The 65,444-nt window shown below is 39.4% G+C and overlaps 1 protein-coding gene across 1 annotated transcript; it reads right to left on the reverse strand.

The window, feature by feature from the left end:
• Nucleotides 1–9,508: 9,508 nt before the first annotated feature.
• On the reverse strand, nucleotides 9,509–44,537 carry ALCAM (activated leukocyte cell adhesion molecule). Its single transcript, XM_010186399.1, has 15 exons — nucleotides 44,439–44,537; nucleotides 41,512–41,731; nucleotides 37,379–37,443; nucleotides 36,873–36,960; nucleotides 35,836–36,018; nucleotides 31,053–31,177; nucleotides 29,186–29,315; nucleotides 23,704–23,816; nucleotides 22,682–22,817; nucleotides 22,473–22,606; nucleotides 20,873–21,005; nucleotides 20,131–20,169; nucleotides 19,714–19,831; nucleotides 12,831–12,944; nucleotides 9,509–11,093 (listed from the first exon to the last, which is right to left on the reverse strand). Exons 1-14 carry the CDS (start codon nucleotides 44,490–44,492, stop codon nucleotides 12,857–12,859), a joined length of 1,626 nt encoding a protein of 541 aa, XP_010184701.1. The 5' UTR covers nucleotides 44,493–44,537; the 3' UTR covers nucleotides 9,509–11,093; nucleotides 12,831–12,856.
• Nucleotides 44,538–65,444: the final 20,907 nt, after the last annotated feature.

The following is a 65,444-nucleotide window of genomic DNA, read 5'->3' on the forward strand; positions in this document are numbered from 1 at the left end:
TGTGCTGTTTTCTCTTTCACTGGCCGCCTTTTTTTCCCTAGTCTGTGAATGTGCATGCTTAGTCTGCTCTTTCAGGTCTCTGCTCTCTCCTCTCCCACTCAGCTTTTTCTGTCAGTTTTAGACATCTCTCTTATTTTCTGGATCGCATTTCCCTCTCCTTTGCTTTCTGTCTCCTGCACCCCTTTTCTCCCCGCTGTGCCTGATGTTGCTGCTCCATAGCATTTCCTCCTGCTTCCCTTCAGACCCTCTCCTTGCAAAGTTTCTTCCTTGTCCCTGACCCCGGCCACCCCATCACAGCCAGATGGATACCAAAGGGGAGGATGCTCTCCTGCTGTCATGCGGAGCAATGGACTGCTTGGCCTCGGATGCACCACAGCCTTTCCACAGGCACAACATTTGCTCGGCTTTTTGCTCAGTCATAGCTGGCTTTAGCCACTATTTAAGAGGTGACAAAACCTCACACCAGCAAAACAAGGTGGCAGGTCTCTACCAGCACTTGCCAGTGTCTGGATTTAGGCGGTGAGCCCAGGAAGGTCCTGACTTGAATAACTGAAGAAAAAAAATGTTTCCTTCCTGGGAAGGTTAATAATCAGATCATATTAACAAGTAAAATTTGATTAGGCTTCTGATTAGGAAAGAGTAAGCCAGTAGTTTTTAAGCTTGTTGTGTCAACAGAATAGATTAGCTTCAGTCTGACAGTCTGCTTTCAATAAGAAAGTGGTAATAAAATTACAGTGTCTGACTTCCTCGTGAGGTTCTGAACATGATAGAGGGCTTTGAGCAATCACTAAATATCATAGGATATGCACTCGGACTTAGTCAACAACCAGGCAACAGACTAGCAAATAACCTAATTGCAATAAAAATAATGATCAGGAAGAAGGAAAATCTTTACGTTTAATGAATGAGGTCAAACTTGTATGTTTGGAAAACTGGTATATTGCTGTCATTTGCCTGAGGTGACCACTCAGGAGGGCAGATGTACCAGCTGAAGGGCCCTGAGCTCACTGTTGTACAAGGCTTTATTTTGCAGAATATAGGAACACAAAAAATGGCTGAACCATCACAGATTGCAGCCCAGTTCAATGCTGAAAAAATTCTGAACAATTCTGAAGTGAACCTTTTAACTGGAAAGCATTAAAGCTAGCAATGTCACCAGCACCTTGTGAATAGGCTGATTATGTGTAAGAAGCAATTGCCAATTGAATGGTAGTGGAGTTCAGGTTTTTACTGAGAAGAAAAGGAGGAAATAGTTCTTAACTTTTTTTGTGGAGCCTGGGTACTTTCGGCCAGGGATTAGAAATGGCTTGCAAATCTCCACATAATTAACAGTTGTCATGTTGCCATTCAAACCATCATCACAGAAATTCAGTGTATCAACTGTTAAAACCATATTGTAAATGCTTAATGTATTTAAACATACAAATAATGCTTAGATTACTTTTCTCATCAGAACAAGATCTGATGACAGTGTGATTAATCATAGGCTGTTTGGCATCAGTAGGGGAAAAAGAAACCTATTAGTGCTGCCTTGCTCTCCAGACTGAGACTGTACTATAAGGAAATGATCTCTTACATCAGGGAAGATCAACTGCTAATTCAAAAAAGCAAAATTCGACCTGCTGTCAAGAGAGATTAGGGATCAGAAGGGTACGTTTGTGATGGTTACTTGATCTTTGTGGCTAATAAAGTTAACTGTTCACAGTAAAAACCCCACTAATCTTAACTGTGCAACTTTACATTGTACCTAAACTTTTGCCCTGCCCCAGATATGTTCAAATGGGATGATTTCTGCCTCAGAGGCTTCTTCCTCACACTGACTCAGGCACCAGGAGTGAGAGAGGGTGAACATCGCTCTCTGCTCAAAGCAGTCGGCCCTGCTTCTGGTGGTGACTTTGGGCATGGGCGCATCTGCTTTTGGTTGCTCTCTCTCTACGCAGTACTTTGCTTTGCTGCAAAAAAATACCCAGCATCATTAACAATGGGCTGTCAGTTTTATGTGGGGGGCATGGGAATGGGAGAAAACCAACATTTCTGTTCCCTCTTTGAATTTCAGCATGGTGGATTTAAATCAAGTAATTTTCTGTGCTATGTTACAGCTAGGCTACTCTGCCTATTGCACAAGGATTTGGATTTTGTCCTCTCTCAGATCACTTTGAGGTAACCTCCGGGAGGGAGCGAGGTACCCTGCTGGAAAACCAGCTTCTGTATGCTGAAGTCTCTGCAGGAGGCCTGCAGCTCGTCTGAACTGCACGTCAAGGGCAACACTTTGTAATCCATCAGCTAAGAGGGAGCAGGATGGTGTATGTGAATGAAAACAGTCTGGAAAAAACAAGTTGCTGACTTGTGCCAACGCTTCGTGCAGAAGATGGGAAAGTGCTTGTACTTAACTGGAACCAGGTAGAGGAGTCAAGGCTCAAGGAGAGAGATTTGTCTTGGAGGGAGTGTAAGCTAAAGGTAACCAGTGTGAACCAGGCCACTGTAGCAGAGTGACTTGCAAGGCCACCCTCAGTTAGGTCACTGTGTCAGTAATACCAGATAAAGCCGAGATTGCATCAGTGCTGATATCAAACCCACTGATTCTGGGTACCCATGTACCAGAATTGGAACCAATGGAGAAGTAATTAAAACAGGTTGCTCATCTGGGAGGAGACTGGCTGGAGAAAAGGAGGTACAAGGAGACCAGAAAGATAGGCTCAGAAATGGAGAAATTGAAAGACAAAGCTCAGGTAAAGAACAAAGAGGGCAGATTTCCCAGCAATAGGAGTATGAATTTCTATAGATGGTAGCGTAGCTGTCCTACCAACTCAAGGCCACCAGGGTGCCGGAGGGAAGCCTTGGGACAACTGGCACCAGGTCTGCTTTGGAAAGGCCTGGGGTGGGAGAGTAGAGCGAAGAGGGATTATCTGCACCTCAATGTTAAATGACATGGGGAGAGAAGGGTGACAGATTTATACTTCAGCAGTAGCTCTGTGTGGTTACTAGGATCTAATAGTGATAAACAGTACCTTTCTAGTTGTCTGTAATAGCAAGCCAACTAACGTAAATTGATAACAGTAGTCTGTTTAGTAGTTAATGTATTTGATTTATTAACTATTAGTAATACGTTGATCAATCAATAAGCATTACAGCTCCTATCATTTATGTCTCAAACCCGCAATGTCAAGGAAAGTCAGACCCTGAGGCACCAACCTAGCAGGTAATTCTACTGAAACCAGACCTTGCACAAACTGTGCCTCTGTAGAACTGAAGACAGTGAGGAAGTGCTGTAAACATACCTTAAATATCAGTCTGATTCCTCCTCTGCTTAGGCTGTCTTCCACAGTAGTCTGCAATCTTTTGCATTCCTCCTTAAACATGATATATTTAATTTAAAAGCTCTTTATTCCCAGTAGTAGCTCATTAGTTCCTACATGGACAAAATTGTCTTAGTTTCTTATGTGTCCCAGTAAATATTTTGGTTCTAGTTAATTTCAGGTTATGGCACCTGTTTTGAGTGTGGGGAGGTTGTTTGCAAATCTATCTATTCGGAACTCTATAATCAGATTTCTAAATTTGTTTACAGCAGCCATTGAAGAGAGGGGTGTTTTCTAGTAGTTTTTTTAATTATTATTTTACTAAATAGTCTGGGTTTTTTTTTCCTATGAAATCTACAGATGTTCTCTTAGTTTCTTTTTGAGAAAGTTTTTGTTCCTGATTTAATTTCCTTTGAATATATTCTAATGATTCTTGGTCAGCTTTAATGTCTTATGAGTAGTTTGATTATTTGTTCCGTCTTGGTTCCTCAGTTCCTGACACTTTCTCTCTTACCACCTCTGTCCTGCCATGTTAGTTTTTGAATTAGCCAAAATTCAATGTTTTCCCCATGTGGATGAGCATCAGTGGTACAAAATGAGTGTGCCTTTGCTGTTTAATATAGCCATGTTCATTGTTTCTTTGGCTGTGTCTCTTCCATATCCCCAGCCAGCAACAAATGGCCATGCCTTGCATTTCAAGTGGATTTATTAGGGATGGTGAGTAATGTATTTTTATGCTGGATTACTTATTATACTCATGTCTTGTGTCAAGATCTAGTTGGATGACAGAACTGAGTGCATTAAAATATCATTTGAGAAGAGTTTATTAGTTAATAATACCTTGACATACACTTGAATACTTTTCCTCATGTAAATTTATGGAATTTTTTTTGCATTGAAAGCTGAATTATTATAATAAAGGCTACATTATGTATAGTGAGGAAGCTGAGCTGTTTGGGTTTGATCATCATATTTCTTAGAGCTGAAGACGCTCATCCTGTCCAGCCTGATTATTTTCACAGATCACAAAAAAGTTGTTGGGTTGCTTTTTTCCTCTCAGTTTGTCTCTGAGTTGAAATCTACTGACTGGGGAGAAGCAAATGTTTAAAAAGTTCTCCTGGTACCTACTGCTATGTTGAGGCTGGATTAGTGCTTCAACAGGTTCTGCTCCAGGTGCTTCTGCTGCTTCGGCCTTTAGACTTTCCTTACAACTTTGGAAGCAAATGTATCCTGCTTAATGCCCAACTCTCCACGTGCTTTTTGTATCAGTTTAAGTTTTCAGCATTTACATCGCTGTGCTGCTGCAACTGGAACTAGATGGATTTGTTAATTTGTTAAATTTATGCCTGCCCAATACTGCAGATTGGTCCCTCTCTGGAGCTGTGTAGAGAGATGTGCTGTCTTCCCCTGCTGGAGGTAAAGATGGCCACGAAGGGCAGCAGCTCTATAAAGGACAGCAGCTCTATAAAGGACAGCTCTGACTGCCTGGGGATCCAGATCCATTCTTGGTGATAGCTATTAGCACTTTTTAGCTAGTGTAAATGTCGAAAAGCACACACATAATGAGAGAGCAAGTGTTTGAATAAGCGCTCCAGAGAAAGCAGCAGAGAGAGCATCTGGATGGAGCACTGCACCCGTCTAAGGACTGCATCCTCAGAGGGCAGTGACTACAGCAATGTTCCTGTCTCAGCTTTTTTTTTGCCTTTTTTATGATTATTTTGTAAGATTTGCACTTGAAAAAGATTTAGCTGCTGCTGAAGATAACTTTCAGTGAGTTATGCTCCTATTTACTGGCAAGTTTACTCTTCCCTTCTCTCCCTCACCCCAAACCATTGATTTCTCATGCAGAGGCAGCAGGAAAAATCTCAAGAGCTTCTGACCACTGCTGGGTTTTGTCACCAGACTTGGACTTCTTACCCCTGCCTATAATATATGTAAAAAATGTCACTGAAAAGACTCTGCTTTTCCACTGCTGATATATTTTTGATTAGGAAAATCTGGGACCCAGCACTGTGCAGAAGACACACAGCAAACCCAGACTGCGCTGCAAAATGGATCAATTACTTCAAGGTATAGCGAGTTAGGCAGACATTGCACACAGGATTGAAACAACCTTATTCCACACACTGGCCATCTTGCTAATTCTAATTTTATCTGAAAGTCCGTCTGATCTGATTTCCATATCCTGTTTCCTTCTGTTTAGTAAGCACAGCCACTTTGGCCAGTTGGGTTTGTTGTGCATGTTTACGTTCTTAAATTCATGGAAATGAGTGTGATTTTTCTTTGTTTGGAGTAATAAAAACAGAGAGAGCTTTTATATCAACACCACTGAAATTGAATTTGTGGAAATATTCTGTCTACATGAAGTTTTATTTGATTCTTTAATTCATTTCATTTCCTGAATTTAGATTCAATTATGTTCTTCCTTTTAAATGCATTCTGTTGTCCATGTTACACTAGCTCTTCTTGTGACGGATGCAAACATTACTGAAATCTCAGCTCTGGTGTGTAGACATCACTGAACATTTGCAACACAACCTGAATTTGTATTTGCTTTCTAGCTCTGGCAAGAACAAATTGTCATCAGTGATGTACCGATGCGGGTGATTACTCTACTCTGCTGAGAATCTCAGGGGTAAAAAAGGATGAGGATGACACAAGTTTGAGCTAAGGGAGGCATTGCTCCTGTTCTGGATTTGTAGTTGGCCTCTTTTAATACAACTTGTATTATACAGTGTTTTTCTGAGCAAGGTTTGAATGCAGGTTTGTATCGAAAGAGGGACTGTTTTTTTTTTTTCCTAGAAAAATTAAATGGGTGGAAATGACCATATTTCAATAGAATTTAAACTATTGCTTCTTAGAGCAAGAGGATGTTCCTTTCTCCCCTCTGCTGTCTCAACTCCACGGCTGGATGGTATGCAATAAATCCTTGCATGACATCTACATGGACTGAAATATATGAAGAAGAAGATCACATTCTTAAACGTAATATCTGTGCTGAAGTTCCCATACAAAGATTTCTAATGTTATTTTTTTTTTTTAGTGGTATGAGTGACAGGAAGAGTTAGCAAAAAAAGAAAAAGCAAAAGGCTTGGGCATGTTAGTATGTCATGGTACTATGGCTGAGCCTTTGTAGTGTGGATAAGATCTTGTGTAATTTTTCCAGATTGGGGAAACACCAGGGGACTCCAGAACAGTGGATATGAACATATGTTGAAGCCTAAGCATGGGAAGTTGGGTATGTTTCTATCTTTTTTCCTGTTTCACAGCTCATTTTATGTTGATAGCTGTGTAAAACTGCTGGTATTTTTCTGTCTCAAGGTGCTTTGGCGTTTCTGAACTAAATGTCCTTCTTACAAATAAAGAAATGCCAGTGAGAGCAGCAGAGAATCGATCTATACAGAGCAGGGGATGCGAAAACGAGCACTAGGACAGGGAACAGAGGACGATTCAAGCCTAAGCTGTATCATCAGGTGGAACAGGAAAAACATTTGGAGGTGGGTGAAGAGAGAGAGGTACATTACTGTTTTCTCACTAAGGAACAATATTTCATAATAATTTGTCAGGCTCTACCTTTTCAAGCTGAAATTCATTACCACATCAAAGTGCATGCCTTCCTGTTAACAGAATGAATGTCTCTATTTAGAATGTAAATGAGAAAAATATTTGAATTACAGGAGATTTAAAGAATTGTGAGTGGCTGGGTGTATGAAGCCTTATTTTTAAGAACTGACTTCAACATAATTTGATAGTAAGTAATAAGCTTAGTTTATGATTCTCCAGTAATTTGAAATGTAACAAATAATTATTAAAAGTGTGTGCTGCTTTATGCATGAAGCATACACAGTGAAGGGGTGGTGGTTGGTTTGCAACCTGTCTGCCTCCCTACCCTTCTACTGTAGCCAGGCGGTGCTCTCAGTCTCTGGCAGCCAACTCTGTGCTGAAATATGACAGCCCGAGCAGGCAATCGTCTTTCAGAAGAGCCTGGGAGCCCTTCAGGAGCTAGGAGACAGATGTTACCTGTGGTGTGTCCCTCCCCTATCTTCTGCCTGGAGGAGAAAGCTGTTTGAAAAACCTGTGTTGGGCAATTCTTGGAAACAGACACCTGGATGGAGATGCATTCTAGCCAAAAAACCCCACAACCCCCAGAAAACAGTTGCACAGATGTGGTTGACACAGGAGGTCATGACCTCATTTCAAGTCACTGTTTAATCTTAGCTGAGCTAATTACATACATATGGCTGTCTAAACATGAAGTCAACAGGAAGGTATCCAGCTACATATGGTAGTACAAGTAAATCAGATTTAAACTGCAGCAGCCAGCAGCTGAGGCTATTAGGTGACCATCACATGTTCCCTGTAGAAATTTATCTTAAAAAAAAATACAATAAATTTACATTTATTCTGTCTCTATGGGCTGATACCAATATGGATAAAACTCATGTTTGTTAGTATCTTATAATACGGAAGTACTAATAGATATAGAATTTGAAAGTACTTATGTATGTATGTATTTCAAAACATGACAGAATGAATAGTCTCTGTTCAGAAAAAAGTGTAAGCTATTGCCCAGACCTTCTTCAGTGCTGGGTTGATGCTGACAAGTCACAGGTTACATGCAGATATCAGGTGTGGATCATTTGTTTTACTGGCAAGCAGCCTAGTAAGACTTTAACACCAGCTGTAGCTCTGTCCAGCTGCCAGTCCCAGCAGGGTAGGAGCTGTTGGTGTGGTAAAGACCTCAGAACCAGCCCAAAATGTCCCTGCTCCATTGCCTTTTGCTGTGCTGACCCTAACTACTTACTTTTTATTTCAGCAGGCTTCACTTTCTCTCCCCAACACTGTCAAGTTTCTGTGCGAGTGTTTAGCAGCTCATATCCATGGCAGTGCAGCGACAGTTTTGGTATTGCTGCTCCTGGGGAACTTACACTGTTGCCTGGGAATCCCGTGGGGTATTTGTGCACGATTCTGCCTTTGCAGCATGCAGACAAACTTGTTCCGTTTGTTTGAACCTCAGTGGCAGTTCCCTATACAGACATAAACAGACACCACAAACTGTCTTCATGTCCTTAAAACAAGAGGATCAGGATCCCACCTCCCCCAACCCTCCAGTCGTGCTTTTAAACTATTTGTGAGGAGGGGTTTTGTTTTTTTTTTACTTCCCAAGTGTAGCAAACTGAAGTTGAACTCTGGAGCGGTGAACACAGTCAGGTTTTTAAGATTCATTGCGAGGGGATTTTTCTGAACTAGGTCTCAAGAGGAGACCTTTGTGATCAATTTTCGGAAGGTTTTTCTCTGAGTGCTTATGCTCTCTAGGTCCTGATCCCCTGGCCCGCAAGAAGGCCCACCTGCCCACATTGAGCCCCCCATGGCTTTGTGGGATTCCTCATCCCAGACTCCACAGGGGTGCATTGGCAGGGTTAGTGTCAGCAGCAGTGTGAGCTCCAGGTAAGTGCCCTCCCTCATGTCTGTAAGTTTTCTTGTAAACTGAGATTTCAGACAAGAGAGTGAAGACATACTTCGGTTTTTATTGTTGTTTAGGCATGGATAGAAACATTAATCCTTTAGCACTCTTGGTTTTTGAGCCGTGCCGATACTGAACTCGGAGCAGTGAGGAACCCAGCTCCTAGGACTGACGACTTAAAGTGCATAGGAGATCTCGCAGATTCCCAAAAGGCGAGGAGTTGTTGTTATCCCTTTTTCATACCTGTGGAAGTCGAAGGACTTTTTGTCTTCTCCTCCCTGCTCCCCAGACAACGGTATGAAAATTTTCAGCCTTTCCCTATGCTTTCCCTTGCGAGCTTTGGAGGCGTCTTCTCAGTTTTTAAGAACTATCTGTAGTGTTACAAACAAAGACAGGTGACTTTTGCACACTCCTTCACAGGACTCAGTTACAACTTTTCCTGTTTAGAGTCACACCCACTGTGTTTTTTTTTAAAAAAAGCTGTCACTTGGCAGTGTTCTCGCACCAAAAGAAAAAGATATATTTGTATATAAAGTAACTTCTTTTTTTTTGCGTGTTCACATTTTATTTTGGAAAAACAGGTGTTTAAAAATTTTAGAATTTTTTTAACAAAATTCTAAAGAGAAAAAAATCACAATATTTACAGAGATAACATAATGGCTTAGCCATGCAAAACAAATTACTTTGGTTTTTTCCCCCATTTTACTTTGGTTTAAATATTGACCAAGATTATAATTTTTTCTTTTTCTGCCAAATAAAACAGTAACAAATCAAAGTTTAGAGGCATATAACAGGATTTCCCTCTAAGATTTTATACAGCATAGAGTTTATAGGACATCTTATGTATTTAATCCATGCCAATGCACTACAGGAAGCTTTTATTAAGACATCAGTCACTACTGCCCAGACATGTAACATTTTACAAATTTACAAGTAACAGTGTTTTCGTCCCCCTAAATAATGCAAAAGTGGCAAAATACATATCCTAACGTCCATCTTTTTCTTTTTATTTATTTTATTTATTTATTTATGCCTACCAGTCTATAAAAACTTACTTTTTCCCTGCATATTTGTCAATGGAAACCTGATGTTCTGCTTACTCTACTGTTCCTCTTCATCAAAGCTGCCTGTTACTTTCTCCTGGAAACTAACCTTCTGCACTAGATGAAACTTCTCTCCCTTAAATACAACTTCCTATTGGCCATTTACCCTAAAGCACTTTCTTATCAGTACCATTCTAAAAATTCCCTCAAGCATAAAACATGTTTATAAAGTTACAAACTTGAATGTAACTAAAGATACATAGACATTTCATTGTTACTATTATATGTACTGTTTGATAAATTAGGTACCAGTTAAAAACACTAAAATTATCTCAAGGTGCATTCAATATCTGTAGCATAGTTAACAAAAACACACAAAAAATATATATATATATATTCTATTTTTGTGGAAAAAAAATGCAGCTTTGATATGACCACTTTTTAAAAAAAGTTTCCAATTCTGACTGGTATCTTTTTGAAATGAAGAAAAGGTACAGTACTTTAAGGCAGCGGATAACATAAAGGAATCAAAAGTAATCCAGAATTCCAGTTCCTTATCCTAATTCTAACATGAAAGGCGACTGATAACGCATCAATAACATGTGTGTCTTGCTCTAGAAGAAAAGGATCATTAGCCACTGTCTGTACGTAGGCTAGGAATTTTTCATAGTGTTCCTTGCTCAATACCCAGACATCTCCGTGGAAACTCTTTATCCTCTTTCTGGCTGTTTAGCTTTGCATGGTTTTTTAAACGTTTACTTTCATTAACAATTTAGTTTATTCTTGTCACAGCTGTCACCTTTCCTCTTTACTGCGATTTCAAAGAATGAAAAAGGAGCTTGACATTTTCCTTTAAGACTGTCTTACACTCTAGGTACTTTCTACAAAGCAAAGGCTTCACTGATAACAATCAGAATTAGACATGTACCTGCTCAAAGGGTGTCATAAAAACAATTGAAATAAATCCATTACACTATACATCAGATTAACAGCAACTCCCAGAACAAAGCCTTACAGTGTATAAAAATAGCTACGTAAAAAATTTACATAAAGGCAAATGAAAAGAAATCTTCAGTGCAGACATTTACAAAAAAATATTTGAAACAGAACACAAGATGGTGACCTATTATCATGGCTGTTGCCAAAATTAGTTTGTGGGTTTTTTTAGCTTGAGATAATTGTCTAAAATCCTTTGAAAACTTGGTAGTATGAACCATGAATAGCTGTCACTTCTTTGTATATGCTTAAATACAATCCACGTTCATGCTTCAATTGGTCTATATGTATTCTCTGAAAATATGAAAGATAAAACCAGTTAAGCATTTTTAAAATATGTTAACCAACATAACTGCACAGTATGTAATCTTCAAGTAAACAGCTACATGAACAGTACTTCCTTTTGCCATTCAGTGATGAGAATACTTTCTTTCATGATGAGAATAGCTGTTGCAGTATCGTTCCCGGTAAACCCAGTAATTTTTTCTGGTAAGTAATGGATTTATGGATAAGCTTTCCTTTGTGTAGATATACTGATCTGACAACATAAAATAATTAGAGTAAAAGATTGTGCTGAAGGCACATGATGTTATCTGAACTCCTATGTTCAATAAATACCCTCAGCTACCTTCAGATCCATTTAATCACTTCAATATTGCAATGCTGCAGAAGGTAACAGGTCCAGAAAAAAAAATACAAACCAAACCCAAGATTACAGAATTTTCCCATAGAATTGCAGTAGAAATGCTGGGTATTCATACTGCAACTTTTTCAAAATCCAATTTTACTTATTTTCCACTTCTAAATCATTCACAGAGCATAATTTTGTTATTCTCAGTTCTCTCTTCCAAACTAGTAAAACAGTGATATTGCTAGCAAAGTGCATACGGCAATGCTGCAGCTCTTCATATACTATATCCTCACTCTACTTAATGAACTTTGAACGCTTAGTGCAAAAATAGTGCCTTGTACTTTAAAATGTCACACAATACTAACATATTGAAATTATAAGTAGGAGAGCTGTCTTTATTTAAACTAGAATTTTTTAAATGTAAATACAAAATGCCATAATTCCACTTTATGCTTTAAAACCCCGCTACCTAAAGTAGATACCCAATGCTGGGTACTTAACATCACTGACAATCAGGGCAGTCTCCACCTTTCTTGTTGAAAAACTCACAGGCAGTATCACTGAACGCTTTGCTACTCTCATTTTTAAGAGTAGCTGGTGATTAACTCAAGAAACCTCATTATGATTAGGAGAAACCATGCTCTTGTGCTACCACAGTGTTACTAAGGAGAAAGACACAGCAGTGGCACATAGATATGCAGCAGTGGTGTATATATATTTGAACACCGGGTGGTGCTGTTGGTGCTTTGCAGTGCTCCTGTAATTCCTCACAGAACTTCTACACCTACCTAATTGTTTGTATAGGGTTTATTTTATACGGATCCCAGTTGGGGAATCTTTCCTACCAGTTGCATAGTTCCTAACAATATACAGTGTTTCTCTCCAGGATGACATGGATAAGAGTATGTGAGAGCTTGAGTGAAGGAATGACTTGTTCTAGGGAAAGTTTCATGACTCTTGCAGAGATGACAAATAAGCTGACCAAAGACTTAAAAACTATTGCTTTCAGTAAGGCAAGAAGGCTTCTGTGAACATTTAAAGTCGTAACTCAAAACCTTCTAAACTATACATAAACATACTCTTCATATACACACATACACCCCTCCCACTGGTAATTCATCATACAAATTTATACTTTCATTTCCCCAAATACATGGACGAAAATAAAGCCAAGTACTAAGTTACGTCTAAATGTCAGGCTTCTTTAATATGTGTGTATGGAGGTATGAATTCTTAACAGGCCAGGGGCTTGAGTCTGTCTGTCCTAATACTACAACACTCAAAATCACTCCACGGTGTAACCTTTGACAGGTGAGCAACAGACTCTCTAGCTACACTGTGTTTGCTAGAGAGAAATGGTGGACAAAGAGATGTTAAATACTGCAATATGAAACACTTACCTGGAATGATGACTGACACATTTCTCTTAAGTTTCAGATTTATGATTGTTTTCTTCTAGTTTTTTGTTTTCTTCTATATTTCCAAGATCTTTGTCTACATGTTTTGATGCTGTCCTATAATGAAAAAATAAGGTCATTTTCACATGTCTGCAGCATTTTGTTCCATCCTCACAATCATGACACTGCCTCCTCTCCTCTTAGTAAAGAAGAAAACTCTCTCAGTTCTGAGCAGAGCACTAGGCTTGCATGTGTCTGTAAACAGGCCACCAGCACCACTTCCCTCACTGGTGTTAGTACCACAGGAAGTATTGCAGTAGGGCTGTATATGTTTGATTTACTTCTTGAGGAATTCAGAACTATTCTGAGCTAGCAGACATTTAGTAAGGTTAAACCAGTTGTGCAGATCCATGTTTCTTGACAAATCAATTGTTTAGCTTGTTTCAATAAACAAGAGTTTGCTTTAAGGCGTACTAAAACATTACAAGAGTGGCTAAGATATCTTGATCAACAGAGCAATCTTTTGTGTACTTGTAGTAATTGGCTTTCAGAGTCTGTGCCAAACAGAAGCTCTTTAACTGTGAAGAAATTAAGGAAAAATCTGGCAACGCTGAGAAAAACCCACGCTGGCTTCTAGATCTGTGCTAGCTATGACTGAAAAAGCTTTGGGTAAAGAAGAGATTGTGTAAATGTTTGAGGTGGGGAGAGAAAAAGAGGTATGCCTCATTTAAAATAGCAGGTGTTCCTTAATACAAGTAGTAGAGATGAACTAATGAGTTAAGTGCTTAGTGAAGCTTAGCACAATAAAACCACTAAGCCATTCATTTAATGTGTGAGAAGCCTCAATGTCTGCCAAGGTGAAAGATTCCTGCAGTGCTGCGATAACATTCTGAAGGCCACAATTTTTAAAATGTAAATGGGCAAATGTGTTTGAGTGGGACGAAATAAATCCCTTGTGTCAAAGCAGATTATCATATATGCATTTTCTCTGTGGATAATTTGTTTCCCCTCTAGAAAAGTAACGTCTGTTGTGACAGATTCATGCACATGCTCACCCTTGCTTCAGGTAAAGACCCATAGTGACACTGACTTGCAAAATACAATGAAGACACAGGTTAGCAAGACAGTGTGACATGTCACGCTGACACCATGCAGGTATGTACCTCCCAAAACCGCTGCTCTGACTTTTTGCTACTGGAGTGTTTCTGTGCCCATCCTCCATCTGAGCAAAGGCCGCTAGCCCTGGCTAAGCACTACTTGTGCCCTGACTTGAAGTAGCCTTGAACGGTACCACTAGGAGAGCACAGTTCAGTCCTTGTCTCAAAAGAGCTTCTGAAGGGGCCCAAAATCCCACTGATGACACTGAATGGGACCATTCCAAAATCTTTTTGGTTTCAGAGTAGGTTATTTCATGAGTGGCTCTAAGTTTTAATGCTTCAAGGCTGCATTTATGCTTTATTATTGGTTTCAGAGTGTCTGTTACGTTTGTGTGGATCACAGGAAGGTGTCTGTGCTGCAAAGATCTGAACTCCTGCTTATCGCAGACAAATGCAATTTTTAAAATCCTGAGATTACATCACAAAGTAACTTGTTGTACAGTGGTGAATTTCTATTGTGAGTAACTTTCTACTTTATTCTGGTATTCAAAACCTGAAACATGTGATGTGCACAGAAGAATGCAGTGAAGGATGTAAGATCCAATGAATAAGAAAATTCATTGCTTTGGTAGAAGTTCACCTTCTGTGATCTTAATAATTTTTCACAAATATCTTTAATCCTAGTAAAAAGGAAGCAACCTCCAAAACAAATAAATCCCTTAAAAATTAAAAAAACTTTTTTTTTTTTTTTAATTAAAAAAAAGTTTGGTTTGGGTAGAGCACAGGATTTGGCTTCTCATGTGGCTAACGAGTCTTTTCCACACGTAAGTCTTACAAAATTGGAGACAGTAGAGAAATAGATGAAAAGCTGAAAGAATCTGGACTCAGGCAGTTACCTGAGCTGAAATGAGCTGAAGGCGAGAAAGCAGTATCATACACGTCTGCCCTCATGTAACCGCTTATGCCTGCTCTTGGAGACAAGAGAGTGGACTGGAGAGACTATTGGCATGGCTCCGTGTCATCCTTGGTTTTTTTTTTTTGTCTCTTATCAAGAGCCTTACAGTGCCCAAAGCAGACTGGATTTCACATGACCTGACACTTAACAGTGGAGGGAACTGTACCTAGCATTACTGGTCTTTGATTAGGTTAAAATTATTCAGAGACTAAACCTGGGAGATTCTGCAATGTGATCAGGTTTTGATTTTTAAAGTGCTCTATTTTAGTGCTGCATTCAATGAAACTTTTCCCCTTGCTAAATGTCACCTCTATTTTCCTAAAGCCAAAATGGGTGAAAATGGGAGATTTAAAAGGCAGCACTCCGACTCTGAAAGAGACAAGCAATCCAGAACTCTTTTGGAGGATGGTATATACCACTTGCTTGAAATGAGAGAAGCAGCAGTTTTTCATGTCTGACAATCAGATGGATTTAGATTCTCAGTGCCCAAGACTGAAATACAGCAGTTTAATTCTGGCGGTTCGGTGATCTTGCTTCCCCCCTCCTCCACCCCCCCCAAATGCTGATACCCAGGCAGATTCATGACCTCAGCCAGCAAAAGCAACAATGCTGCCTTTTTCAGTGCTATCTACATAGTGTTATTAAGAGACAGAAGAGCAATTTTGCACTAAGTTGCAGCAGTGTGATCCATTGGCAGCGCTCTGCCAACAGCAGAGGACTAGGAGACCCTGGCAAGGCACCAAACCTCAGGGCTTGACAGACGTGACCTGGGTTCGTAAGAGAGCAAGGGCTCAAAACATGGTTTCCATCGCTTCCTGAGGTGACTTGAGGCACAGGAAAAATGGTCCTTTGCCAGCTTAACATTCAACAACAGTTGTTCCTTACTTTGTGTGCATTAATTCCTGTCAGCTTGCTCCATTTGCAGCTCAAGAGCAACTTCTTGATGATGACATCTGAGCAGCTGGGCAACACGGTTCAAATGGATGAAAATATTCCCGGGATTTGGCAAAAAGGGCAAGACAGCCCACTTTGCCCAGGCTACTCCACACACTTCAACATTATCTACAGCTCCACAAACAAAGCCCACACCTTAACATGCTCTGGCCATATTGTTCTGAAGAGCGAAAAGTGGGTTGTGTGAACAGGAGTTTACATATATCTCTCAACTGTTGTGTTTTTTTAATTCATTCAGAGCTCTTGCTAAAATTGTGGCTCATATTTTACATTTATTTATGCTTGCTCTTCAAGAAAGTAATTATCCTCAGGGAATTCTAATCAAAATCTCTCTGTAAGTTTTCCAAAGTGAGGTTTTCAGTTTTCTTTGGAGTATGTGTGTGTGTGTGCTGAGGGACTATTATTTTCAGGGATTTTGTTTAGATACTACTCGTAGCATTATTTTTAATATAAAGGCTATTTTCCATCTCAATTGTTTTGCCTGTTGTAGAGTAAATACGGACTGCATATAAATGACCCAGAAATTGTTGTTGAGTTTTAATTCTTGATTTCTTTTAAGCTCACAAGTCTAGGCTTCACCCTTAACACTGTTTAAGGAAGAAAATCTGCAGTGCTCTTTGTCCTTTCGATAATGAGGGGTAAGGGAATACATACTGGTGCAGTTCTGGGTGCTGAAGCAAGAGCCACAATCTTCATGAAAGCTTGTGTTCTTTTTGAAAGGCACGTTAGATGTTCAACTGTACTGCTGTAAAAGATTTTCTAGGAGCTAATAGTCCTGTAAATCCCAATCTGTATTATTTGCAGCCTCTTTCTATTAACCCCAGCTTTGCCTTCCACTTCCTCCAATTACTTTCAAATGTTCATCAGTAGGTAAAAAGACAAAGATGATACTAGAAAAAAATATTCCAGTCATCAAGAAATGAGTGACCATTCTTTAATTTGTGCACTTTTATAGAAGTTTTGTGACATGAACTGACACTTTGAGAGATGTTTGTAACTTCGCCTTTTCTCTGGAAGGGAACTGCATGGAAAGCACTACAAATGCTGAGTCTTGTTCAAAACATTTAGCAAGTTTCCTACACATTTGGCCTGCCATGTTTAGATTCACATGCTAATTTCCTATAATATATCAAAAAAGCATCATTGTTATGCTTCAAGTGTTCAGATTCAGACACCAGTAACATTCTTGATTACTCTGACCTAAGAAGAATTTCAAGAGTTTGGTGTGCTCTGAGTATGAGCAATCTTGAGACTGCTGCTCTGCTTCAATTTGCCCAGCTGGATTTTCCCTCACTGCACTTCAAACCACTTTAACCTTGATCCAGCCTCGTGTGACTTGAGATTTGTGCACCTCCAAACCCAAGGAGCACAAATGGGGCAAAGGTTCAAGCCACACGCAAAACTGCCATGCTCAGAGAACAGGGATACAGGGTGCAAGGTGTGTTATTCTTTCTAAATCTTTAATATGTGCTGTACTCCTGCCTGTTTCTGTCAAGGTGCAAAATTTCATATATGAAGGATGAGTGTCTAAGAACCACTTGACTATGGTCTGACACAAAAATTTTAGAAAGATTCTGAAGTGCTAAATTATATTAGTTTAAAATATCCTCTTTGGAAAAAGGATAAATCTGTAGTAAACAAGTCTTTGGCCTTCTGCTCAGATGAAGGAGAAACATAGCATGCTGGGGTAGGTAGCCTCAACTCTTTATTCGAATAAAGAGGGGGCTGGTTGGAGGATGTGGAATACAGATGAGTCCCTGATTTATGAGATAATACTTATAGTGAATAGAATATGTGGCAATAAAATAATCAGCTTTTGTATCAAGTGGAGCTGAGGCAGTGAATAACTACAGAAGTGATTTATTGTGAATATATTCCAAGGCTACAAGTATAATTCCTACTTAGTGTGGATGACAAGACAATAGAAGATTATACAAACCACAACACCAATAATGAAAAAAGTAATGTTTTTCTTGCCTCGGCAGACTTGGAAAGTTCTGTGCTGCTGCCTTCTCAGACTTCCCTTTGGCGTCACTTTGGGGATAGAGATTAGGTGAGTTACTGTTCAAGGGCGGGTTCAAAATATAACTACTAACTATAGGCCTGCATAGAGATGGAGGGGTTGTGATCAGACATAGGTTGTGTCTAAAGGTGTAAGGTGCTTTTTTGCAAGGTCTAATTTGATTTCTAGTCTGTAATTTGTGATGAAAACATTGTCAGAATAGCTACTGACACTCTGCTAGATCTTGCAAGTATGGCTTGCAGAAAGCAGGGAGGATAACAACAGTTCAACTTAAATATATGCTGAGAACAGGAGATTGTCAGTGATGATGCATCAATTAAGGGTTTCAAAGGCCAGCAACCGTGCATCAAATAGAAGGACTATTATTTAGCTATAAACTGATTTTTATTTTGTTCCCAGTGAACCTGTCTAACCAATTTAGCTCTAATTTTTACCCTAAGCTTGTCGAAGAGAAGTTGAGCTTGAAGAAAAGAAGTGTTGTCCATTTAGAATATGCTGCATCCTATCTTTGAAGCAGAAAAAGCGATCAGCAAAGGGCATGCTATATTCTAAGATTCCATACCAGTGAATCAGTTTCATGATTCCACATTCTCATATCCAAAAGAGAAGACAAAAGAAAATGCTTCTGGACATTATAACACATGTAGAAAAGTATGGGGGGAGGAGCTCAACATCAATAGTATGTTTTAACTTCTACAAAAAAGAAGCATAAGTTTCGCAAAAAAATTATATTTTTTTGCCTATATAATATCTGAATATGGTTCTGTACTTGGGTAATATACAGCAATTCTTTATTTGAAAAACTTCCTAAACCCGCTCAGTTACAGCTGGAGTAAAATCCTTATGCATTATCCAAAAAATGGTATTTTCAAGCAGATGAGAATTCCTTGTTGCACTTCTACATCAATGAAAACACATTTGTTCATAGTAAAATCTTACTGGTATGTTTTAGATTTCATTTGATCTCATTTTAATGAAAGGTCACAGAAAGAGCAACTGAACTTTAAGACTGCTTCTATACCTGTACTGATTTGTGCATGTTATGCATAACTACCTTAACCTTCCCTTTTAAGAAGCAGCTGTAAGAAACCTTCTGGAGGCCAAGCCTGCCCTCAGTTCCTCCTGGAGACAAATGCACAGGGATAAGGCCAAATGGCATAGTCATGGCCATCTTTAAAATGATAGAGAAACATGGTTACTTTTTGAGATCATCCAGTTTGTTTTCTACAGGAAGCCTGTGTGATAATAGACACTTGGAAGCAAGGAGGCCTCACTGCCAAATCCTGTTCTATGCCTAGGATGGCTAAAACATACTGATGTAGATCATAGCTCCTAGTTTTTCAGCAACACAAGATCTATACTAATTTTACTTCAGAGATCTCAAAGTACACATAAACAAATTAATCAAGGATGTCGCTTCTCCCTGAGATGGTTTTGACTTATTCTGTAATATATTCCATTTTTTAAAGCAAATGAGCTACCTAATTTCTAAATGAAGACAAATTTCTGGTACCAGTACAGCCAGACAAGAGTTACCACCCCACAATTAAGTAGCAAGTACTACATTTAAATGCAAGTACCAGCACAGACTTAGCTGTCAGGAAAGAGAACCTCATTACAGGTGATGATCTACGAAAAGTCTTGGAGTCCCACCTCCAGGAGATGTGCCCTGTTAAGTGTTAGGACAAGCCAAACAGATGGTGCCAACTTTCCCTTCTCTATTAAATGCACCTACTGTAACAGCTTTTCCCCACTCAGACTACCAGAATGCTGCAGGAAGGAAAACAGGTAAGCATACATTTCTGCTTAGCATTATTCTTTTTGCAATGTAGTATCAAGTTTTCCATAAATTCTTACTTTGATTTCTTCACATAGAGCCAGTAGACAACACCTGCAACCAGAGCAACCAGCAGAAGACCGACTACAATCCCCACTATTAGCTTTGCCTGGTCATTAACCTTTTCGCTATTGTCATCTGAAGCAAAGAAGAAAGGTTAATGAGATTACTTATGATAAAACAAACCATTAAACAATTTCTAAAAAAAATCCATTAGAAACAAGAAAAGGGGTCAGAAAGTAAAAATTTTAAAAAGTAAGCATTGTTCTTAAAAGCACATTTAAAGCTTCAAGAAAGTCACATTCTTAGTCAATCATGACACTATTTAAAATCAAGTAAAACTTTGAGGGACTGTGGAAATTGTTCAGTGACACTAGATAGGTCTTGAATTGACACAATCAACACAAAGGGTTATGGAGATAAAAAAGCATACATACCATTTCTATCCTCTGGCTCATCATATTCTGGAATACTTACTGAAAAGAAAAATGTTAAAATTAAATTGAAGACAAAATGCATTATACCTGAACATCACCTATTTACAGTAATGACAGACATATTGAAACTTAATGCAATGTTTGTCTAAAAAAGTAATTAATCTTTAAGCAGAAGTCCTTCCTTTGTCCAATATATCCAGTTGAAGAATCTTATTCAAAACCTGTAATATTAACCTCAGAAACAGTTCTGACTGAATATTTCTGTGCTACCTTTTCACAGACTGTAGCTTCTCACCACCTTTCATCATTGAAAAGTGACATTTGGTTAAAGCCTAATACAGCTGATTTTTCTTCTGAATCAAGTCATATCAGTAATAATAAAGTGGAATTTGGGAACCAAAAGATTATTTTGGTTTAGTAATAAAGACTTTTGTCTTCATAAATAAAGTATTATTTTGCAATATTTTGTACTATTATGTTGTAATATTATTTACTTTTCTAAATGCATGAGATAGCTGGCCAAGAAAGTCATGAAGACTAAGTGACTTCATCCAGAAAGCTATCAATAAATTTTATGTACTACTGATACAGACTGGATTTACAATTGCTTGACTTAAGACAAAAAGGTTAAATATCTCAGTACTAACATTACTATGCAGACCTACTCTTTATACGAGTGTGAAGTGTGGGTACTTTATGTGAAAATACAACTTTAAGGAAATGCACTTCAGAAGACACTCACTAGCAGAAACATTCAGGGAGGTCACAGTCCTTTCTAGCTGATTTTCTGCAATGCAAGTTAAGGTCACATTTTCCTCAGGAGAAATTACAATTTTACTGGAAAATTTCCCATTAACGTATTTTGTCTCCTCTGTCTGAAAAAGTAAAAACGAGGATTAGTATCCTTGAAAAATGCAAAGAACAATACAGGCATTACCTGTATTACACATTGAAAATGTTCAGAGGGAAAAAAACTTTCAACTAATATTTCAGTTTTCCAAACAATAGCAATAGAAATAATGCATTATTTTATTAAACGGTACTGTGTATATTTGCAAGAAAACACTTTGATCAAGGTATCTGCTTATAGCTACATTTTGTACAGTGTGCCCTGTAAGACCACTGATAGAATCATTTTTGAGAAAGGTAACCAGATTTTGTATTCACTTTTGTTTCTTTTGATTATTTAAAAAATATTCAAAGTGACAAAATTCATAAAGAAAAACCCCCCAAAAAACTCCTAAGGTCTCATTTCTTTCCATCTTGCTGTTTTTCACTGATGCCTTTATAAGGAAAATAATTACTGTAAGCTTTCCACTTTCTAGCATTCCACGTTGTTTCTACACTAAGCATTACCTTCCCAAGCTACATGTATTTAGTAGTACCTGCAGTACCTGTACTCTAATAGTTGTTCCCTAAAACTGCTGTACATAATTCTCAGATTAATACATTGTCCAGAGAAAATTATTTTCAATCATTTATATAGCTTCAAGACAATTCCTGCCCCAATTCAAGTAAATGGACACATTTTGACAGCTGTACATGTATTCTGTAGGAGTAAAGCAAAACCTAATGGAGTAATGAAATCCACAAGAGCACTGTGGATTATACTTCCAGTCTCTGACTGCTTGTATAGATGTCTCATTTATTTTTCCTGCTAAGGCACAACGCAGCAATGCTTTGCATGTGATTTGGTAATCAATATGAAAAGACTCCACTTTGCTTATTTTCCAGGTATTTTTCCTGCTGTATATAGGTACTCCTTGTCTTTCCCCCAGGATGACTGCATTACGGTTCTGTTTCCAGTGAGAAACCACAAGTATAAAGCTACAAAAACAACTATAAAAATCAGGATAAAAACTGCAAAGCCCATAAGGAACCATATTGACTGTATTTTCTGACTTGTAGATGCCACATTTCATTACATTTCTCTCAGTTAATGCCTATATTAAGTACCCGTTTGCTTTCTAATGTATGTTCTATAGTTCCGTCATTATTTGTAAATTCTTTATGCAATGGCAAAATCACCACATTACCCAGATAAAACAACTAAGCACCTTCACTTAAAAATGCATTTTCATTTGTAACCTTTTCTTTTTCCTTCTTGCTTTGGCTTGCAGCCAGCAGATCTGTGCCTTCACCTGCTCTATGCAAAAGACCTTTATCATCAGAAATCATCCATGTAAGTACCATGTAGCTACAGCTACCACTTAACTTTCTTTTAGATAAATGAAATAGACTTTGCTTCTTCAGTCTCACTACCTGGAAAATGTTCCTTGATTTTAAACTGCACCTCCTATGCACTACCTTTTGGTGAATAAAGTAATAAGAAAGGTACTTGCTTTATTTATGATGCTGCCGCTGCCAGTAACTGTCCATTGCACTGCTGGTTTGGGGAAGCCTTCCACATGGCAGACAATTGTTTTTGACATTTTATTTGTGTTAGTTTTCTTTGTCATTTTGATTTGAGGTTTTCCTACAAGAATAATATTATAGTTAACCATTCTGTTTGAAAAGGACAATTAATAATTACAGATATCTGCTCCCTTACCTTCCACAATAAGTTTAAGTGTCTTTCTTTTCTTTAACCCTTCTACCTCCTGTAGAGCAGTTTCGCAGATGTAGTTTCCAGCATCTTGATACTGAAGACTTGAAAATGATGGACTTGTTTGCATTCTGGTATTGTCCTGATAAAGCAAGGAGTTAATTTCTGTGCATTCTAACTCAGAATACATTAACTTCTAAGTTACAAATGTGACTACTATCAACAGAACTGTTTCCACATGCTTTGGTAGATTACAGTCTTACTCTTAAAGTGTTTCCCCCATTAATAACTACATTTGAATAGCCGACAGCAATCTAATAGCATGAAAAGTGGAAACTACTGGAGGTAAAAGCCATCTCTCTTCTTCTTGAATAACTTCACTTTCAAATCAATGGCATAGATGGCATCAATTATTAGTTCTGAGATTTTATAGTAGGCTGGCAAAAACCACTAGTGGTACAAACTGTTTAAAAGACAGATAACTTTCCTCTAGGCCAGGCTTCTGAGATCAACATATGCTACTAAAAGATTAGCAGGTATCATTATATTTAGTTTCCAGCAGGTTTAATTTAAACCCACCTTCTACGATAGTTTACTTTTCACCTGCCACTGAACACCAGTTGTTAACATTCAGTTTTTCAATCTGCCTTGCCCTTTTGTTATGTTTACTGGAACCAAGACCAAGCTTGCCTCCAAGAAAATAATTAATCCAAATTCCTCCAAATGGGCTTTTCTTCTTAGAGGGACCTGATTCCCAAAGGGCCTTCTATAGTTTATTTCAAAAGAGTTATATTTCTCTCTTCATGAGAAAATTGAACTGTTAATTACAGTAACTGATTTTCAGTCATCAACTTGATTCAATAGCTCTCATTTTAATCAAATGTGTATAAGACCGATTTTAACAATATCCTTTAAAAACCCAAAGAACAACATCCATCCTTTTCTTCCTTCCTTCCTAAATGCTGAAACAGCAGCAGTAATTTGAAGAGGTGAACACTCAGATGAAGTGTGAAGTGTGAATTACTGACCTTTATCCAAAACACAGTTGCATTTCTGCTAGAAGAAATTGTGCATGACACAGGCAGGGCCTCTCCAATCTGTTTTGTGACTTCCCCGCTAGGAGTAAGCTGCAAATCCAAATCTGGGATAGAAAGAACATTTGTCAGAAGTTAATCTCGGAAAGCCTGGCCCATTTCAAAGGCTTACCAAGGAAAGAAAATGTGACTAATTGCCCTCATTAAATTCAAGATTTCATTTCTTCAATAAAATCCAAGTCAATTTTACAAGTAAGGGAGAAGAGAGAATTATACTAAAATAGGCATTGCAGAACATTCACATTTTTGCTGTAATTATAGGCTAAAAGGAAAAGCAAAACTCACTAATCACTAGACAAATGGATACATTTTTTTCACCTTGTACAGCTGAATGACAGAGAAGGTACAAGAAGCTGAAGGAGTACTTCATATAGCAGAATGTGCATCTTGAAATTGAAAGCACTGCTGTGAGGGTAGCGTGCTATGGGCCAAGGAGAAATATATCTTCAGGAGAGGACTCATGCAAGTGGGGACAGATTAACCTAAACAGTAAGTGTGGAGAAAGACAGAAGGACAAAGGGTAACTTTCTTGAATTTGATGAAGCAAGTTGATTTTTATCCTCAGCATCTGGAGGGGACGAGGATGGTCAATACAGGGTGCATGAGGCATGATACTGACTGAAGGGGTGAGGAGTCTGAATTACAGGGTTGGGGGGAGCCACTCATGAGGCCCGAGGCCCTTTCACTAATTTGTTTACATTTGTAACTTAAAAAGCCATTTTTATGTAACTCAGCAGTCCAAGTTTTCCCTGATCTGTTTTGGCTCCAGGTAAATTGCAGTCAGTGATAGCTGTGTTTGACACAAGGCAGGGTGAGAGCCAGTAACAGAAAGATCAGGAAACACTGCGCTACGTTTTTCTCAGTATATGGATTTGGCAGACTAGTGGTTTCTTTTTTTTTTCCCCTTAAAAAAAATAAAAATCCTACACTGAAAGAAAAGTGGAGTTTGCCAAGCTAAACATCTCTTTTGCTTCCCCTCTCACAGTGCCTTGCTTATAAGCCAAGTTGCCTGGTCGAATGACTACCACAGATGCGTGCGCACACACACACACTCTCAAATGGCAAGCACATATGATTTCATCACGACTATAGTACTTGCTGGAAAAGGACTGCAAAACATCCTTTTGGCTTTTAAGCAGAGTTTTAAAAAAGCCTGAGCCAAAATCACAGTTGGTAGAGGAAAGGGAAAACGGTGAGTGTTCCTTAAAAAAACCAGTGAACTTTGCTACTGGCTTCATTCAGTGGTTGCCCTGGGAACGCCATTGTAATTAAAGGCAGAACTTCAGGGAACAACTAGGGTCCATCCTGTACTATTACTCTGTATTATTATCTGTGTTACAAGTCTAATGCCTAGTCCAAGAGGTCATAAGAACTGTACTTTCATCTGTGCATGAGTAAAGCAAAGAACTTACCACAGAGATAAAACGCCATTTTGTTTCTGTATTCCTACAGAGGCTCTTTCCTCTGCCTCTCCAAACTAGTAAATGCAACCTAACTAACAAGATACTCCAGATCTTGCCATTGTTTCCACAAGGGAAAAAGATGGGAAAAAGGAAAAAAAAAAAAAAGACAAGACTCAGTCAGTGAGCATTTGTATATAGAATCAGATGGAGCACAGGATGTGTTTCTTCTTGCTCTGTTACTGCTGAGCACATACTTCCAAGACAGAGGTCGTTGATGAAAAAGCTACGATTTTTTTTTCCGCCCTCAAGGTGACTTTCCTTCAACATCTACTTAAAACCTTTTGTTCTTTGAAGCAAGACAGCACCTCAAACCTAAGAGATCACTGAAAACCATACAGGAGAGATTTCTCTCACACACACCACAGGAAGCAGAAACTCATTAAAGTTTTGGCCTCTCACACAGTGGTCTTGGTTGCTATAGAAGTTCAGGAAAATTTACAGTGTGTGAGATGAACTGCAGAGCTCAGAGCAGTATTTGTAAGGTGATTTATGAGGCAAGTACAGAATTAAGCTACTGTTTAACATAGGATCCCCTCTAGGAACTCTACATAGAGCAATTTGATTTGGATTCATATTCTGCCAGTTGATCTGTAAAGTCCACAAAGAAATGTGATGTAGGTATTTTTACGTCTCAATTTATATGCTCCATTAGTAAATAATCTCTTCTTGGTACAAAAGTATGAGAAGAAAATATTTCTTGCCTACAGAAGACTGTCAAAATTCATTTTCTTTGCCATTGAAAGAAAAAACTTTTTTGCAAGAATTTCCCATGCATTTCCCATTTGGCTTTGAAATGTTCTTCATAAACAAACTTCTTATCAGGCACCATTTTCAATATATGCTAGCTCTTAATGTGGTCTCACTTGAAGTCTTGCATTGATTTCAGTGCTGCCTTCGCATACCAAGTAGCACAGGGAAGAGGCAAAGAGTGCATTCTGTATGTATTACCACATTTGTGAGAGGTATGGAATTAATGTGGGGAGGACTGGAGCAAACATTTCCGTTTTGAGACTCTACTGTATATATAGAACAGGCTCCCAGCATTTAAAGGAGGCCTCTGGTAGAATACAGTGTTACGACTGGGAAAAATAAGCACAGAACTTGCCTGCAGTCTGAACTCCCCAGATATACTAGCAGACAACCAGAAACTTTTCCTTGTATACTGAGAATAGATTTTTTTTCTATGCAACATTCAAAAGGTAATTTCCCCTGTATTTTCAATGTGTCTGCAAGCACAAGAAACGACTATAAAAATACCTATAGAGAAACACAAATGGTAAATCTCTAAAACGTTTAAATTTACTAGAAGGTTTGCAAATCTGTTTACCTAGAAAACACATTGTAGCAGAAAGGAAAGCATGATTAAGAAGTTCCAGAGCCCTACTCCATACTGGGTTGTATGTGCAGAAACAGCTCTAGTAAGACAGAAAGAAAAATAACTGTGGGTGGAAAGCTACATGCTTCTTCATAGCTGCGGGAAGCACACCTGTCCTCTACTGCTAGGTTCTTTCCTTGCCTCACACAGGTGTGATTCTGTAGCAGTTTGAGTGGTTGTAAACAGGTTCTGCTTGAGCCCCTTCCTTTTTCCTTCCTGGCCTCTGCCAGTTATGCTCATCTGATTCTGGGCAAACTCACTCAAGGCACAGAGCTGGCAGAAAATTAACAACCTAGTGTAAAAAAACCATACCCACAACATAAATCCTGTTCCATTGCTCCCTCTGTTGAGGGACAAATCCCACCAACCAATAGCACTCAGTTCTGACAGACTTTAAAATGGGTCTTTGCTGCACAGATCCCACACCTGCTCTGAGGGGCAAAAACCCAGGTTGTTCAGTTTGTCCCTTATATTCTGTGAGTAAGGAAGAGACCTTTTCTTCCCCCTTCTACTTTCTTTATATATAAAGTATTTCCCTAAGCATTAGGGGTAACTCTTTAATGTCAATTTTCAGCTTTCTATGAATCTCACGATTTAGTCATCTTGGAGGAAAAAAAAAAAAGAGCTTGGTATTGAGCCAGAATATTTTTTTACAAAAATATTTAAGGCCTATAATGTGCTAATGTATTGTCATACCAGCAAGAAGTTTTCCCTACCTAGACACTGAAAGGAAACAGTGAAATTATAACACTCAGTAATATCTGTTTGGGAAAAAGCACTACAGTTGAATTATAACCAATTACTAAAAATAGATTAATAGGTTTAAACTGAAATTATTTTATTGCCCTTTTTTTCGTGTGTGGTTTGAATTTTTTCAAGGGAAAAAATAAATGTCAAAAAAGTGTCAAGATTGGATGTGAGGAAACAAAAAGCCCTGACTCAGAATGAAGGCTTTTTCAGTGTAATGGCATAGACAGGAAAATTCATCCCTGTGTGAAATGGTAAGCAATAAAGCAAAAGAGGGCGAAAAAGTAGGGTTTGGTAGGCATTAATAATTATTATCTAAAGAACAAACCACATCATGGAGGCCTAGAAAAATCTGAAGATCTAACACCAAAAATATTTATGTACATTAGATAAACACTAAAAATTACTGGGTTATGCTGGAAAATTAATATAAAGCAACTGAAAGATGAAGGAGGATATTGTAAAACATTTACAAGTTTTATTACTTTCTCAGAAGTAATAAGACACCAAAGGTGCTTAAGGACAGGGCATGGTCTGGGGATTCAGGAAGTACAGAACTCCAGGCCACTACGCCTTACTTAAGCAAAGGCTTTATTGCAGATAGAGGTGTTTAGGAAAAACAAAACAAAACAAAAAAAATGAAATGAACCCTAAGTGAAGCAAAGCAGTAGTGTACAAGACTGTATCTATGAGCTCTGAGCAGCTGCACTAGCTGCCAACACTGAAAAGACTTCTGTCAAGAAAATACATGCTTCCCTCATGTAGTAAAGCTCTTCTGACATGATGACAAAACAGCAGAGAAAGGAAGACCAGCTTGTTATAAATAACTTGGAGCTGAAGAAGCCATTCTTCAGAATCACTATTTATGGAAGTACAAGTAGACATGCAATCCACTTGGAGTAAAATGAAAGGGTCAGCTTTACCACAGCAAACTACCAGCAAGCTACCTTTGACACTGGGCAGCTAGAGGCAGTAGTGCAGAGCCCTCTTCAGATCCTACATACCCTGACTCATACCAAAGAGAAGAGATGGGTAGGAAAACAGCAGATGACCTTATTAAATGCAAAATATTCACTAAATGGAATACTGTAATTATTCATATACTCATATATTCTGAATGCATTGTACCTCCTCCAAGAAAAAAAAACAAACAAAACCAAGCATACAAAGATGTAGTTTCTTTTTATGTAAAGTATAACCACTGTGTAAGCCTTTTAAAGTGTTGCTGATGAGTAAATACTCTAGTATCCAGCTAAAGAAACTTTACTGAGCTCTGTAACGCTCATGATTCTAGGAAAAGTGAAAAAAGCAACGTTTCCTATGTGAACATGATGAATTCCTAAGTCTCTTCTCTAGACTCCTCACACATTAACCTCATTGAGATAAGTTGAGAGGATACCAGACTAATGTGAATTCGACTATGAAGAATGACCTTCAGTGATACCACTGTGGGCCAGCTTGTGTGTTTGAGCATATTCTAAAACACCGCTGGATTAGAATAATTTGCCATATGTATGTTCACATGAGTGAAACATAAAATACCAGAATTTTCACTGTATGTGACAGTGCAATAAAACTGATCATATTCTGTACAAAGTTTACATAAAGTGAATCTGTAGCTGAGCCAATGAATTGAGAAAGTTAAGGTTTTCAAGCAGAAATACATTAGAAAAAATAAGCGTGACCTGACACTACTTCAAACCAACCACATAGTTCAGTTCTCCTGTAGGTTAACTAGACTAATCTACCCAAGTAAAGCAGAGAGAGATTATCCCAGAAGGTCCACAGTAGGTTTGTATCCTAACTAGGAGTGCAAAATGCAATGACTTACAGTGTACAGTGATGGTGGTCGAGTCCATCATGCTTTTGTCTGTCAGAGAGCACCTGTATTCTCCTGTTGCATTTCGTCTCACATCTGTCATTATGTAAGTATCTGAGCTTCTTATACCTTCTGTTTCTCCCTGCAGATGGAAAATGAAACATTTATTGGATGTAAGTCTGCTAAAAACACTAATATTTGATGAAGATTTTTCTTTATTATAGGGATGGTGAAATACTCCAAAATATGTATAGACACAGCATCATTGAAGTGTATATACCTGTTAATAATACTAAGGTTTATTTCCTGTGTGACACCATAGTTATAACAAACACCTACAATTAAGAGCTCACTCTTTTAATTGAATGACAAACTTATTTTAAGAAGACATTAAAATACAAAATTTGAAAGTTTAGCAGAAAGAAAAAGGGGAGAAAACAAAAGACTGAAACGGTCTATGAATAAGAGTGTTGCAGAAGTCACAACAACAAAACAAATCGTGTTTCTAAATCTGCATCTGAAATTATATATTCAGTTTAGGAAATATCATGAAATTAAGTGTACTGCATTACACATTTTTAGACAGCACAAGCAAAGGATGTGCTCTATCCACATCATGGTATGGAGCCTGCTAGGGTATACACTACCTTATACACAGTTATCTACAGAACTGTTGTTTCGAATTAGCCAGGAAGAGTTGCTTTCTGGCTGTCCAGTTCCCCAGTTTCCCCCGATTACAACTGACTGACATAGATCAGCTCTGAAACAAGCACAGAATGAAACCCTAATTTGTATCTCTGAATCTAGATACCTGTGAGTCTTGCAAAGAGATCACTAATTCCAGCTCTCCTTGAGCAAAAAGACTAGTATCAGGTAGCAGGAAGACTGAAGATAAGACATACTTGGGTGTTTAGCTCACAGTGAGAGTACAACAAGGGCAGATACCATACACATTTTCCCTGGCATATAGTGAGTTCCTAGGATGACTCACTGAATCTGAATGGCTGTTCTGAGATAAGGGGACTCCAGCTTCTAGTTTCCCTTGCTGCTCTGCAGCAACTGAAACATGCCAGGAGTCCAAAGTAGATGAGGATTATGTTCAAAGGGTAACATGCAGTTTTTGAAACAACTGAAAGCATACCACTGCTTTTGGCCTCTCTCAAGATCAGCTTTGCTCACTACTGCAGTAGGAACAAAAAAAGAGACATAAAATAGGGGGGAGAAGCAGGACATAGGAAGCAGGACTAGGAATCTTAAGAGCATAAAACCACATCTGTCTGTGGATTTCACCAATACTAAGAAGATTAATGGTACCAAAGCCTTTTTTTCCTCAGTCTGCATCTTATGCACTTGACAAATTTGTTTCTACACTTTCTTCTACACTGTCACACTTGTTCTTTTTAATGTCGTTATGCCATCAAATAATTAATTAACTAAATAAAAGAAACTGCACAAAGATTCATCTATGAAAGTAAAAAAAAATAAAGTATTTCCTATACTTTCACTGCTGGATCTTTGTCTGTTATGACAACAGATGAGATGGTTTTATTCAAGATGTTAAACTGCTTTAGTCAAAATTGCTCCTTATCAAAATATCTGATGCTGGGAAATGAAGCCTAGCAAATTTTAATAGGTCCAAACCCCAAAAAACTTCAGGTGGAATGAGTGAAGGAGAGTTTTTTTCAAAGTATTTTGCTAACTCAATTGAGGCATTATCAGAGTCTGATGTAATGGCCAATGCCTATTTTCAGTTTTAGTCACATCGAATTCCTTCCTTCATTTGTTATAAAATCACGTATACAACTGACATGTAGCAATGTCTGTAGGAAGGGGTGATACAGAATATTTCACAACGCAGTGACAGTCAGGCAAGGCTTACTGGAATGTAAAACAGGAACTCCTGTGGAGGAGGGTTGCCATTTCCCGAGCACTTCAAAGTGATGTTATCGCCTTCTTTAATGGTACGATGTGACAGCACTTGAATAGTCACCTTCTCTGTTGGATCTGTGAGAATAATGTACACATTTAATAGCTTCTGCAAAAAAGCACCCAGTAACACTATGCATACGATATTCATGGCTGAAGAGTACGTGATTTTATTGCCATGCAGGTGAGGGTATTCGCATGCGTAGCTCTTTTTATAAAAGAACTGAAGTCAATCACATTTTCTATACTTTTGTCAATGATGTAAGTGCAAAGACGACATATTTTCACCAAAATACCTGTAACTGAAAGAGCAATAATTACAACCATGTCATGTACTTAAACAAAAAGCCCCTACCTGATCAGTACAAACAGTTTCATGGTGTGATTTCATTATGAGAGATTAACTTGTCCTCTGTGAAGCTCACCGTTTGGAGGACTGCAGCAACCAGGAAAACAACTGGAGCTCTAAACACCCTGCATTAGTACTAGATAATAGCCTTCTTGCATTAAAAAGAAAGAAATATGAACTAAGTGACTACGTTCAGCCTACTCTATATGCTGATCACTACAGGCTTTCAGAAAGATGAATCTGGTGAACATAATAGGACCCTTAACATAGTCAACAGAACTGTAAATGTAACATAGTTCTGTCATGTTCAGTGAAGTTTAACTATAACTTACATTTTACTATGGTAATTTTTTTAAGGCAAAGACAGAGTATACTTTAACAGATGCCATTTTTTCTAAGTAGAAGCCTAAATATAATTTTTCAAAAACAAAGTAAAATGAACAAAATTAAAAGAAATAATATGGCAGATAACTCTCACTGTTTTCATTTCAATGAACAAATAAAATTCCACCAAAGATGCCACTCTTGGATTAAGACACAGTACAGTGCACCTTATTAGACACTAAAAAATTCTGCATGGCAGAGAAACCCTTGCCTGACAGTTGATTTCGTGTGTTTAGTGGAGTGTGTGCTCTACAGCCCTTCCAACCCTTAAGGCATTCATCATGTCTGTCTTCTACTATGGGACTTCTCAGTAACAGGAGCTGCATTCTGCTGTGGACTCTCAATGACTGAGAGCCCTAACACAGCATCTCATTCCTCCTCGTAGGAGGAGGGGTATCGGGCTTCAATAAGACACATCCTCCCTCCTTCACATGCAATAGCCTCGGCTATCTGCAACATCCAAATGACTTCCATCTCAGTACCTTCAGAGCTGAAGCACAACTTTGCCTGCTTAGGAAAGAGAAGTCCGGCATCCCTGCTTCTGTGGAATACAACAGATGCAATGAAGCAGCTGGCCACGAATGACAGGCATGCCTCTTGGTGGTTGCTAGGCCAAAAAAAACAGGTTCAGGGACTGTCTAGTGAGCTAGCCTGCTGCAGAAACTTGTCTCTCCTTTGTGAAGTTTATGTGAAGTTGACAAAATGTGAAAAAGTTATCATACAGGACGTCTAGATATACCCTGGAATTGCTCAGTCTTTGTCTCAAGACTGCAAAAGGACGAGTTACATAATGAGGAAGACTTTAGGACTTGAATTTGGAATAGGTTTTCCCACAGAGTTGAACAGAACTGGATTTGAAGTGGACACAGTTTAACAAGAACAACATTCTTGCAAACCACCAGTCTTTCCTGAAGGAATATCTTGCCTTTCTACCTACTGCAATCATCCAGGAGCAAATTTTTAATTTCATTCTCTAAACTGGAAACAAAAAAAATCTACAGGCATAAATAGCAAAAGACTAATTAAATTGTTCTCTAAGGCAAAGAGGTCACCCTTCTGAGGAAGATGTAATCTGACGACAGAAAGACAGTGCTGAATGCAACGCTAAGTGCTGCTTAGCATGAGCAATGCGCCTGGTAACAGTATGTCTTGCCTCTCAGTGGCACATATCCCTGGCTTGGCCCATCTCACCCTGTGCTTCTGTAAACCTGAGATTCTGCTTTCTGCAAAATTTTGGGAGCCAGCACCAAAAGGCAGTTATTTAGTAAGTAAATGGTATTATTCAAGACCCCTCACAGCAACAACTGCATAATTTCAAGAATAACACTAATGCTGGAAGTATCATGAGTATAAAGTGTCCTGGACTCTAATCTGTTATGTAAAGAAGTTTATCCATAACAAGACAGACACTTAACAACAGGGCATGACTGGAAAGTCTGCCTGACAAACATTATCTTTTTTTACACTGATTAACGCTGAGCAGAACCCAACATAAGTGGAGTCTAGATAATTCAGATATCTGAGATACTATCTAAGTGTCCAGCTCCAAGAGTTCTCTTGAATTCTCTCTTACTTTTGGTATCTTGCTTGCTACAGCTGCAAACAAGAGCTGATTACTGCTAGCAACCCAAGTTATCCAATTTCAACCAGCACCCAACTTGGCAGATGCTAATTCACTCTTCCTCTCATACTGGGTTACAGTGGCTGGCTGCTTCCAGGATGTCAACTAGCTATTAAACACTTCAGTACTAGAGACTGTACTAACCATTTCTAACTAAGCATTTGTTAGATCCTGACTGAATAGGTATACCTCTAAAAAATAATCTTGTGTAGGCATAGCTTTAAGCATGCTCCTGCCATTTCTTTACAATAAATGGGTAAGTTGCAAGGAATGAACAGCAAGTCTCATTTATGATTTTTTTTTCCTTGCTGAAAGGCTGAAAAGAAAGACTTCCATTTTTTAGAGTTGGAGCCTGCCTTTTTTTAAATCTGCATTACATCTGACTTATTAAAAAATCCCATATATTGAGAAAAACTAATTAGCATAACTGAACTAAATTAAAAACCAAAAACAAATCAGACATGTCATTATCATCAACTAACAACAATTAGAAAATCCATCTGTTGAAGCTTTAGATATCTATTTAATAGTTTCACAATGTCATTTGGAAATGCATTTGAGCAGAGTAAGGAATTGAAGTTAGAGCAAATGAAAATATTCAGAAAAGAAATTTAGTAACCTCATACTCTAAAGCCAAAGTTCATACTCAAGGCCTCTTCAGTACTGAAGGGTGTGCCTGCCTCCCAACGTTGTCTAATTAGCAGCACAATGATATTGCCCATCTCTGGAGGAAGAACTATCTTAATTAAATTTGTGTGCTAGTAGACCAGAATTAAAAGAGCTAGTCTAGCAAATATTAAATCTTAAATGCAGAGTGCACATGATTTCTTGTGCAGTGACTGTTCTACAGTGCTGCACAAACCTTTTTTCTTCACATTGGGTAGTCCTTAATTGCAAGTGCACATACTACATGCATCACAGAAATCTGCAAGAGTCTCATCCTCAGCAGGTGAAGCAGCCGAATGTATGAAAACGGTGGGGAAGTGAAGACAACAAAACATCTCTTTGTAACAGCAACAAATTTGGTACCCAAATTTAAAGCAAAAACAAAAAATAAAAAAATCCCTCTAGCTTTGAAGTGATGAGATAGATGTCTGCAGGCTTGAAATCTCTATTTCAAAGGATAATGGTTGCTGTTCCAGAGGTTTTCTTCTCCATTATTTCTGCTGGTTGTCATTCTGGAGAAACAGCTAGTGAAAAGGCAGCCTTAATTTACTTGGGCTTCTCCAGGTAAAACCAAGGAGCAACTGCTCCAAGGTTTGATTTGATTTGACCAAGGTCAAAACTGATACCCTACTCCACAGCTCAAAAAACTCTACCAGTGAAGGAGAAGCAACTAATCATCTAGGTAGAATATACCCTGCCATTTCAAGCCTGTAGCTTTCATTTTCAAGTCAACGGAGCACATGTGCTAGCTGGAGAAATCCACCCTTACTAATTTTCTTTGCATTCAACTAGATTAGAGTTGTTACACAATGTATACTAAGACCCGATTAGATGCTGGACTGTATACTTAGACCTTACTATTCCCAAAACAGGGACTTCTCTTTTATAAGCTGAGGTATTACCTGAAGTGTTACAGAAAGGCAACACCTGACTGGACATATCGCATATCTCCTGTTCCTCTACATTCTGCTACAACCTGCTGCCTTCTACAGTCCAGAAGTGTAATTTTACAAGACTTAAAAATGCCTCTTTCCCCCTCCCTAAGTGCTACCACCACCTCTGACCTTTCCTTGCCAACTGCCTGTTTTGTTTATTCAAAGGAGAATTGCAATTTCCACATTGGTCAGTAACACAGTAATGATGTTGCTTTAAGACTCAGGCCAGCTGGAAGTAACTATTTACACAAATTTTCTCTTTAAAAGTCTACCGATATTCAAATGATACACTTTAGCTGTAAAAATCAGCATCTTACAGAGATAGAGAAGCCACTGCACTTTGTGCAAGGTAGTTTGCCAGTATTAGCTGTTTGGTGCTGACTCTACAAAAATGAAAAACATTTGAGTATACTAAAAACTATATTGTGTACTTATTGTATAAGTAGAGATTTACTCTAATCAACTACTTTAATTTTGGTGAAGTTCTGTAAAGTCCATTTCACTGTGACTTTTTGTGGTTACCCCTTTCCTCTTGTCAATGAAAACTTGATATTCAGTATTCTACTGTTAGAAAGAAATAAATCTTGGGTAAATCTGAAGATAAATAACAATTACACAGACAATGTACTTGGACCTTCTTGCTGCAAACCAGCTTTGAAGAAACCATCTTGACAGCCGAGCAGCAATGTCTCTGTAAGTTTGCAAACCATCTCTGATTTGTCTCTGATTTTTTCCCCTGAGGTAGACTTCATACAGCAATAGATGCTTTTCAATTACTTACAGTGAACATCGAAGACAACTGGTTCAGACTGTATTGTTTTCTGGCCAGATGGTCCATAATATGTCACAATGCATGAAAACTTGGCATTTGCATCTTCCTTTGTTGGCATGTACTGAAGAGATGATGTCATGGTGAAGAGTCCAGTTGATTTGTCCACAATCTTTTGCAAATTTATGACCACAGCTGAAAAGGAAATACTGTTTCAGTGTCACACAGACAGAATTTGCAACCTTTTCCCCACGTTTTGTTGCCTGCTCTGTATTATCAGGCTGCAAACATGCAAGCAACATGACAAAGTACTCAGTAGACTGTACAAACAGTTTTCTTCCAATATTGCCACTGACATATGCCAGAACCCTTTTATCCTCAACATACTTCTAACATACTGTACATTTTAAATCAAATAAAAAAAATACTAATTGCAAAGCGGTCAGGTTTTCAATATAAATGTCAGCTTCCTTTGTAAGACAGAAAGAAGACTTAAAAAATGCTGGCAAAACAATTTTTAGGATCATATTTCTAACTTAATTTTGTAAGCATTCTTTATTTTATGGAAGGTAAAATATCGTAGTCTGATCAGCCAGACAAAATCAAAGTTGAAAGGGAGGGGAAAAAATGTTTTCCTAAATATCCTGGAGACTAAATACCTGTATAAAGAGATGATGATCTACATGGTCCAAAACACAGTATCAGACAGCTGTGAAGTTAAGACCGTTAATACCTTCTGAGAAGTTGGAAATTAGATACAGGTTTCTACTAGCTACACAGGCTCAAGAACAGCTTTGTAACTGCATTAACAAAGGCATCCCTCATTGCCATGATGTGGTTTTAAAGCTGGAACTGAAAGAGAGAGATTGGTGTAGCCTGGGTGCTCCAAAAGGCCTAGAAGTTCCCTTCCAGTTTCTCCTTTCCATATGAGTAGTCCTCCTCAAACGAACACTATGTTAGACTAAAGCAGAGCAACTCTTAACAAGCACAGTTCTTCAAGCATGCCCCTGTCTGTGGACTCAGGGACGTTGGCCATTACAGTAACATACCTTCTTCCACAGACTGCAAAACTCTCCCATTTTTGTACCACGTAACATTGCCTTCGGGATAACTCTCTCTTGAAACACACTCCCCGAGCTGCAAAACAGAGAGGAATTAGTTGCTGGTTTTCTCCACTATGCGTTAACAGAAATTCTATTTTTGCTTATGCTGCTTTGGGTAAAGATTTCTAGAAAGTTCAAATGCTTAGCTCCAACCATTTTTTTTTTAAATAGGACAAACCCCATCAGTAAGGCTTAGGCACAATTTGGAAGAGGGTTTGGTGGTGGGTCTAAGATCAGGATGGCCCCTGTTTGCTGAAGCAGGCAGGGCTAATATGGTAGTGGTGAGGGAACTGCTCTGTGCTCAGCCTGGCTATAGACTGCGATCTCTCATGGACAGGTGTGCATGCACATACGTGCACCCTCTCTGGGCCTCAGTCCATCACCTCTCTCCATCTTGACTGTAAAGGCAACCAGCAGGCACATAACTTTGAGGAAGAATATGCTGTTCTTACCATTTGTAGCTTCTCTGTTTCTAAGAAGTCTGCTTGATGTAAGATTTCTGGTTGAGAAGGTTGTTCTAAAACAGAAATAGGACAAAAGTACTAATGAAGGGAGCACAAACAATTGTTTGAAAAGCAAAAAGTTACTAAAAGATAAATGTTTTTTGAGAATAAATAGAAAAATCTAGCCTGGTATAGTCTTACCTACGCTTTGACACGAAAAGATGAAAAAGTGTGATATTTCTACCTCAATATTAGCAAATGGATTGAAAAGGAAAAACCATCACCTTAAAATGTGTCATAATGAATTCCATGCATTCTGACAATACATATATTTAGCCAGGCAGACTAGTTCAGCAGCTGGGAGGAGAGAACCTGATCTGATCTATCTGATTTATATGACATACATGCTGAAGAAGGAACCAGGAAAATAAAAGCAGCTTTACTGTGGATATTACTGTAGCAGAGCTGACACGTTATAAAGGAACAAATTCAACCTAATCATTCTTCTAATGTTTATTTTTCCTAACTGAGATTGTTACATTTAAGAAATTCAGATGATAGAGATAAGTGTAATTACTCTCACTGATTCTGAGTTAGTTATGACTCTCCTAAAAAAAAAAGACACTTTTTCTTCAGTGCCAGTATGTCTTCTTATTTACTTTTATTATGGTAGATGGACCTCTTAGCTTGCCAAAGTGGAGAATCTATCAGTGTTTCCACCATAAAAAACTACTTTCTAGAGACTACATAACTTGTCTGTTAAAACAGTTTGGCCTGAAGCCTGGAATGCAAATTTGTATCTCCAAAAGAGACAGTTTTCCCCACAATTTTAAAAGAAGAGGGGAAGAGCGAGGGGAAAAAATAAATCAATGTTTATACTGTGGAAAAAAAGACTCTACACCCTAGCTATATTGCTTAAATAAGCATACATATTATATACTTTTACAGACTGAAACATCCTTAAACATGCCAGCTTACAGAACCTTTTTCCCCAAGTCAAGCTCCCTATGAAATAATGTGTTTATGTCAGTAACCGCAGCCCAAAGTGAACTTCACACCACCCTGCCATAACCTCTACACACTGATGAAGTTACTAATATGCAGGTGTAGTGCTTCTGCTGTCACAGATATAGCAAGCCTACATGTTTCCACAACAACCCATTCACTCTGTGGACGTGTGCATTCTGTGTGTACGTGTGTTTGCGCGCACACAATTCTTCGCTTGGAAGACTAAGCCAAAATGAAAAAGAACAGCTCTAAAGGGAAATGAAAAAAAACAATAAAAGAAGCTATTCATTTAACGTTTTCAAACAACCTTGCTTGTGGCAAAAAAAAAGCAAACAAAACAGTCAAAGCTAGACACCAAAACCATCACAATTTCTTCAAAGGGCTAACAAAGATATTTTAAAAAGAGGTACACGTTTGTTTCTCTTTTGTTAGGTTTAAAGGAAAAAGGTTAATCTATTTTCTCTAAGAACCTGTCAAAGACAAAGCATTTCATGTCAATTCAAGCAAATTAGGTTTTACACCACCATTAACAGGCCTTCCGGTTCAGATTTTTATGTCCCATAAACAGGCGTAGTTGGCTGCCTGTCAGTCACCAGCTGATCAAACCACAATGCCATACCCCACCTCGGCTTTGCTTCCTTTCATCTCTCAACCCCCACAAGACTGGCTTGAGAAAACCTTCTCTGCATTTTGGACCCCCCCTCTCTCACAATGCTCCTACTGAGGAAAGGACCTCCTGCTCCATGGCCCCTGTGGGGCACCCCCTACTCTGAATGCTCTGGTGACAGAGCAGATGCTCCAGTTTGAGAGGGTACCACCTGCTCTCTCAGAGCAGCCTCTGAGAGGAAACGCCTGCTGCCAGATCCCCACAGCCGCAGCACGTGCACCAAGGTAATTCACTATAAAAGACTTATTTGGTATTTACTAGCTCAGCGTCTGAAGCGAGAAGGAATTTTAAAGTTGGCAGCAGCAGAGCCTGCTTTGGTGGGTTTGCAACTTCAGCACACTGCTTATCTCTCAACTTAGGAGCTTGCCAGAGTACTTTGCAACTCTATATAGGGCCTAGAATAGTGTGGAAAAGAGCTCACTGCCTGCAAAAGCCAAACATTGGTGTAGTAGGACACCAGCTAAAGTCCACTGAAGTGCTCTGCTCTGGAAACTCTGGCCATTTAATTCCAGGAAAAAAGATGCTGACAGGATCCATCTGGAAAGCTGGTAGAGCTTGTTTGAGTAGTCCAGTGAGTGAGGCTAGCAGGTGGTACCTGCGCAATGAGCCATTTCAGCTCGTCAGTTCTGCGTTAATCAGGTAGCACAGCTGAGGACATGGCAAGCTCCAGTGAAACCCAGCTTCAGTCACTTCTGGGATACAGCTGAGTTACAGGTGCACAAGATTTTGGTTTATGAGGGTTTGCACTGCTGCAGTTTAGCCCTGTATTTGTGGTTCAAGGAGTCAGAAACTCCACTGGTTAAATAAATGAAGCTTGCAAGCTAGTGTTAACTCTTTCATAATTAGACCAAATAAGAAAGTAGCAATAAAAACAAACAAACAAAGAAAACCCCAAGAAACAAACTCAAGGGAGTTAAATGCACAGAAATGCTAAGACAACCCTACATAAAGCTGTGAACACAAAATGAAAAACTGCAAATGTAATTTTTCTCTTGCAGTTCTAAGTCAGCCACACTACATACATGGCATTCTCTGTTCATATCTTCTTCAGTAAATAGAAGCTTTCTCTATTAGTATTAATGCATACAATAAAACATCCAAGCTGTGCTCCATGGCTGAGTTAACATTGTGTTAATATTTAGTACAGTACACAGTAATTGAAGCAGTTAGCATTTCATTTCACCATATACCACTGTCTCATCTACATATTTACTGCTGTGTGATAAGTAAACATGATAATTCTTTATCATTTCCTCTGAAGTACTGTGCTTACTATGCATGCTCTGAGCACGCTCCTCCCTGTTGTCATTAATTCGATTGTTCTTGCAGTCAAATTGAAACAGAAACGAGGGAGAGGAATTACTGTTGGCTCCTAATCCAGCTTCAGACTCATTCATGCCGCTGACAAACTTCTGCCTAGACACCGCCAATGACTCCCTGACACCCTCTCCCCGAGAGAAGCATAAGGCTGCCCTTCCAAAAAACGAATTAATGTTTTTCAAACAGAAGTGTGATCTCTTTGAAACTGCTCATCCCTGCAAGCAACAGAGGACTTAACTTTAACTGTGTAAATCTGCATCTGAAGAGCAACAAAGGCAGGAACAAAACCAGCCATATGAAAACACGAAGGCAAGGAAGATATCCTCTGCAGTCACAGGGCAGCATTTACAAACATTAACTTTAGTCTCAGCGGACCTGCGCCCCTAAAAAGGGGTAATGGATGCCTCCACGGGCTGAGTCAGTGTTTGAGAGATTACACATCTGCTCTGAATCACCACCAGGAAGAGACCAGGCTTGATCACACTCCTCTGCGAGCTCAGCGCAGGACTGTGCCTCAGGGGCTGTGGTTTGCAGTGCAGATCAGCCTTCTGATCCTTCTGCAGTGATATCAAAGACTAATAAACTTTGCTGTGCTCTAAAGGAGAACTGCAGGCTGGTCTTCCTCCTGGTAGATCAGCAGGGGACAAAATAAGCATTTGGGGCTAGTAACTCGTTTTCCAGCCCCTCGCTCTCTCCTCTGTGAGAGACCTGTTCACACCATTGCATACTAGCTGCTCGGAGCTGCTTTAAACCTCTCTGCTGATATAATCCTGCAGACCGCACACAGTTAATGCTTCCCTCCTGCAGAAAAAATCACTCAGAGAACAAATGGAAAATAATCAGTGCTAATTTTACATTTTTCATTTCCAAGGCCAAATGACATCACATAAGTGAGTCATTATCAAAGCCTAAAATTCTCTTTGAGCCAGCACTTATCGTGAATAAACTGCAAGTGCAGACAGTCCTGTTACGTAAATGCCACCAGTAGATTACACTTTTGAAAGCTACAGAAATTTGCTAGTCTTAGTAATTTACTCAGCCAAACTTACTTTCTTGGCTTTAATCTTTCCCTTAAACAAAACTTTCTGTAATTTACGATTCAGATGCTGATGAATGTTAACAGTAGTAACAGCTTAGATTTACTTACTGAAGACTTTGACTATCGTTGGCTCTTCAGAAACATCATCTTCTGTAACTAGCATGCATACAAATCTCTTTTCATCACTAATTCTTGCATCCTTGATGGATAACGTGTAGTTTTCTGAGAGACTCAACCTGTCTTTGTAGTCTGGTACATCATCATACTGTACATTTTTTTTTGTCGATGATCTGAAGGCAATAAATACTGGAGATCCATTTGGCATTTCCTATAATAAAAGGATAAACACCTCTATTTTGCATAAACACTTATTAGAAGTTCCTGAAGATCTGCAATTGGTACAAACTCATAATTTAAAAAACCACGAAAACAACATCAGATGTTTTTTTTCCTTGATTAACTTCTGCTGTACAAGCAAGAAATTCAGTGTAATACAAGAGCTAGCTTAAGACTGCCGTGGCACACACTGAGAATATCATCAGTAGAAATAATTTCAATCCGTTGGCTCAACCTCAGCATAGCGTAGGGCTTCCTCTGATGAAGGCTGGCGGTTCTGGCACCAGCTGCCTCTGTCTGTATGAAAAAGTATTTGAAACAGAAGCATTCGTGAGCTAGGCTCAAAAGCTTCAGTTTCCTTTTTATCATGATTGTTTTACATATTCATGTTGTTTGTCTGGGATATTCAGACTTCATTCCAAATGCAGGATGTAATCAGGCATAACTGCCTATTTTATTCTAAGTTAGTTTTTAGCTTTTTTTTTCCCCCTCTTTGTTTTTAAAGGACCCAAGAACTTGTGGCATGGGAATATACATACAATCAAATATTGTTATTTATGCATCTCAGGATAATCTGCAAAATATCATTTTCTAGATATCCTCCTTATATTAATCAGTATGCAGCTGCCATCCTAAGGAGGAATACAAAGTTGACAGCCTTGCACAAACCTACCATATCAAAAATTTATGGCCAAGTTCTGCAGGATTTCATTTCCCCCCACCCCAGAGAAGCGACAGACACTACCTGCCTTTAAATAAAGGTGAAAGGCTGACTCAGTCTTTACAGCCAGTATTGTGCTGGGGGCTGGAAGAGGTTTTCACTCCCTTTTATCCCTTGCACCTTGTGGCACTGATGCGAGTCGTGTTCCCAGCACAATACCTCAGCCTGACTGCAGAGGCCACAAAAGCATGACGATGCCGTGACAAGAGATGAGCTGTGTCAGAGCTGGGCAGGGAGCAGGAGGCAACATCTAATGGGAAGTTCAAATTCCCGTATAGTCTTTCTCCCTCTCCCATGATTAACTCTCATATTTATTCTAGATGTCTGTCACACAGGATAGAGAGCATCTCCTTGACTCAATACACACAAAGGTGGCTGGCAAGAGCAATTGAGCTCTTAACTCTGTAAGTCTACCCAGGGCACGAGCATGCACAGGTAGAAACTGAAGGGAGCAGCACCTGCTCCTGCCACAATGCAAGTCGCCCAGTGCCCTCAGGCTCCCACCAGCAACCTGAATTGCTGCTCCCAAACCAGCAGAGCAGATAACAGAGCTCCTCCTTCTTTCAATGAAATAATCACCTGACCAAAGAGACCTAAAACAATGCTCTCCCTGGTAAAAACAACTGTTGCCATGCTAGGAGCTGCCCTGGGAGAATGGCTATCACTTTCACTTGGTTGTGTGGGCTGTGTCAAAAATTTCATACATTAGCAATTGGGCGGTCTTTTCTGCACATGAGTTTTTGTGTCCCTTTCCATTTAGAAGACACTGTAACGTCTCCATTTTCTGCTCAGTACTTGCCCGAGATGAGCAATCCAAATGCACTGGAAAGAGATAATGCATTTCTTTTTCTCAAAATAGCCTCGCAACTTCTTACAGACTTCTTCCCAAGAAAAGTCAGCAGACTAAAAAGCACATTGTAAAATGTAGGCCCTGCATCTTCTGAATGCTTATATGAAACTGTTTCACTTTCCCTTTTAGGGAAACGTCCTCCAGAGTCTTCTGACTTCATTTCCCAAAACATGTTTGTGGAGCAGGAACTCCTGAGTCAACGAACAAAAGCTGAAAACTTCCGAGTACAAGGGAAGGAGCCAGGGGTGGATTCTGAAACACCCTCAATGGCTGACCAGTCTGCTGTAAAACAGGCAGGTGGATGCCACTTAAAAAGAGAGAGAGAACGACGCAATTTTAAATGCACCAGAGTAAACATCGCCTGTTACTGTTGGTAACATTTTGGTTTGAGCACAAGAGGAGATTTACATGTACTTTACAGAAGCAGGAAAACCAGTTGTCCCGATGTCAGTCTGGCTGTTTCTTCCACATATACTTCCACGTTTCATTTGACTTTGATATGCTTATTCTTATCTGTTATTATGGCCCTGGATATTGATTGCATATAGGAGAAGCACTACCTGCGGTGTTCCTACTGCAGGCTAACTGAGACAACCAGGAGAGGATTAGCATTTTTGCCTCTGTTCTCCATCAGCCAGAAATGGCTGGGTGAAACCACCAGCAACTCTACTAAGGTCAGGTCTGCGCTCTTCTTCATTGTGTATTAAAGACACTGAAGCTTGAAACAGTACTGAGTGACTGTCAGATCAACCTGACCCAGCGACAATGTTTTCCCAGGGATGAAGCACGCCCTGCTTCAGGCAACCTGCTCCAAAAGTATTCAAATGTACAACGATGGCTCTGTCAAGCGAGTGAGACATCACTGGGTAACATGCCAGTTCATTAATACAGGTTGGCAGAGAACTCCTGAATAATTATTTCTCTTGAACAATGAGATTAATTCCCCAAACCTCTAATCTATGCTTGGCAGAAATTATGCAGATTGGAATCTTGCAGTCTTACAATCACAGGAATTAATGTCTTTGTATCCGAGGTGGAAATCATATTGATTGGAGTCTTGTTATCTTACACACAAAAAATACACATCTTATACCACCTCTAATGAATGTAAAGGCAAGTTATACTTACATATTTCCATTTTCCAAACATAAGACCATCTGGTACTTCTAGACGACAAGGCATAGTAATAGTATCTCCATATACTGCATTTACTGTGTACAATCCCAGAGCTAGAAGAGAAACAGAAATAGAGGAAACAATTTTAAGTGTCTTCTTGAATTCCCATATGCCACCTTATGTTTGGCTCACAGCTATTATAAAAACAGAATCATATCCTTTGTAAATGATTATTTTCCAGCATGTAGGATTTATCCCAAAACCTCTAACAAAACAGGATTCCTGACACTAAATTTATTTACTTAAACATTATGATCTTTTCAGACCCATATTTCCTGCTGCAGTCAGTGGGAGCCAAGTAGATTTTCAAACAGGATTGCACTCGCTCAACTGGATGACCACATACACTACAATCAGTATGCACAGCTATTTTCTCAAACTTAAAACTTGAAAATGAAAATCCCTAAAACTTCTTTTTCTTCAACTGAAAAACTATCCATTTCTGCCTGGAGAGGCTATGTTGCAATGCAATACTGTGAGGAGGCCAGCAGACAAGCAATATTCTGACTGCTGCACTGCAATAAAAACTCAGAAAAGAGAGAGAGTGGTATTTAAGTGCTGGGTTCCCTTAAACCTGAGAAGCAAACTAGTCTACATACTTAGACTTTGGAAAAACGAAATTAAGCACTTCTATGAATTATTTAAGAAGAGCTTTTTTGGAAACCTCAGCACAATGTTGTTGTGCTAATGCATACAAATTGACAAAATAAAACTGACCCACTTATTTTCATTGTCCAAAATATGTGAATTGAATAAAAATAACAGATCCTAAAGTGACGAACTGTTAAAATACAAGGAAGTTTAAAGGGGAAATGTTACAACTTGGTGCATTTGCTATAATGCAACTTTGCTTTGCTGCTGTTTTCTGTAGTTACCCTGCTCTCAGTGATGCTCACTGCTCCTTACACCAGAGGGAGGGGTTGCCTCTGGTGCTTGCCCAGTGTCACTAAGAGAGTGCATTGGCTGCGGCCCACATGTCTGCAGCTTTTGTCAAGGTCTTCTGCCCAGAGACTCAAGACCTCCCCCTTTACTCTCCCTTCATTTGCAACTGGAGCTGTAAAATCAAGGGCTTGCTGCCAAAGAAACCTTATTTAAGAGAGAGCAGTAGGATGCTGGTAATGCAGCTGCGGCCGCAGAAACACTCAGTCCTTCTAGAGACATTAATTTTTCTGGAGAGTCAGCCCTTCTTGCTAGAGCTGGATAAAGGAATCCTGTTCCCACGTACCCCCAAAGACCTGAGCCACAGACCCTTTATCTTTTCCCAAGTCTCGAAGCAGCAGCTGGGATGACCTGACGATTCTAGTGAGTGCATATATGCACTCTATAGGGAGGTTTTCCCAAGGGACTTTTTGTTTCTTTAAACAAATTCATGTGTTTTCAAAGAGCCAAACACTGAATTCCTTGCCTACAATTTCAAATAGAAAGACGCCAGAGCATTTTCCTCAGGTGAGGACTCTGGAGATCACTGTTAACATCAGCTTGTATTTATCATTTGTATCACAGTGACACAGTGACTTGTGCTGTGTGGTACTGCACAAAGTAACAGCATTCCAAAATCCTTCCTCAGAGACACTTACAACCTAGATGGCATCACATGGCGAGGCAGAGGAGCAAGCAAGCAGGCTGGAGCTCAATGGACTAAAGGAATGCAGAAGATAACAGGCACCACCACCTGCATGCATTTTAAACTTTCTTTCCTTCATACCACTCCTTTTCAACTAAAAAACTGCTACTCTTCTTCTGATTCTGTAACATAATTAGTCACAAACATACTTTAGCTACATTCTTCACACTATAAGGACGGCATGCTCCAAGTTGCTACAGGGTTTAAAAGGCCAGCAGTTTTCTCAATGACAACGGCAGTCTGTCCACTAGATGGTGCTGAGCAAGTCCAATCTTTAAAAATGAAGTAGTTTTTTTTTTTTTAAGAAATCAGCTAACTTAAATTTTATGGAAATAGGACCAATGTTTTACAAGATCAAACTATAAATGGAAGTAAAATTCAAAGCTGGAACAAATTCTTCCCTTGGCCTTCTCTTGCACTTACCCTCATTCTGGTCTCCAGGAAGGGGACAACTTTGGCTTTGCAAGCTGAATCCTAATTTTCATTTCCACTAGAGCTAGGAAAAAACAGTTCTTTTTGGTTCCTCTCTCCCATAGGTTCAAAATTACAAGAGACTTACAACTATACATTCAATTAATAAGCTGATTAGTACCCACTGAAAGTTCCAGTCAAGTGTCATTTAGAAATCTGAAATTCTGTAATGGTATTTTGCATCACATGGAAAACCAGAAACTGCTCCTCCTGCTAGGAGATATTCCCTGTCATTAGGGGAAAACAAAATGACCCTGTGGGATCTGTAATGTTGTTCTCTCCGAGACAGCCGTTGAATCCCTGCAAGTTGCTAAGGTAACACGTATACGCTACCAAAGACTTGACAAACAGCCTCATGAGTGTGAATGAAACTGTTTCTGGAAAGGATTTACATTTACAGCATTCGGAGCAGGTAACTGATGAATGGCCCTAAAAACAGAAAGACTGGACTCTGATTTTAGAAGAACTCTTTTATCTGAAAGGCAGTCCTTAAGATGGACAAAACCACCCCAAAATGATGTCTTGACATAAATTCTCCCTAAAGCAAAATCATTCAGTTTTCTAGGAATTTGTTAACACAAAACCAGAAAGACAGAGGTTTTACTTTAAACGCAGAGAGATAGTTCTTACAGAAATACAAGAAGTCCTGCTGTAAAATTTTCTCCTCCAACTTCTGTAGTAACAAATCTAGGACCTTAAAGGAGCACAAACTAGTTGAATAACTGCAAACTTTGCAGGAACTGCAGTAAATGCCACAAAGCAACTATGCAAACCTATAAATTTAAGAGACAAACAAACAAAAAAAACCCTCCTCAACAAATATGGAAAATCCTCTCTCTGTTGGTATTAAATATATTTGTAAAATGGTGGGATAAAGAAGAAAATAGAAGAAAATGACTACTTAACTACATGACAGCACTTACCATCAATCATCACTGAGGGTCCTTTGTATAGTTTCCAGCTCATTCTAAGAAAAGTAAAATGAAAGCTGGATCTAGAAATAGATAACCAATTGCTCCATGCCCTAACACAACGCAGGGTCAATACCAAGGCTCTCGTATCTCATTAACTGTGGGAGGGCACAGAGGCAACTGTAGGGAATAACACTACAAGAAGTCACCAGACATCACACCCTGCCTTGCTGTGTTTCTGATGCCCTTTTCTGTAGCTAATTAAGAGCTCAGCTGGCTTCCCTGCATAATTTTCAGATGTTGCCTTCTAAAACTGTTAATAATAACACTAATTCTGAGGCAGGATCTCATATCATGTATAGCAGGAGCTCTGCTTGAACTAGCAATGAATTACACCTTTATGCCAGGTTAATCCAGCTTTCCTTCCGTGTCTTTATATGTAGATTTGTGTGGCTTGACGTGATTTTTAACTTATTTCCCCCTCTTTGATCCAGTGCTGAAGAAACTCTACTTTGAGCCAGATTAAACCTTTCCATGTATACTCAGACACAGGAAGATAGCAGCAGCATCAGGAGGTATTACGGCTCAGAGAAAGATCCCATCAGGACACTGCTAAATTGAGATGGCATTTGCTGCTGATGCTATTAATTACAATACTTTCCACATCCCCACAGCAGTGCTGACTGGCATCCTTCTTTGTCCTCCTCTCTATGTATCACAGGGAAGGAACTAAACAGTACCCACAAAACAGAAAAAAATCTGACTACTTGATCAGAGGCTTAAAGGAAGAGGAGGGGCTGTTGTTATATTAAATCCTTACCAAACACATATGATGCAGGTTCTAATTTACACTAATTATTATTTTCAAATCAATGGGGTCATATAAGATGAATTAGTAGAAGGTAAGTATCTAAAAATCAGGGAGCTGATGTTTCTCCAGGGAAATAACAAAAGCTACAGGAAGTATGTGGAAAGCAGCCATGTTTTCCACCTCTACCTTCCACTTGAAATAGTGAACATTTTTCTGGCTGCAAACACCTTTTTTAAGTACATAAGAGTAACATCTTTGTGGCAAATGTAAAACAAATCAAAAGCTGTTCAAACACCCTTTAGATGTAAGATCCAATGGAGACTATGTATCCGTATCTGAAAACTATGACTAGAGCTGGGGTACTGTCCAAAACTCATCTTCACCGGCCTGCTTGGCTGCCTCACAGCACAGCTTGGGTCCAGTTACTAAACCAATGGAAAACTGGGCAGCTGAACCCCTCTCCGTACCCTGGAGACTACTGATTTAAATGATGTTTTACATCTACAATGATGTCCTGTATTTTCCTTTTGCACCCAATTTCTACAGCTGATGCTTCTGCACCAGCGGGGTCAGCAGTGATGCTTCATATCACATTTTCAAGGAGCAAGGTCTCGTTACCGGAGAACAGCAGGATTCATTGGCTGCTATGGTTCTTTGCAGCAATGAGCAGCAGCGAGTAGGAGAGGTCAATTAGCAGCTTCTGGAATGGAAGTGTCCAATCCCAAGAGCTATTATGTCTATTTAGCACCTACTTCAAAAACTGCAGTTAACTACTTTGGAAACTCTGAGTTAGGATTAGCACTCCAAGTCTTTATTTGAGGTTTTGGCCCTCCCATTTTATCTCCAGGTAGCCCAGATTAGCTTGTACTTAATATGTTTTGGGAGGTTAAAAAGCTTTGCCTCATGAAATAAATATTTTATTAAGTTGTTTGCTGTCATCTCTGAAGTAACAACATGCGGATTTTTCTTTCTGCCTTACACTTCCTAAAGGGATTTCAGCTATAGACATACACACAGGTCCTCCTGACCATCCATTTAGGTACCAGCCTAAATAATTTCCTTTAAGAAACATCAGTATTTCACAAAAAACAATAATTACAGCTTCTTAACATCCGGAAGTCATCTTTTAGAATTGTAGAATTATAGAATCATTTAGGTTGGAAAAGACCCTGAGGATCATTGAGTCCAACTGTTAACCTAACGCTGCTGCCTCCACGACTAAACCATGTCCCTGAGCACTACATCTTGTCATCTTTTAAATATCTCCAGGGATGGTGAATCCACCACTTCCCTGGGCAGCCTGTTCCAGTGCCTGACAACCCTTTCGGTGAAGAAATTTTTCTTAATATCAAATCTAAACCTCCCCTGGTGCAACTTGAGGCCATTTCCTCTTGTCCTATCACTTGCTGCTTGGGAGAAGAGATCAACAATCCCCACCTCACTACAAGCCCCTTTCAGGTAGTTTTAGAGGGCGATAAGGTCTCCCCTGAGCCTCCTTTTCTCCAGACTAAACAACCCCAGTTCCCTCAGCTGCTTCTCATTAGGACTTGTGCTCTAGACCCTTCACCAGCTTTGTTGCTCTTTGGGCATGCTTTTATCAACAGATTTTATTTTTTTTAAAAGACAAATCAGTATATGAATGACTGCTGGGTTTTGGTACTCTCCTGCTTTGAATGAATGAGACAAGACTTGATAACAGGTACTTACTATCCCAACTGCTGATACTCTCAATGCGTTAAAGTAGATTTTAACACTGAAAAGTATATTCCATTTAATTCAAAGTACTATTTGGAGAAAAAATTAAGAGAGTTCAAAGAATCACAGATTGATTGAGGTTGGAAGGGATGTCTGGAAGTCATCGGGTCCAAACCCCCTGCTCACGCAGGGCCAGCTACAGCCAGTTGTCCAGAACCATGTCCAGATGGCTTTTGAGTATCTCCAAGGATGGAGACTCTACCACACCTCTGGAAAACCTGTGCCAGTGCTCAGTCACCCCCACAGGGAAAAAAAATGTTTCCTGATGTTCAGAGTCATGTCCTGTGTTTCAGCTTGTGCCCATCACATCTTGTCCTGTCACTGGACACCACTGAAGAAAGCCTGGCTCTGCCCTCCTTGCATCCTCCCAGGTCTCTCAGCCTTTCCTTATGTGAGAGATGCTCCAGTTCCTTCAACATCTTCATGGCCCTTCATTAGACTCTCTCTATTATGTACATCTCTCTCATAGTGGGGAGCCCCAGAATGGACACACTGCTTCAGAAGTGTCCTCATCAGTGCTGAGTAGAGTGGACAGATCATTCCCCTCAATCTACTGGCAATACTTTCCCTAATGCAGCCCAGGATACCATTAGCTGCCTTTGCTACAAGGGCACATCGCTGGCTCATGTTCAACTTGGTGTCCACCAGTACCTTTTTTTTGCAATGCTGCTTTCCAGCAGGTCAGCCATCTTCCATGCTGCATGAAAGGCAGACTCTTCAGATTCAACTTTTAACTACTTTTTCTTGCCCTCTTTTCCTTGCCTGGCAAAAAGTAACTTTTTGAATAAAACATTTAGTAAACTTTCAAGACATCCACAACACTAATCATGGGAGCAAAGAAAATCTAGCAAACATGTCATGGACCACACGTTTGCCGACCTAGGCCTGACTAAGCTGGAAAAAGGGTAAGTCTTGTATGGATATAATGGGACTTTAATCATCCTTTTTGCTGAGCCACAACAGCCTGGGAGCCATAATCTCTCAGTCTTGAGTCTGCAGACCTCTGCAACAGAGGCCTAGGTGCCGCTTTTTCAACAAGTTTGCCTTTGTGATCCAGCTCGCCTTACTGAAAATAAGCATTTTCACATGAGCTACAACAGGCATAGCTCACACAGACGTGCCCTTGGTCATTAATCATTTGATGTAGCACAGAAAACACAAGATACACTTCAGGGAGTCAAAAGACTGGTTAAAGCAAGCAAAAAAAAACCAACAGGCTTATGTTATCAAATTCATGCAAGTGACAGCCCACATTTCAGCTTGGTGGCTATGATCATTCCGTATTTCATATGCTGGGCATCAAAATAGGGAAGTAGAGCAAATACTTCCAAGAAAATTAAAACATTTATTATCTTCATTGAACAAATATGATTAAAAACAAAAGAGTGTGTGCTTGTGGATATGTTATCTGATACAGGTTATATAAACAGTATATTGTTTCTTATCTTTACTTGTTTAAATAGTGCAACAAATCCACACATGGGCAACTAGGACTTCAAAAGGGTTATCAGTTACAAGTGAAGTATCAATATTATCCAAGAGGAAAACTAACTGCAGATAAACACATCCAACACTATTTAATATAACATACACTTGTAAAATAACATAACAGAACTTGCTGAAGGGTTTCTTATACTTTATCACAGCATTCCTTCAATGAGTTTTAAACCCTGAATAATATTAGAGTGCAGGCAATTTTAACACCAAAGGAAAAAAAATCCTTTATCATCTTATAAGCACTGATGCAATGGACAGCAATTACCCTTTGGAATCATCACTGCTAACTTGAGCTCTTTGAAGATGTGAAGTAACTGAACAGGAACACACATTTGGTTTTGGCTGCGTTTTTTATTTTTTCGGAAGACCGAACTCAAGACACCAATGTGACTGGAAGATGCCGAGTTCTCTTTTGACAAGCTGGTCAAAGAAACACCTTCTTAACTGCAAAGATACAAGTAGCCAAACCTGCACAAACAGGAGCAGTTATAAGCTTAACACTGATTTTGGCAAGTACTCAGGCAGATTAAGGAGATAGGGCTTGACACCCAACAGCATCAAGCTATCAGGCAGTACACATCAGGAAACATGTTAGTAATCATAACCATCAAGTTTCTGGAATTTTTGATAGGTATGCAAAAGAAATTTGTACATAATCATGCTCCTTTAAAATTCAAACATCCATAATTAAATGCATTATCATTGTCACTTAAACAGATACTGTCTTCCAAGTCAGCAAAGCTTTCAAACTACATAAAAAAGCTTCTGCAAAGCTTGAGACCAGATGAGCAGTTCAAAGCTCGGTGAATGATGCAAAATGCTACCGCAAAATGAATTACTTGTGTCAGCACATCAACCTTCCTACCTTCCCACCTCAGTCTTTGTTCCAACGCCCAGCTCCAAGAAGACAAAGGAAACTGCTAAGACCAATAGCTCTGAAACGGGACCAGCAAAGCTGGCAGTGGAAAGCACATCTCTGCTTTTTAATCCAGTCCCTTTTTAATCAGGAAGGCTCCAAAATCTAGTAAAGAACTGGAAGGAAAACCCATGAAAGCTGAGAGTGCCTTTGTACTGCATGAGCTTTGTTATAGCAAAATATTCCTTTCAAAGGGAAAGTCCTAAGCTTCTTTCAACAAACCACCACCCCAAAACATCACCTGTGATTTCAATGGCCTTCTAATTGCACTATTTTATGGTAACTCTAGCTTTTGGTGCAGAATTACGTAACTCTATTTCTGGATTCAGTGCTAATCCAAAACCAGTAAGATTTGTTTTGCAGGCTGATTTGCAGGTTTAAATTTTCAAGTCCTTTGAGTAAATCTTACAGGTTTTAAAAAGTTACATATATAGTGGTGCTGCTGTAAGTAGGAAAAAGTGTAGTGTAATTACAAGCAAATATTTACAAATAGGACTATGGGAAAAACCATCTATGTACTTAAAAATGCTTGAATTGGTTTAAGGCTAGCAGAGTATTGTGGTTTAATGTGGCAAGCAACTGAACACCACACAGCCACTTGTTCACTCCTCCCCTTCCTGGTGGAGTGGGGGAGAGAATGCAGGCAAAAACTGAAAAAAACTGTCAGTCCTTGACTTAACGTAAGCATTTCCAGGCAACAACCAAACCATTGGTGTGTTATCACACCATTTGCAGCATAAATCCAAAAAAAAGTCTCACTAGGTACTATGAAGAAAATTAATTCTCTCCCAGCTAAAACTAAAACAGAGTGTCTTATCAACTTGTTTTCACTAAATCAAACACTGCAATTCTCTCAAAAATGCAGCTCTCCTGAACAGACAATTGATTCTATGATTCTATTCCAGAGAAACCAGGACACAGACTATGTTTCCACAAGGTCTGAGTGGAATCATGGCAAAAGACGCGTCCAATATTGGCAAGCTGTGGTCAGCATCAGAAAACCCAGCTGTGTTTTTTATGAGCACCATCCAGTGGGAAAAAAGCTATCTTTCCCACAGTTGATGCTGCAGCTGAAAGGCCACTGTTAATGATTTACTTTGATACAAATTTTAATAAAATGTTGCTTAGGATAGTTCACATAATTCAGAGGAAGATGGCCAACATATCTTCTTATAAATACTTCTGTTCAAGATGTAGCCATTGACAAAAGGAACTATGATTAATTTTTTTAACATACTGGAAAACTGAAAATAATGTATTAAAATAATTACCAACATATGGTGTGATTTTTACAAATGGTCCGGCACATCTGCTAGAGAAGTGAGCTGTAGCTTACTAAAGTTCGATGATACAATATATGCCAAGAGATGAGCAGCAAATGTGGGAAAACAGTTTCTGAGTCAATACTGCAATGAGTTTCAACTTTAAAGGGTATAACTAATTAGGCAAAATGGGATCAACAAAGCCTTTGTAGCTTGGTGAAACTTCTCACTCAGAGGTTAGCCTCTGGCTGCTCCTGCAGTGTACTTCTGTTATGCTTCTCAGTTGCCCTTCCAAAGCACTTTTCCATTTGCTAAAACTACTCCAATTGTTTTTTATCTTCTCATTATGCTAGTCAGCAATCCTTCTGTGTATCCAATAGCTTAAAGGGACTTAAAAGTTTCTATTAAGTCAAATAAAACCTATAGCTCAAAAATAATTATCTAAAATCCCTCATTATATTCTGCTATGAATCCTTTTTTCGTTTTTCAAAAAAGTCAATAGACAGCATACCAAAAAAAGAGCTGGCTCTCTCGCGTTTTCATAACTTGATATTGACAGTGTGGATCAATATAACCCACAGGCTAATAGTGCAGAAAAAACACATAATTTATACATAAATGCTGAATAAAAGACTAAAGTGTATGTTTTTTGTATCAGAACTATGAGATTTTGTTCTGGTACTCTAAGCAAGACTCTATTGTTCTGTCATCCTAGATTTTAAGCCAATGTCAAGTTGGCAGTGCACCAAGGGAGATGACCTTCTGAGAAGAAGGCTGGACTTACACCACTTGTATTCTTCCCCTTACATATGCTGCTGCTTCTCTGCAGTGAGAGGCCTGGGAAATGGGGCTCCAATCGTGGTGGCACCAGAGTGGAGATCACAAAGGGGTCCCAAACCTGCTGGCTCTTTCCAGGGGCACCTGAAAGCAAACAGCTTCTCACAGCTTCTCTTGGGCTCCCTTCCTACCACAGGCATTAACCTCTTCCCATCATTCTGTGGAGGGTTAAATCAACAAGAAGAAGCAACTACAAGACAACAAGGAGGTGGTCAGTGCATCCCACCTGGTTAACTGCTGTTACTGGGAGGGTGCAATCACAACACCACGTTAAGACTTCACTGTGATCACTGTTTAACAAAAAACAGTAGTGCACCTGAGTCCCTCACCCAGGGTGCTCCCCTCCAACTACGGAAAACAAAGGAGAAAAGTTTTCTTTCACACACAATATTGTCCACATATGCTAGTAAAGTATACACTAGCTTCTCTATATACAAGCATCTTTTGTAGGTGCATCCCTTTAGATTTTGGTCTGTGAGGATCCATAAGCAGGTAAGAGGACAAAGAGCAGATGGACCTACCATATACAGTTGCTTTATGAGTTAGGCACTAAGAAATGTACGCCTTATTGATCTATGCTCCAACTCTTGCATCAAAACAGAGGAAGAATAGTTCAAGCAAGCCACTAGCATTGGAAAAGCAACCAGTAAGCAACATTTTCTTCCCCCTGGAATTAGCCAGATGCAAGGATGCACACAAAGACTATAGCATCGTAGGATAGTGTGACCCTGAATCCACCTACTCCTAATCAAATACATGGAAGGGCTCCCTGGCCATGTTGACAGTTCCAACAACAGCATTTAAGCTACTTGCATCTCCTCACTTGCTTTCTGCACCTCTTCTACTTCCACTTACTGAAAATTGCATGGTTAATTTACCTAAGGCTTGGCAGCGCAGTAACAGACAGGAATTATCTGTACCTCCCACTTTAAAGGTACATTAAAAAATACTGAATTTCTTGGTAAGTGAAAACTCAGTAACAACTTATATTTTACAGAGAGCATACTTCCCAAAACATGTACAGACTTCTTACATTTCTTTAAACATGAAGGAATCTCAAGAGAAAAATCAAGGTACCAGAAAGCAAATCGGAGTGTCATTTTGCAAAGTATGAGCAGAAAAAAAAACAGTATCACTGATCACTCTAGTTAAAAGTAAATGAATGTAATGGGGGAAAAAAAGGAATTAGGAAAAACAAGGTAACACAAAAAAATTAGAAAAACTAATGTAGCTAAATCAATGCCACCACAGGCCTCCTAGGCAAAGGAATCTCAACAGCAGACACCATTCTGACCACTTTCCTCTTGTGAGTTGTCTGCATTCTGCCTACAGTCCTCCTTATAGGAAAAGGTGCTTCCCTTCTGCCTGTCTAGGATCCTTGCAAGTTGAAACTTAATGCCTGGCAGTTTTCAAGAATGCAGTTCTTTTTAACAATGTTTGTTGTTCCTCTACTTCAAATCATGATGTGCTCTGACAATTAATCCTAAAACAAAGACAAGATCTCTGCTTTTTCAGTATGTTCTAAATCTGCAAACCTCACCCTGTCTATTGCCTGCACATTCACATTATGCATGCAAAACTATCCTAAGGTCTAAGTTCCCAGCTTCTGCTGCAAGCTTGCTATCTGCTGTCAGTGTTCCCCTTTGCAGCAAATGGGTTTTCCAGCAAGCAGAGAAGAATCTGTGTGGAGAAGACTTAATTTTTGCATTTCTTTCTTTACCAGTGCTCTGAAACACTCGAAGAAGCTCCAGTCATATTTCTGTAATAGTCCTTTGCACCTCAGTAAGAAAGTAAAATATTTGGTGAATGTAAGTTGGATCAGCAACTTGCAGATGTGCACAATGCAGCTTCCACCGTCGCTCTGCTGAGATGGGCACCTGAAATCATGCACCCAATCCTGCGTATCACAGAAACGTATTCTTCCTACCAACCCTTCATCAAAGCTGCAGGGTCCTCAGCTAATTAACAGGCTTTGTCCTGCCACACTTCTCTATTGCAGTCACACTTATCACACCTGCTGCTTGCTGGTTTTAGCAGTGTTTATTCCCAAAGAAACTGGCTAAATTTCACCAGCAGAGCAAACCATAACTTGTGACTGCAATGTGTACAGAATACCATTTGCTGAAAATGAGCTCCATTTACTTGTGGTGAAAATCATGTGCAAATCACCTCAAAAAAAACCAAACCCCAAAGCCTTACAAAAGTGACAACTTTAAAGGGAGTAGATGAAGGACAGATTCATCCTTCCGTAACTTTGAGTGGGTGGAAAAAGCTGTATGTGCTTTCAACAGAAGATGTCTAGCTCTTCTGAATTAGGGCAAGAGATTGGTAAATGGACAGTAACAGTTTTATGTGCCATCAAGTGGCTGTGGTTAGATGGACACCCTCCCAGCTGATGATAGGCTTTTGGCTGCTCCATCTGTTTTCCAACTGCATTCCCTGCTGATAAGGGAGAGGACACAGCGACACAGATGAGATGAATATAGCCTCACCAAATCATCAACAGGTCTCTGTTACCTGGAAACAAAACCTATCATTTCACTAATAGCACAATAACATAGGTGTGAGTGGGGGAAAGCTCATTGAAAGTATAATGCTATAAATCCTTATGATTTATGCCAAAATAAGTGACTGACAGCTCCTCTGAGGCCCTCTTGAGACTTAATGGGCTCCTCACAGACACAGCTTTTTAAATTTCACAGATGCCTGCAGCCAGCCCTGGTACTGGCAACTGTCTCCTGCTGTAGGAGGATGAGCTGAAGCAGATGTGCACTTTCACCAATGAGAAATCAGCATCACCTTCATTTCTAAAAGTTTTGTCTTTACCTGTCTGTCTTAACCAGTGTGCTGAAAATAAACATGGGTGTCAGCAGCACAAACTGCAAACTATATCTAAAAAGATAAGAGTTAACAGGACATAGACTCATACTCAATGGTGAAACACAGATGTACAGATAGAGAAATATGTAAGGCTGGTTTGACTTCAGTGCCCATCACTTCCACTTGTGGATATTACTGATGTGTGCAATGGTACAAAACACTGCCAAATATCAGGGTCTGTTTTCCTCCTCATATGTACTCATGTACATGCATATATAAGCTAGCATCTGATGTGCTATAAATTTTTCTTTGCATTACTTCTTGATTGTTTTTACAAAAATACCTTTGCTTAAAATGATGCTGCATATATAAAATAATGCTGGAAAGGACCACTCAACTGCAGCTCAAGTCTGGCAGATGGGCTCACAGCTTACAATGATTTCCCAATATAATGTAACATTAATATGTATAGGTACTGCCCAGTTACTGAACAAATTGCTGTAAGTCTCAGCTGCCCTCTGGAGAAAACCATGAAGGGTTAGAAAATGCAAAGTATGATCCTTATTAATTTTTAAAATTAATATATTAGTTACTTTCTAAAATTTTAAACTGTAGGCATTGCTTTCTGCAAATACAGTGTTGCTATAAACTTTAAAAGCAGCAACATACCCTGTAAGGCCTATCTTTAGTTATTAAAAAGGGTACCAAAGAGTTTCTGTTAGTGCATGTAAACAGAAGCAATACAGAAGTCCAATCTTCCAAATATTTATGCACATATTTATCTACAAGAACAAATAGTCCCAGAGCATGAGGACTGGGGCACAAAACATCAGCATTACTACTAGAAATAGAGTAATACTCTGTATTATTATACATATTGCGGTACCTATTTACAAGATAATGAAGAGGCAGGATCAATCGACTGCACAGGGGCCCAGCCCAATCTTCAGTGAAGCCCTTCAGGACCCCTGTGGAGCCACTGTTACTTCCAAAGCCCAACCCCTGCTCAATGAGCCCTCCAATTCATGCAGCAATTGCAGGAACAGAGAAATTTTGACTACCCAGATAATACACTGTGCTGGCTTTAGGGAATGTGGTTACTACCTGCCACTTCTTTTGACACAGTCCTAAACAGCAGTATCAGAAATTATAGCAGCTGCACAGAGTTGGATGTTTGTAATTTTAGATTTTGATGTGGCTGGTTGAACAACTCCTTCAGAGTAGCCCGTTTCAGTTTGATGAGTGCCTTCCAGCGCAGAGTGACCACACTTATGCTGTCATTGAAGCCTGCTGTAAACACGTATCTTGGTATGAAAGTCAGCTGCTTTCTCTACATACCTGTCAGAAACTCTCTGCGGAGAAGGCAATCATGTTTTGGTTAGCACGACAGCTTTTGCAGTGCATTATGCTCTTGTAAACTGCATTAATGCCCAACTGCACTTTTAAGTACAGTTCAACACGCTGTTTTGACCTACGTATTTGGGCCACAAGTACCAATTTCCTTATCTAGGTGTTGCTGTCACCTGTGTCACCACTTCTCCCAGAGCAGGAACACAGAAGACAGGTCCCCAGAGTCGTCATTTTGATTTGTGGCAGGTGCTTTTACCTGTACACTGCTAGTTACCCATTTTCAACACTAACCGTGTATTCAGAGCATTACCACTTTGCAACAACCATTGAAGACGCGGTGTTTGCTATACAGCCCATATGTTGGCCAAACACACAAGCTATTGCAGCACCAGATGTATTGCCTACCGAAGGGCAAAGCCTTTGTGTGCATTTTTCTTTATATGTCAGTACTGCAAAGTAAATTAGAGGTTTCTTACTTCTTTCATAAAAGACAGGCAAGTCATCTTGTGTTTTCTGCAGAGAAATAGCATTCACACAGGGCCCAGAAACAGACCAATTCAGCTTTTAGCAAGCTAAAAGCATTCTCAAGTCAGTCAAGTCATCCCACTGTGCTGTGGCTCTCAAAGCCATCACGCCCAAGGGGATTCCCGGTTCACATACTACCTATTGCCCCTCCTAACCACTATTCTGGATCAAAAGGAATGCAACGATGCTGGGTACCTGGCAGAAACACTTCTGAAAGGCCAAAACAACTTCACAGATACTTCAAGCCACCTGTCAGTGTCAGTGGGAAGGGGGGGTGGTGATGCTAGGATGGCACAGTGGGGCAAAGAATGTGGCCCCCAGAGACAAAAACTTATTTTGTCTATTGCAAGGAAACAGAATGATTCTTAATTGTCTCCAGCTTCTGTAAAAACATGCACTAATTAGCACACATACTTTTTAAAAAAAGCTCCTATACTTAATTATTCTGAAGAAGTCCTGAAAACTCACTATTAGTTCTGGAATCCTTTTTCCGTTTTGAAGCCAGATGGTGCCCTCCCTAAAATACCAAGGCTAGAGAATTATTTATGTGAGCTTTGACCATGTCTGAACAGCTCAGGGAATGATGTATGTTTTTAATGCCCTGATACTGACAACAAGCCTTTTTACTCTAAATTAATGGGAAACAAATGTCACACGGTGAAGATAAAAGTGACTTTGCAAAGTTTTATTCTTTAGAAGTAGTCTTTTTTAGGAGACCGGGGTCCTTGCAGAAATGTCAGTATCGGCTTATCTGACAGAATGGAGGGATGCCATGGCACGTGCGTGTGCTCTTGACATGTGTGGCATGAGTTATGTGTGCATGGGAGGAGAATCGATGGTACTTGGGATAATGTATCTAATTTTAGGCTGGTCTTAATTGAGCCCCACAAAAAAACCCCACTACAAAACCCCCACAGCACAAAACTTAACAACTAACCAGAGTAACCCAAGCTGCCCTCCAGCAAAGCAGCAGCTGCCTTTAGCTCCTTATAGGTACAAATCAGCTTTGTAGGATGACTTGCTTTGTTTAACTTTTTCCTATGCTTTTTTTAGTTCGTAAATGCACTTCATACACAAATTCAGCCTGAAAGACAGACATTCACAGCATAAACCAAATCCACAGAATTGACAGCAGTAAAGAGCTTGGGCTTTGAGACCCAGTCCAGGTGCTGGGTGTAGCATCCCTTGTTTTGAACAGAAACCTGCACCTTCTGTGCACAGAGCTGTGAACCTAGGCCTTTAGAAACAGTCCTCAGACGTAACCTTTTAAAAGAAATCAGCAAGAGCCTAAAAATCCCAAACTTCTCACTTACAGATTACTCTTTCCACTAGTGAATCTGAACGCAGTTTCCCATGGACATAACTGCTCTTATCCTTGTTTTAAAACAGCAAAGGTCTGCAGACATGCAATGCCTTGCACACCATGGTAAGGAGGGCTGCTAGCTGCAGCAGAGCTGGGACAGATAGGAAGAAGTGATGAACAATTCACAGTATCATAGAATGGTTTGGGTAGGAAGTGACCTTAAAGGTCATCCAGTCTAACACCCTGCCATGGGCAGGGACACCTCCCACTAGACCAGGCTGCTCAAAGCCCTGTCCACCAAGTGGTGAACCCATCAAATCCATGTCTCTCCAACTTAGAGACAAGGATGTCATGTGGGACAATGCCAAATGCTTTGCTCAAGTCCAGGTAGATGACTTCAGCTGCTCTTCCATTATCCATCAACGCTGTAACCCTGTCATAAAAGGCCACCAAATCCGTCAGGCAAGATTTGCACTAAATGAAGCCATGTTGGCACAAACCAGCTTTGATTTGGATGAAAGACTACCAGCCTGCAGTTTTAAGAGGGTTTCTGCAGCACCATTCTTGTTATACCCTTGTATCTTAAGATACCGTTTAATAAGCATCATGGTTCTACTTTGAGGCTGAAATATTTAAGTCCCTAAAAGTAGCTTCACACCTGAACCTGCATCCTGTGCACCAACAGCTGCTTCAAGAATTATTTTTCTTCTCTAGATAGTCCATAAAAGTATCTGAAATTGGCTGCTACAGTACTGAAATGAGTCCAACATAAAATTAATATCCATCATAGCTATTTAAAAAAACCCCTCAATATATTAATTACTCTACAATCAAAACAAGGCACCTTAAATCAAGCTGAAATCATCTAAGTAAGTTTTCATTATCTAGATCTATTTTAGGTACATATAATTTCTTTCTCATTAAATTGCAATATGAACCATTTTGTACATAGAAAAATATTAAAACATATTTTCTTCTCAAAATGACTAAAATGTGATAAAAGCCCACACAGTACTTCCCTTGCCTTGATGTTTTTAAGAGAGTACCATATGGCTTGTCTGAATCCCTCAACAAGAGGTTTCCTGAATTTAAAACTAATTTGATTTGGCAGCTCCTTCTTTAGAAAATGTAAATTCCAGTAACATATTTTAAATTATACTCTATCTAACAAAACCATGGTTTTCTTGTCGTAAGTACAAGCAAGCTTTTACACATTTTTCATTTTTATCATAAAGGTAAATTTTTCAGATTTTTAGAACTGGTAGTAGTATTATCTCTGCACAGTATTAATAAAGTAATATTTCATAGGTGTCTCCATGCCTCCCCTATATCTCATGATATTAGGCACTCCAAAGACCTGGAGTATGTGGTAATGCCTTTCTTAAACAGCTGTGCAATCTAAGAAAGAAAGAAAAGCAAAGGAGGAGAAGCTTCACTGAAAACCCTTTTCTTCTACAGGGAAGCTGCAGAACAGAGCTCTCGTGACTGCTGGAGGCCAGGCAAGCAGCATTTGGCAAGATGATTTCTTTGGATTGTGTTCTCCAGTCTGGCTACCAAAAGACCATCCTTCCTAGGACTTGTCTCACAGACCAATCAAAGTAAGAAAATCAACAACTGAAGGCTTCTTCTGAAGAAATCAGCTTAAGGGCCCAAACAAAATGCAGTAAAATACTCTGGTTTTGTCCTGGATTTCACACTAGGCTGAAATCACTCCTTTCTCCACTCAGGTATCCATTTCTCAGGATGGATACAATAGCTACAACAGAAATTGCTATTTAGTTACACTTTAGAGAAAAATACATTGTATTAGATTTCTGTGACGGTGGGTTTTTTCCATAGCAGGGGGAGAGACTATTGAGTAGTTCCTGTGAAAAGCTGCTAGAAGCTCCTCTGGCTCCAGTTTTGGACTCACCTTTGATCAAGACCAAGCCAATCAGCACCTCTACAAAATGATGCACTTAAGACGGGCACAGCGCATGGCCTACGCTCTTGCTCTGGCCCAAACCAGTGCAGCCCTGGCATGGGCAGCGTGGACGCAGCCTGGCCCCAACTTAAGCCTAAGCCCAGCTGTAGCTCCAGCCCAAGAGTCAGGAACTCTGCAAGAAGCAGCAGAAGAAACCTGCAGTGGAGAGAGGAGTGGGATGTGAGGAGAACACCTGTGCCGACCACAAGGCTGGTGAAGAAAGGAAGGGGAGGAGAAAGTGTGCCAGAGCAGAGGTTCCCCCTGCAGCCCATGGCTAGAGGGCAGGTCAACCCTCCTGCAGCCCACGGACATTAACAGTGGAGCAGAGATCCACGTAGGAAGGTGGCTGTCCCCGAAGAGGCCGTGACTCAATGGGAAGTTGCACTGGAGCAGTCTGTGAGAAGGACTGCACCATGCGGATGGGAAGCCCACACCAGAGAAGTTTGTGAGGTAACTGCAGCTGTGGGCAGACCCATGGAAAAGTTTGTGGAGGACTTTCTCCTGTGGGAGGGACGCTATATGGAAGCAGAGGAAGAATGCTCATAGGATGCTTCTGTACTCTTAAAAATAACTGGAATACAGTTTGTACAATACACCTTTAGAGCTGTGTTAGAGGATTTTCTTTTCACCTAAGGAAAATGAAGCTCTTATCACTGTGCTGCTGCTCATGGGTACTCTCACAGGAAGCCAAGAACTTGACAATTTCCACTAAAGCTTCATACTTCATATCCAGAAGTATCATGAAGCCAGGGAGATTGGGGGGGGGGAAGGGGAGAAGGATAAAAAAAGGAAAAAAAAGGGGAAAAAAAAGGAAAAAATAGGGAAAAAAAGGAAAAAAAATAGTTAGTCACCAGCTGAGTAAAAGGCTGCAAAATGAACTGAACTTGACAGGCTAGCAGAGCATCCACCCTGTGGAGAGGTTTGCAAGGCTAACCAGGAGGTAACAAGCTTGCACGAGAACCTCCACCGGCTTTATCTCCAGAGGACTCACTGATGGGTATGAAGCCATGGAAAAACAGACATTGTTTGCTCTACTGCCTCTCATTTACTTAGTTACCTCTCTGCACCTCTATTTTCAGTTGTTCCTGTGGAGAAGGGTAATGTGGCACCATCTGAAGCTCTCCTGTCACCCAGGAACGTCACTCCCAGCATAATGGACAGACAGCAGAAAGATACAAGGGAGCATCACTCCCCTTCCTGGTATTTCAAGAAGTTTTCCAGCTGTAATGATACTTAACAGACAAGGTGAGCTGCGATTGTAGACCCATTTTTCTATCCCCAGCTATTAAAGGACAAGCTAGCAGTATACTAGGAGTATCATTTCATTAAAGCTATTATTTGAAAAGCAGGAAAACAACAGGACAAAGGTCTTCTACCCCAAAAACAACATCAGGGAATGCAGAGGGTGCAGGAGATTTGCTGTATCAAGGCACAATTCTAACTAATCTTACAGAAGTAATTCTAATTAGACAGGAAATGAAGAATGGTTCCTTTCAGGCTGGCTGAAAGAATGGTGGATTGATTTAAATCAAATCACTGATTTTAATCATGGATTTAAATCAACCAAGCAGGACACTTTGATTTAGCTCATCAACTTTAATCTTGTACTTCTTACTATTTTTCTCATGAAAGCTCATTCATTTTGTTAAGATAATGCAGGGAACTGTAAAAAGCTCATACTTTATGTAAAAATTGATTAAAATTTTTATTCTCACTCAGCATTGATGATGTGACTACAAAGCTTGAGCTAACTGATTTTTTAAGAGTAAAAAAAGCATAGCTTTTAAAAAACATTCAAATTTGAAAGTTCATACACGAACACATTGTAAATTATTTTAGAGATTATAATAAATCTAGGCCTTGATAAAGAATTTCTGCTCAGTTTTCTTCAAACTATTTAGGTAAAGCATCTCAAACCTGCAACACCACAGACTTTAATCTATTTGTGTCAAATAGCATTAGAGGTAATGCATTACGTTATTCAGGGACACCTATCGATAGTATGAAACCTGATATTACTCAGCATTCTCTTAAAAAAAGTAAAAAGCTGTGAAGATAATAAAAAAGAAAAAAAATAGGAAAGTTTTGGTGCTTGGATCGTAAGACTGAATTATTCAGAGTACTTCAGATACGAGATAGAAATCCTGATCAGATGCTACCCAAAAAAAAATCCCAAAACACCCAAAAAGCGCTTCATAATGTATTGTGGGGAAAAATAATCCAAAGCAAGCATCAGCAGAGAGGAAGAGGACATGTACGGACAGTACTTATGCTGGAAAAGACCCAGAGGTGACAGGAGAGCAGAGCGGATTTCATGTGTAAGTACTTGTAATACAATGTGGCAGCAGTGGAGGGAACAACAGAGTGTACTAATGAGAATGAAAAAAGAGAGACATTAAAATGATCTAAGGGATGTTTCAGGAGAGTGGGCTGACTGGCACGTTGTATCTGATACGCCCAAGCAACTGGTGTACAGCATTAGTGTTCCACTCAGTATTGCTTCCCTTTTTTCCTTTATTTAGAGATTTGACAGAGACAAAAGTAATCAGAAAACACTCATTCTGTACCAACACACACCAAGACAGACTTCTCCACATAAAACTCTGGAAACCAAATATTAAGTTACATGAGATAAATACAAGACAAAAGTGCACAAAGTTTGTAGCCAAGTAGTATCTCATTTTAATTGTATGTACAATTCTGACTGTTTTTGTAAAGGAAGAGTTCCTGATGAAAAATATCAACACTTAAGCCTTGTGAACTACTATTTAAATCTTCACCAGAGTGGTAAGGCTCTGCTAAAAATGAGCAATGAAAAAACGGTGACGCTTTACTCATTAGTCCTGCCCTCGGCAGGCATTCAAAGCTGCGGACTCAGAGCTGCTTATTTCCATGTCAATGTCTTAAGCGCCT

The sequence above is a fragment of the Mesitornis unicolor genome, unplaced genomic scaffold, assembly GCF_000695765.1.
Source record: "Mesitornis unicolor isolate BGI_N332 unplaced genomic scaffold, ASM69576v1 scaffold26170, whole genome shotgun sequence".
Classification (NCBI taxonomy): Eukaryota; Metazoa; Chordata; class Aves; order Mesitornithiformes; family Mesitornithidae; genus Mesitornis; species Mesitornis unicolor.

What these genes read in the sequence shown, in the direction of transcription:
- ALCAM (XM_010186399.1), bottom strand. Translation starts at nt 44,492, where the DNA reads ATGCCTTGTCGTCTAGAAGTACCAGATGGTCTTATGTTTGGAAAATGG. An exon ending in GACCACCATCACTGTACACT is followed by an intron (nt 23,817 to 29,185) that starts GTAAGTCATTGC and finishes TTTCTATCCCAG; the next exon opens with ATTTGGATTTGCAGCTTACT. An exon ending in TGAGCCAGAGGATAGAAATG is followed by an intron (nt 19,832 to 20,130) that starts GTATGTATGCTT and finishes TCTTTGCTTCAG; the next exon opens with ATGACAATAGCGAAAAGGTT.